Source organism: Macaca mulatta, chromosome 16, assembly GCF_049350105.2.
Source record: "Macaca mulatta isolate MMU2019108-1 chromosome 16, T2T-MMU8v2.0, whole genome shotgun sequence".
Taxonomy (NCBI): Eukaryota; Metazoa; Chordata; class Mammalia; order Primates; family Cercopithecidae; genus Macaca; species Macaca mulatta.
The window spans coordinates 59,139,292-59,209,643 of record NC_133421.1 but is presented as its reverse complement, the minus strand read 5'-3'; the positions used below and the strand labels follow the sequence as shown (position 1 = coordinate 59,209,643).

Genomic DNA, 70,352 nt, shown 5'->3' with positions numbered 1-70,352 from the left:
ATTACAGGCTTGAGCCACCGCGCCCAGCGATGCCGTCTTCTTGAGGAGTCCTCTCTCTTAGGGTGGTGGTAGAACCATGGAGGCAGTGGGGTGCAGGTGCAATGAAATCCTTAGCCCTGGGACCCTAGATGGGCTCTTTGTCTGAGGTCAAGGTCAAGGGTCACGAGTGCTAGATAGGGTCCTCCATGATGGGAGGAGCCTCCAGAATCCTGGAGGGTAATTCACAGTAGACTGTGGTGGTCCTCTGAGGAGTGAAGCTGTGAGTGGTGGCCATCTCTGGAGAGAAAGAGGGTGCAGCTAGTGGTGTTGGTGGTCTAGGACAGCCCAGTGCTCCCTAGCAGTCATCCTCTAAGGCTGCCACAGTGGCTCTGTGATTTGGGAGCATGGACGCTGCACACAGGTGACCTTCACATCTGCAGCAACCACAGCTGGATGGTGTGACAAGTGTTGCTGGGAGCTCTCTTTTCATCTGGGCACACAGCAAGACCATATGCCCAGCTTCCCCTGTGGTTAGATGTGACCGTGAGACTGAGTTCCATCCCAGTGGAGGGAATGGTCTGGGGAAATGTGACTGTTTTTCTAGGCCTGCCTGTAACTATAAAAGCCTTCCCCACTTCACTGGCTCTTCATGCCCTTTCCCCTTTCATTGCTGGATGTCAACATCCTAAGTGACCTTGGGAGCCATGTGTTGAAGGTGACAGATCCCGGGTAATTGAAGAGCTCTGTGGCAGAGAGCTCCTCCCCCAACTCCAGGGGCTGGGCCCACCTGTAACTGTTTATGTGAATGAGAATTCCCCCTCACTATGCTTGTGCCATTATCATTCTCAGGTTGTTTCTTGCAGCATTGACTGATCCTGTCTAATACAGATAGCCACAAAGCCGTTAGGTCCTGTGATCTCTTAGCTTTCATCTCCAGCTATTCTGTATCTGTTCAGTAGTTTTGGCTCTCCCCAGCCTGGAGCAGATGTGGAATTTGAACTCTCACGAGGCACAAGCCATTTTCTTTGGATGATTATGTTATGATGTGCTGATGCACCATCTTGGGGAGCCAGACCCTGTAAAGTGGTTCATCCCCCCTTTACGGTGGCTGTAATTGTGTCTGGGGTGTTGACTTCAGCTAGAACCAACTTTCTCCAAACAGACAGGGGCAGAGGTCACCTGTGCTGGCTTCCTGTTGCAATTTTATGTCCCCACCAGAGCACAAACAGCGCTCCCCTGGGTGAAGTGACTCAGAGAATAAGGAGGGCAGACAGAAACTGGTTTCTCAGCTGCTGGCAGCTCATGCTGCTGCCAGGCCTTTCTCCTTCTCTAGGAGGCTGGCTGTGAGGTAGGAGAGGTGGAAAAAAGATGACAGTGTTTCACTTTTGTTTTGTTTTGTTTGATGAGACAGGGTCTTGCTCTGTGGCCCAGGCTGGAGTGCAGTGGCACAATCATGGCTCACTGCAGCTTCAACCTCCAAGCCTCAAGCAATCCTCCTGCCTCAGCCTCCCAATCCTCCTGTCCCAGCCTCCTGTAGCTGGGACCACAGGCGTGCGCCACAACACTCGGCTAATTTTTTATTTTTAGTAGAGACAAGATCTCACTATGTTGCCCAGGCTGGTCTCCAACTCCAGGGCTCAAGTGATCCGCCGACCTTGGCCTCCCAAATGCTGGGATTAGAGGCGGGAACCACCGCGACTGGCTGTAGGTGTTTCTTTTTTTTTTTTTTGAGACGGAGTCTCGCTCTGTCGCCCAGGCTGGAGTGCAGTGGCCGGATCTCAGCTCACTGCAAGCTCCGCCTCCCGGGTTTACACCATTCTCCTGCCTCAGCCTCCCGAGTAGCTGGGACTACAGGTGCCCGCCACCTCGCCCGGCTAGTTTTTTGTATATTTTAGTAGAGACGGGGTTTCACCGGGTTAGCCAGGATGGTATCGATCTGCTGACCTCGTGATCCGCCCGTCTCGCCCTCCCAAAGTGCTGGGATTACAGGCTTGAGCCACCGCGCCCGGCCAGGTGTTTCTTGTGTCTCTGGTGAACCCTAGGAAGTATACCCAAATGAGTCAAAACCAAACCAAACAACGGGCCCCAATTGGAAGGACACCAAGGAAGCTGAGAATGGCAGCAACTGGGCTGTCTCTGAAGACCTCACAGGCCACCATTAGAGACCCAGCCCTTGTTGGCTTCAGCGGCTCCAGGTGATCTCCTTCCAGTCCTGCCCCGCACCTGTGAGGCAAGCTTGGCAGAAAAGTCCGGAGGAAGAGATCCAAAGGGTCTGGCTTTTAACTTCTGTAGCCAGGAGAAACGAGCTCAGTCTGAATCACAGCCTCACCCTGCAGCGTGGGGCAGAGTCTGGGGGAAAGAAAGAAGCTTTGCTGTCATTAAAACTCAGAAACAGCCAGAAGCACCCTTATCTTTTTCTTTTTTTTTGAGACGGAGTCTCGCTCTGTGCCCAGGCTGGAGTGCAGTGGCGCTATCTGGGCTCACTGCAAGCTCCGCCTCCCGGGTTCACGCCATTCTCCTGCCTCAGCCTCCCGAGTAGCTGGGACTACAGACGCCGCTACCATGCCCAGCTAATTTTTTTTGGTATTTTTAGTAGAGACGGGATTTCACCGTGTTAGCCAGGATGGTCTCGATCCCCTGACCTCGTGATCCGCCCACTTCAGCCTCCCGAAGTGCTGGGATTACAGGCGTGAGCCACCACGCCCGGCCAGACACCTTTATCTTAAAACCAGTATCTGCAGAGCAAAATGGCAGACTGGTCTCGCTTAGTAAGTGAAACAGAGGCACCTAGTTTAGATGGGGAAAAAGAAACACAAAACAAAAGACAAGAATCCAGTGAGTTTGCTGGGCTTATTTGCAGCTGAAGTGATTGACAGTGGGTGCAGGTCCTGAACCATGACTGCGTCCTGTGCTGTGGAAGCTTCATTTCACTCAATTACCTAAAGTGTGTTCTACAACCTCGAGATTTGTAATGATGATAGTGGGGATGACTATGACTCTTTTTTTTATTGTTTCTACTTTTCAGGCACATTTTTTTTTTTGTTTTGTTTTTTTTGAGATGGAGTCTCGCTCTGTCACCCAAGCTAGAGTGCAGTGGCAGATCTCAGCTCATTGCAAACTCTGCCTCCCAGGTTCAAGTGATTTACAGCTAATTTTTTGCATTTTTAGTAGAGACAGGGTTTCAACATGTTGGCCAGGCTGGTCGTGAACTCCTGACCTCAAGTGATTCGCCTGCCCTGGCCTCCTAAAGTGCTAGGATTACAGGCGTGAGCCACCGCGCCCAGCATCAGGCACAGTTTTTAAGTGAGTTATATGTTGTAAATCCTCAAAATATTCCTGTGGAGTAAGTAGTATTATCCCATTTTACAGATGAGGAAACAGAGGCACAAAGTTATTATATTAAGGACTATATTTTATATGAAAAAGGCTCTGTAGAAAAAATTAGAACAACAAAAGTTATCTTTTTCTCTTTGTTATTATTATTATTTTTTTTGTAGACATGGGGGTCCCACTATGTTGCCCAGGCTGGTCTCGAACTCCTAGGCTCAGGCGATCCTCCTGTTTCAGCCTTCCAAAATACTGGGATTACAGGCATGAGCCTCTGCACCTGGCCACTCATCTTTGTGTATGGAGTGGCTGGACAAAACATAAAGTCACTTAAGATAGAAGCTGAAGAGTCTACTTTAATTGCATATAGGGCCTTTGCCTAATGAGTCACATAATCGGGGCTCCACGGAGTCGTTAATATTTCACATATTTTCCCATCAGCACTAAGTAAACACTATTTTAATAACCGCAATACTACTTCTTTTTTTGGGCCCAGGAAATTGCTTGGTTCATTGTTCCCTTTTAGAGAAGATTAAACAAAATAGATTTTCATAATTGTCATTCTGTACCTTTTTTTTTTTTTTTTTGAGACAGAGTTTTGCTCTGGTTGCCCAGGCTGGAGTGCGATGGTGCAATCTCGGCTCACTGCAACCTCTGCCTCCCTGATTCAAGCGATTCTTCTGGCTCAGCCTCCCGAGTAGCTGGGATGACAGGCATGCGCCACCACACCCGGCTAATTTTGTATTTTTAGTAGAGACAGGGTTTCTCCATGTTGGTCAGGCTGGTCTCAAACTCCCAACCTGAGGTGATCCGCCTGCCTCGGCCTTCCAAAGTGTTGGGATTGCAGGTGTGAGCCACCGCGCCGGGCAGTTTTCTTTTCGTGTGTGTGTGTGTGTGTGTGTGTGTGTGTGTGTGTGTTTTTAAGACAGAGTCTCAACAGAGTCTTGCCCTGTCACCCAGGCTGGAGTGCAGTGGCATGATTTGGGCTCACTGCAATCTCTGCCTCCCAGATTCAGGCAATTCTCCTGCCTCGGCCTCCTGAGTAGCTGGGACTACAGGTACGCACCACCATGACTGGCTAATTTTTGTATTTTTAGTAGTAACAGGGTTTTACCATGTTGGTCAGGCTGGTCTCGAACTCCTGACCTCAAGTGATCCCCCGCCTCAGCCTCCCAAAGTGCTGGGATTACAGGTGTAAGCCACCACACTGGACCTCATTCTGTACTACTCATCCCAAAAGGGAAATCTTGTACTTTCTGATCGCACAATATGTTCTGAGGAGGAGGTGAGGAGGGTTGCTGATCAAAGACACTGGGGAAGCTACCTAGGAAGTGTCAATACCCAGTTCAATGCACACGGAAGTCCTGGCTGGACAGAGGAGGGCCCGGTGTTCTGCATGTGGGAACACAGTCCTTAGGATCACCTGGCTTGGAGGTGATGCTGCCTAAGCCAGCAACTTTTTCCAGACCCCACTGGACGGCACCCAAGGATGTTATCCAGGTGAATGGCGACTCCCTGCAGGATCCATTCATTAGCCTCTAAATGACATGGGGTGGGGGAAATCCCACAAGCTAAGGGTCAGTTACCGGGTGCAAACTGTCCAAGGAGCATCTGGAGAACTTTCTTGCACTTTCTGACCTCCAGGGTCTCGACAAGCCTGGGTGTGTCCCCAGAGGTCCAGTTTTATGAATATTGGAGCTCCATGCTGTTCATCCAGGAAGCTCAAAGTTAAATGAAACACCTGGGGACCCCACAGAATTATTATATTGAGTGGGGGGGGGTTGCTAGTCTGGGCCAAGGCAGGATGCCCCATTTTCTCCACTTCAGGGAGCACCTGGGATTCGTGGTGGGAGGCGGGAGCTACCCCCGTGAGGACTCTGGCTTGAAAGTGACAAAAATCCAACATGAGCCAGCTTGAGCAAAAAGGGAGAATTTGCTAGAATCGACCAAAAACTGCCGCTGCACACTTGGCTGCTCCGCATGTGGGAAAGGCCGAGCTGCGGAGACCCTCCATCAGGTAGGGTTCTGGGGGCATGGCAGCCCCCCTAGGGCCACGTGGTTGGAATGGGGGAGAAGCCGCCTCCAGGAGGAAGGGGTGTTCCCTAAAGAGGGCATGTGGCAGACCAAGAGGCAAATGTGCGCCTCACCAAGGAACTTGGCTTAGCATTGTCAAATTTTCTCTGTGTTGGATTAGGGTCAAGCTCTGTTTGACCTGGCACAGAAGCTCGGAGGCCCGCTGGCTGCATGACTGCCCCACTCAGAGATGAGTATGGAGGGTCTAGAGGGGGCGCTGTGGGGTTCCAAGCCAGAACAGCCGAAAGTAGAAAACCACCCAAATATCCATCAACTGATGAATGGATCGACACAATGTAGAACCTACAAACAACAGGCAGGGCGCAGTGGCTCATGCCTGTAATCCCAGCACTTTGGGAAGCTGAGGCAGGCAGATTACTTGAAGTCAGAGGTTCAAGACCAGCCTGGCCAACATGGTGAAACCCCGTCTCTACTAAAAACACAAAAATTAGCCAGGCGTGATGGCAAGCACCATAGTCCCAGCTACTTGGGAGGCTGAGGCAGGAAAATCACCTGAGCCTAGGAGGTGGAGGCTGCGGTGAGCTATGATCACACCACTGCACTCTAGCCTGGGTGACAGAGCAAGACCCGGTCTCAAAAAAAAAAAAAAAAAAAAAAAAAAAAAAAAGAAAAGAAAAAGAAAAATATCAAATGAATGTAATTTTGCTGCAAACCTGACATTTTGCGTCACTCAAAACTATATTATCATACTTTTTTTGGGCAGAGATAATATTTCATTGTTTGTGTATATATGCATCAAAAGCACTAATTTAATAACTAAAACATTTAAAATATGCCATCGTTTTAGAAACTCTGTTTTGAAATGTCTTGACTTTAAAAAATATACTAGGACCCTCAGAAAAGGGGAGTGGGCTGGGCCTTTTTTGGCTTCTGAATGGTCCTGGCTGGTCTACGCCATGCGCCCCAGGAAGATTTCTTCCAAGCTGGCACACTGATGACCATCACTAGGTGTCCTGTGCACCCAGTGAGACAGTCTCACAGGGGCTGGCCGGGCCTCCCCCAGCCACATCTGCACCACCATCCCAGCGACAACCTCAACAAAGATTCCTGGGTTCTTTCTGAGCCGTATAAGTCACCAACTCTGTCTTCTTCCCTTTCCTGCTCCCCTTGTCCAACACACACGCCTGATTCTCAAGCTCCAGAGAGTCTGTTGGTTGCCTGGGCAGGGCCAGGGATCTGGGAAGATACTGAGGGAATCTCTAGCACACTAATGCATGAGAACCTCTGCCTTAGGTACTTGGAGAGAGAGAGAGAGAGAGAGAGAGAGAGAGAGACCTCAACTTTGTGGACTCCAACTCACACCAAGAGAAGCTAATCTGGGTGAACGGTAGCCCTTGTGGAATGGGGCCAGGAGAGATCCTTCCTGCTGCTGTCTTGGAGGTGGGTGAACTTGGCAATGTTCTTTCAGTTCACTGGATCCCCTGTTCCCAGCCAGGCGACATTGATAGGTTCTCTGAGGGAACAAAATCCTGCTTGTAGGGTTGAGGTCAGTACTGTTAGGACTGTGCACTTGTAGACTTGCGCCTCTCCAGGAGATAAAGGCATTTGGAGCCAGAGCTACAGTCTGGATTGTGGGGGAAGAGGAAAGAGTTCTCAGAGAAACAAGGCCAAGTGTCAGGCTACAGTGGGATAAGGCTATTGACAGTAGAATAGGTATTTAGAAACCAGGAAGGGAGGTCAAGGCTAGTGGTTCAGAATGGAGGCTGTGAGAGTGCCATGCCATCTGGAGGCCTGTTTATGTGCAGAGTTTGCTGTGTGGCACAGGAGCAGCTTTGGGGCTCTGAAAGGGAAGTTTTTATATGGCTTGAATGATGGTGTCCCCTCCAAAATTCATGTTGAAACGTAATCCCCAATGCAACAGTATTAAGAGGTGTGGCCTTTGGGAGGTGATTAAGTCTTGAGGGCCTATTATTATTACAGGGCTCAAGGTTGAAGAGAGCTCCCCTTGCCCTTCCACCCCTTTCACCATGTGAGGACACAACGTTCACCTCCTCTGGAGGTTACAGCAACACGCGCCCTCTTGGAAGCAGACAGTAGCCCTCTCCAGACACCAATCTTGCAGGCACCTGAAGTTAGACTTCCCAGCCTCCAGAACTGTGAGAAATACATTCTTTTAAAAAGATTTTTAGGCCGGGCGCGGTGGCTCACGCCTGTAATCCCAGCACTTTGGGAGGCCGAGACGGGCGGATCACAAGGTCAGGAGATCGAGACCATCCTGGCTGACACGGTGAAACCCCGTCTCTACTAAAAGTACAAAAAACCAGCCGGGCGAGGTGGCGGGCGCCTGTAGGCCCAGCTACTCGGGAGGCTGAGGCAGGAGAATGGCGTAAACCCAGGAGGCGGAGCTTGTAGTGAGCCGAGTTGGCGCCACTGCACTCCAGCCTGGGTGACAGAGCAAAGACTCCGTCTCAAAAAAAAAAAAAAAAAAAAAAAGATTTTTAAAAAATTTTTTTATAGAGATGGGATCTTGCTATGTTGTCCAGGTTGGTCTCAAACTCCTGGTTCAAGTCATTCTCCTGCCTCAGCCTCCCAAAGCACTGGGGTTACAGGTGTGAGCCACTGTATTTGGCCGAGAAATACATTTCTGTTGTTCATAAATTGCCCAGTCTATGGTATTTTGGTATAGCAGCAGAAACAGACTAAGATAGATTTCGACTTTCCTCTCAGCTTCCCGATCCTCCAGCCTAGATGGGGTGAGATGAAGGAATCTCCATTTCTAACCAGCACCCCAAGTATGTGCCTAGCGCACGTGTATGTATGTGTGTGCATGCCTACATATTTGTGTTTAAGTGTATGTATATGTGTATGTACCTGTGTACATGTGTGTATTTGCTTTTAATTGTGTATGTGTGTACATGTATTCGCACATTTTGTATGTGTGTATATGTATACATGCATTTGTATGTTTGTATCCATGTGTACATATACGTGTGTGTGGGTGGGTGTGTGCATGCATTTGTGTATATATGTGTGCATTTGTATGTCTGTGTGTGTGTGTGTGTTTTTCTTTTTCCTTTTTTTTTTTGAGATGGACTTTTGCATTGCACTACAGGCTGGAGTGCAATGGTGTGATCTCTGCTCACCGCAACTTCTGTCTCCTGGGTTCAGGTGATTCTCCTGCCTCAGCCTCCCGAGTAGCTGGGATAACTGGCATGCGCCACCATGCCCAGCTAATTTTTTGGTATTTTTTAGTAGAGACGGGGTTTCTTCATGTTGGTCAGGCTGGTCTCGAACTCCCAACCTTTGGTGATCTGCCTGCCTCGGCCTCCCAAAGTGCTGGGATTACAGGCGTGAGCCACTGCGCCCGGCCGTGTGCGTGTTTTCCTAGGTGGACTTGAGAAGACTTGGTGACTGGCTGGAAGGCAAAGAGAGGGAAAGAGGGTGGTCAGAGATAACTGGTGAGTCTGCCTAAGGGACTTGGGGGACTCTACGAGATTCCAGGAGCATGCCTGATCCAATGCACACTATATAGTTGCATGATTTCAAGTAACTGGGAAGGCAGTTTGAGTCTTAACTGCAAACACTTGCCCAGAAATGACCAGCACAGCTGCAGCACAGGAGCCTGAGTAAATTGCCCCCATCCAGGCTGGCCTTTGGGATCCTCTCATCCTTGGTTCTCCTGGCTCTGTGTTGTCCACAGACCCTTCTGTCTGTTCTCAGTGGCCCGCACTGGGCAAGCACAGCACAGACACTTCCTAGCCACCTGGCATTGATCTCCTACAACCCCAACCTCATCACGTGATTAGTCTCACCCACTGTGCTCTGATGTTCTGGGGGCTGTGCTTCCTACCCCATCCACAGGAGGCTGAGCATGGTAAAATATTTTCTCCCCCCTGCTGTGGCTTCCAGCTACTGGACACTTCTCTGGGCTTTGTCTCTGCTCCACTCCCAGCCATAGGAGGGGCTGTGTAGACCACCCTGACTTATGGCAGGAAGAGAACAACTTTCCAGTTGAGTGACAACCAAAAAGGTCTCCTCCTTGTGCAGGGATCTATCAACTCCAAGTGAATCCCCTTCCCCCACACCCACCTAGCACAACCCAAGCTTAACCATTTCATACCCAGTGTATAGACCTGGTGACACTGTTCTGTGGGGCTTCATGGTGACTTCCTTCTTGCTGGAGTGGAACAGGAGAGGGGTAACTGTGATGCTAAAACAAGCGTGGGATGGGGAGAGGCTTGGAACAGTGATGAGGAACCAGAGCTGCTGCAAGGATGCTCAGAGTCAACAGAGGGACCTGAGGGCCACAGACGGGGAGTGACAGAGCAAAGGGCAGCATAAAACACCCGCGGAGAGATGAATTGGTGATGCGCTTGCATATATGAAACCATTGCAAATTTGAAACCCTGCCTGGAGTGAGGGCAGGTCCAAGGTTGGTAAATGTAGCAGCTCTGTGATACCACTGAAACCTCACTTGGTCCCTCGTACCCTTTGCCTCGTGTCTTTCCTCTTGGGTTGCTCCCCTGGACTCAAGGACAGTTTTTTTTTTTTTTGAGACAGGGTCTTGCTCTGTTGCATAGGCTGGAGTGCAGTGGAGCGATCTTTGTTCACTGCTCCTGAATCTCTCAATCTCCTGGGCTCAAGCAATCTTCCTACCTCAGCCTCCCAAGTAGCTAGGACTACAACACGTGTCACCATGCTTAGCTGATGTTTGATGTTTTTTATTTTTTTGTAGAGACAGGGTATTATTATGTCGCTGAGGCTGGTCTCAAACTCCTGAGCTCAAGCGAGCCTTCTGCCTTGGGATCACAGTGCTGGGATTCCAGGCGTGAGCCGCTGCTCCTGGCCTCAGAGAGAGTTCCTGTAGTTCCAGGCATCAGACCCTCAGACTCAGACGCAAAGTGACACAACTGCCTTATTTTTTGTCTCCTTTTAAAAATGAAGAACAAGACGGCCCCAGTGGTTCATGCCAGTAAACCCAGTGCTTTGGGAGGCCAAGGCAGAAGGATCTCTTGAGCCCAGGAGTTTGAGACCAGCCTGGGCAACACAGTCCACAAAACATCGAAATGTTATCTGGGTGTAGTGGTGCATGCCTATAGTCCTAGCTACTCAGGAGCTGAGGTGGGAGGATCACTTGAACCCAGGAGGAGGGAGGAGTGGGGAGTGGCAGCTTAATTGATGCAGGGTTTCCTGGAGGGTGATGGATGTGTTTGGTGCTAGGCAGAGGCGGTGGTTGTACAACACTGTGACTGTACAAAATGCCATTGAATTCTTTATTTATTTATTTAGACAGAGTCTCACCCTGTTGCCCAGGCTTGAGTGCAGTGTCACAATCTCGGCCCACTGCAACCTCTGCCTCCCAAGTTCAAGCAATTGTCCTGCCTCAGCCTCCTGAGTAGCTGGGACTACAGGCGTGCACCACCACACCCGGCTAATTTTTGTATTTTTAGTAGAGACGGGGTTTTGCCGTGTTGGCCAGGCTGGTATCGAGCTCCTGACCTCAGGTGATCTGCCTCCCAAAGTGCCGGGATTACAGGCATGAGCCACTCTGCCCGGCCATGAATTGTTCACTTTAAAATGGCTGATTTTACATTGTGTGAATTTCACCTCAACTAAAACAATTAATTCATTTTTTTCTTCTCCAACAAAAATGTGTGGCACTGTGGCCTGTGCTCTGTGTGCCGTTAGCTGTCACGGGATGTGCTGATGAGGAAGGTGCATGCGATGCTGGCCCCTGCAGGGCATATGTTCCAGCGGGAAACAGACAAGAACAAGCAGTGGGGCAGGAGGTCTTGGCACAGACGAGGTGGCGAATACCTATGTATTAAATAAGATAGAGACAGATATGGGAGCTCATAGGTGGTCAACAGCCCAGTCTGAAGGTCGCAGAAGATTTCCTGGAGAAAGTGGCATTTGAACTAAGACTCAGCAGAGGATAGGAGTCAGTGGCAGGATGGGAAGACGTGCAAACACCCAGGGGTGAATGAGAGTTTGACGAATTCCAGGAACTGAAGGATGATCAGTATGGCGTGGAACTGTGTCCAACAGGGCGAGGGTGTGACATGGGGCTGGAGAAGTAGGCAGAAGCCAGATCAGGAGGACTTTTGAATGATGCTAACTAACATCTGTTAGTGTAGGCATCCCTTCTGCTGATGGTACGCTCGGTCTTATTCCTTTTCTAGTTCCAGGTGGTAGAAGAATTAGGAAGTGATGAGTCTTGAGTGTTTATTACCTTCCTGTGAGTAAAATTCATTATAGATGGATGGATGAGTGGATGGATAGATGATAGATAGATAGGTAGGTAGATGATAGATACATAGATAGATGCATAGATACATAGATTAGATAGATAGATACATAGATCAGATAGATAGATGATAGATTAGATAGATGATAGATAATAGATAGATAGATAATAGATGATAGATAGGTGATTAGATAGATGATGGATAGACAGATAGATGATAGATTAGATAGATAATAGATGATAGATTAGATAGATAATGGATAGATAGATGATAGATTAGATAGATAACAGATGATAGATTAGACAGATAGGTGATGGATAGATAGATCATAGATTAGAGAGACAGATGATAGATTAAGGGATAGATGATAGATATATTAGATAGATAGATGGTGGATAGATAGATGATAGGCCAGATAGATAGATAGACAGATAGATAGATAGATAGAAAGATAGACAGAATAACTGCTGCAGCCATGTTGTGACCATGAGGAGAGAAACAAGGCAACATGGCAAGGAGGAGGTGGCAGTTCCCACAGAGAGGCCTGGTCATATCCATCATCTTGGAGCAGATCCCTGGGAGGAGGAGGAGAAGGAAGATGAAGCTAAGAGGCCCTGGGGTTGGGGTTAGTCCTCAGGGGAAGATGATGACTCCTGGTGGCAGAGATGCAGGAACCAGAGTGGAGAGGGATGAGTAGGAGAGTCAATCCCAGACAGGGCAATGGCATCATAAACTAATTCATAACAAGGAAGACAGAGAGAAGACAGGCAACAGATATTTTAGACGCACAACCAGTAGGATCTGGTGGTCTCTTGGATAGGGAGGAGGAAGAAAGGAGGATTCATAGATTTTCCTGCAATAAAGAATTTGCTGGGCCAGGCGCGGTGGCTCAAGCCTGTAATCCCAGCACTTTGGGAGGCCGAGACGGGCAGATCACGAGGTCAGGAGATCGAGACCATCCTGGCTAATAAGGTGAAACCCCATCTCTACTAAAAAATACAAAAAACAACTAGCCGGGCGAGGTGGCAGGCGCCTGTAGTCCCAGCTACTCGGGAGGCTGAGGCAGGAGAATGGCGTGAACCCGGGAGGCGGAGCTTGCAGTGAGCTGAGATCGCGCCACTGCATTCCGGCCTGGGTGACAGAGCAAGACTCTGTCTCAAAAAAAAACCACCAAACATTATGTTAATTTTCTAGATTTGGTGAGGTTTGTGTTATCAGTTTTTTAAAATGTGTAATTTGTGAATTTTTTTGTATTCTAAAAACTTTAACGCACCCTTTTACTTGTAAGTTTATGTTATTTTTCATAAGGAGAGCCTGCCCATCTCCCCATGCTGTATAAGCTTTTGGCGCTGCACGCGGATCCCCTCTTCCAACCCGGGGTCCACGACTCTGCCCTCCTCTATTCACTTCCTAGCAGCATTAACCGAAGCATGGCCACTTTCTCCTTCTCTAAGTGCTTTGTCTCCTTGCCTTCCATGATTCCACCATCTCCTGGCTTTCCTCCTCTCCTTTGCTTGCTTTTCCTTCTTCTCTAGACCTCTAAATGTAGCAGTGTCTTGGACCGTGGGACAGGCCCTTTTCTTTACCCACCTGGTGACAGTGCCAAGGCCATAGCTGTAAATACCTTTCTTTTGTTTTGAGACAGGGTCTTGCCCTGTCGCCCAGGCTGGAGTGCAGTGTCGTGGTCACAGCTCAACCTCCTGGGTTCAAGTGATTCTCCCACCTCAGCCTTCCAAGTAGCAGGTGCACACTACCATGCCTGGTTAATATTTTAATTTTTTGTAGAGACAGAGTCTCACCTGAGGCTGCAGTGAGCAGCCTGTCTCAAAAATAAATAAAATAAAAAATTAGTATCCTTTTTTTTTTTTTTTTTTTGAGACAGAGTTTCACTCCTGTTGCCCAGGCTGGAGTGCAATGGTGCGATCTCAGCTCACTGCAAACTCTGCCTCCCGGCTTCAAGCGATTCTTCTGCCTCAGTCTCTCAGTAGCTGGGATTACAGGTGCTGATCACCACACCTGGCTAATTTTGTATTTTTAGTAGAGATAGGGTTTCACCATGTCGGCCAGGCTGGTCTCGAACTCCTGACCTCTGGTGATCTGCCCACCTCAGCCTCCCAAACTGCTGGGGTTATAGGCATGAGCCACTGTGCCCAGCCAAAAATTCACATCTTGAATTTAGCTTTGTCCAAATAGAATCTTCACTCCTCTCCTTTCCACACTTGTTCCTCCCTGCTTCTTCCTTGTCTCTGGAGCAGCATAGAATGGGTATTCAACATGGTTTGTTGATGGTGAGTGGCTGGGAGGGACAGTGGTACTTCCTGTTTCCGAGGGCTGTGGCCACTGACCTGGTTTGGGGAACTGACTGCCCCTGGGCTAAACTTCTATACAGTTGCCTTTGGGTGGCCATTGGTGCCCACGCCCTCAGTGTCCTCTTAGAGCCAGGGGACCATCTAAGCCTGAGCAATCATATCTGTTATGTTAATTGCAGTCAAATACACATAATGTAAAATTTACCTGAAGTGGTAACTTTTAAGTTGTACAGTTCAGTGGCATTTCGTCCATTCACAACATTGTGTGGCCATCACCACGATTTAGTTCCAGAACATCTTCACCATCCCAAAAGGAAACTTGTCACCCATCAACAGGCCTCCCTGCCCAATTCCCTCCTTCCCCCAGCTGCTGGCAACCATTAACCTGCTTTCTGTCTCCACCTATTTGCCTGTTTTGGACATTTCACATAAATGGAATCAATATGTGGGCTTCTGTGTCTGGTTTCTTTCACGTGGCATAATGTCTTCAAGGTTCATCACGTTGTGATGTGTATCAGAATTTCCTTCCTTTATAAGGCTGAGTAATATTCCATTGTGTGGATGGACCACATTTCTGTATCTGTTTTTGAAGGAACTGGAAGGGAGTGGAGGCTCCATGGCAGGCAGATGTATGCTGGGGGCTGGAAAAACTCAACCAGGAGCACAACGATGCCAGCTCCTTGGGGTGTGGCTGGGGGTGCTGCAGCCCCTGAGTCACCTGTCAACCCCATCTGTGGTTTCCCACACCATGGTGAGGGCTTGAGGTGAGTGCTGCAGGGCTGACAGCCACGGGGTCATTAGGGGTGAGATTATCCAGTGTCTGAGCTTTCTGCCCCACAGCCCCACATTTTTTATGCCTCAGGCAGCTTCTTCAAACCTCCCCGGGGAGACAGGAGGTCCCCTCCTCCGTCAGGGGAGGCTGAGAGCTCCGTGCCCCGCGGTGCCGCCGTCAGCAACACCGGGTTGAGCCCATGCGGGGCTCCCCCCAGCAGGGGGCGCTGAGACAAGTCGGGTTCCAGGGTCCTTTTTCCTACCCGGGCTGTTGTGAATTTCTCCTACTTGGGCTGCTTGTGAATTTCCACCTTGCTGCAGTGTCTTCTTCCTCAGTTTACTTTGCAGAGGATTACTTGCTCTTGGGGAGTCTGGACGGCTCCCCAGTTTTGGGATGCAGCTAGTGCTGTACTGGCCGCCACATAACCACCCAGGGAGCGTGTGAAAAGGCAAATTCCTGGACACGATCCCAGTGGAACCATGGCAGAGTCCATGAGGCCTCCAGGTGATTCTCATGCCCAGGCTTGGGACTCCACACGGCCCTCCTTCAAGTTCATGCTCGGCAGACACCACACCTCTGCCTTCTGCGCTGCAGCGTCTTGCTTGCGGGCTCATCTCTCTTTTTCAACAATCCATTCAGGTAAACCAACCACAGAGCAATGGCTTATTCTGTGTTTACACCTGAGAAATCTTCATTCATTCATTTGTTCAATAGAACTTTATGGAACGCCCTATGCCAGGCACCAGATATGCCCGGGTGAATAAGACACGGTTCCTGCCTTGAGGTCCGGCTGGGGAGGCGTGTCAATACATTCCAACGTGATGAATGCTAGGAAAAGCAAAACGCTACGCTCAGTTCAGGGTGGGATCGCAGAAGTGGATGCCTGGCTTACCTGGCTGGAATCTGGGGAATCACCAGGAGGAGGTGATTTCTCAGTGGAGACTAGCAGGATGAGCAGGAAAACTCCCCAGGAATAGGAAGTCAGAAAGCAGAGAGCAGTGGCAATTCTGGTGGGGGGTGGAGGGAAGTGGAGAACTGAACCAAAGCATCATAATTTGGGCATAGGCATTTTAGCATTCCAGATTATCTTTAAAATTCATGATTCAAGAGATTAAAATATAAGTTTGTTTGTAGATATATGACTAAGGTCGCAAAGAGAACTATTTCCCTAATTAGTCCACTATGGAAATGTGTATTCAGATTATTTACGGATACGGGAAGGCCCTGCATAACTTCTGTGTCAGGCTCCGGAATGGCTTATATGCAAATGGAGAAGGAATCACTGGATCTGGGTGGATGCCTTTAGGGTAGCAGAGTTGGCTTTCGATGTTCCAGGAGCTGCAGATAAAACTTTGAAGGCGGTGGCTCGAAACCCTGGCTGTAGGTAAGAATCACCCGGGAGTTTTTTTTCTTTTTATTTTTTTTGAGACGGAGTCTTGTTTTGTCGCCCAGGCTGGAGTGCAGTTGCATGATCTCAGCTCACTGTAGCCTCTGCCTCTCGGGTTTAAGCGATTCTCCTGCCTCAGCCTCCCGAGTAGCTGGGATTACAGGCATGCAGCACCACGCCCGGCTAATTTTTGTGTTTTTAGTGGAGATGGCATTTCACCATGTTGGCCAGGCTGGTCTCAAACTCCTGACCTCAAGTGATCCACCCACCTTGGCCTCCTAAAGTGCTGGGATTACAGGCATGAGTCATTACATGCCCGGCCACCTAGGAGCTTCTTAAAGCTACCGCATGTAGCAACCGCTCTGGCAACTGATATATTAATTGTTTGGGGCTGGGGTGCAATGTCTGGGTGGAAGGGGAAGCTTCTGTAAAGGAGATAAAGAAAAAACTACCAGGGAAGTGGGTAGAAAGCCAGGAGAAAAAAGGTCACAACACAGATGCAGGGGGAGAGTGGTCAGGAAGGAGGATGTGGTCAACAGGTCACAAGCTGCAGAGAGGCAAGAAAACGAGGACTGTTTGTGTCATTTAAGACCATGGTAGTCGCTAGCAGCAGGTGACTTTAGCAGCAGGCTTGTCAGCAAAGTGATGTGTGGGAGGCTGGATCACAGAGTTTAGAAGAATGAGTTCAGGGACTTGGGAGGTGAGAAAATGGAGCAGACTGACTTGGAAGGTAGAAAGAGGCAGGGCTGTTCATGGACGGGGAATGAGGGGTGGAGGGAATGATGTAATGATCTGTTGAGGATGAGAGAGATATGAACGTGTCTAAAGGTGGCAGGTATTTGGGAGAGAGAAGTCGTAATTGATGGTATGAAGTTCCTAAGGAGGTGGAAGGAAAGGTAGCATTGACCTTAAATAGGAGGGACCGCTCCTCAGTTGTGACAGGGTGGAAGGTGGAGAGGGTGTGGTGGGGGCAGGGTGGCTCATTTTATTTGGTGGGGGTCAAGAACATTCATCACCCAGAGTTTACTCATGGTTGCGGTGACTGGATCTTCAGAGGCATGTGGCCTTGATAGAGGCCTCCCTCTATGTCCTCTCTTTTTTTCCTGTCTCCCTCATGGCAGCCAGACCTGGAGCCACTGTCCCAGTGATGAGTTAGCTGGGGCAGTATAAGGGCTGGCCACCCTCTCTTTCTGGCCTATCTTCTCCACCTGTGGCTGGACCCTTGGGGAAGGAAGCTGGAAGGTTGAAGCCTGGCCTAAGCCTGCCAGCCTAAGCCCCATGGTTCATCAGGGTCTATTATACTAAGGGTCTGTGCATTGGGGGCAGGGCTCAGGCACGAAGATGACTCCCTCCCTGAGAAACGCCAGAGGGAACGGGATACTTGGGCATTGAGGCCTCACCCCAGCACCCTAACACCCTCTGCCCTCAATGGTGGGGTCTTTGCCTTTCTGATCCTCATGTACCTGAGGCCACAGTGGTCAGGTTGTACCTGCCCTATGCCCTGCAGGCACAGAGGGGCTGGCTGCCTTGCATGGGCCCCCTCTTTATCCTCCAATTCCCTCCTGTTTCCCTTCTGCTGACTCAGAGTTAGGAACAGAGCCTCTCCAAACTTTGGAAAACACCTCTCCTGCCGTCTACCATGGTGTCTGCCTGCTGGACTTAGGGAGAGAAGCACCTTCCCCCGGCTCCTCGTTGGCAGAAAGTCCTCCTGGTGGCTCCTGATGAATGAGCCTGGCCCATTTTCTGCCCATCCTGTGTTCCCAGCAGTGCCGCCAATCATTCCACCATGAAACGTGCAGTAGCTTTCTATCACTCAACTATTTCATGCTCACTTGGCCCAAATGCGGACAGTCATGGGTTCTTCTGCTTTTGATATGGAAGTGCTGGGAAGGGAAGAGCATGGTCCCTTTAAATGATACGGAAGAGGGGAAGGGAAGTGTTGGGGAGAGGAAGGGCATGTCCCTGGCTAGGGCTCCACCCTCATGGACCTAGGTCAGGACAGGTACTCCTGCTTTCGTGCCCAAATGTTGCATTTCCCAGGACCACCCTGTCCCATCACACCCCCATCCTGTGCCTATAAAAACCTGAGACCCTAGCAGTGCAGAGACAGAAGCGGCTGGACATCGAGAGGAGCATATTGGCCGAGGAACACACAGGCGGCTGGATGTCAAGGGGAACGCACTGGCACTGGCATGCTAGCAGGTCACTGACCAGCAGAAGGACGCAGAGTTTGGCTGGGGCAGTTGGAGGAGAGCCTGGGCCACCAAGCAGCCCTACTCCAGCGGAAAACCATCTCCCTTCTGGCTCCCCCATCTGCTGAGAGCTACTTCCACTCAATAAAACCTTGCACTCATTCTCCAAGCCCACATGTGATCTGATGCTTCTGGTATACCAAGGCAAGAAACCCCAGGATACAGAAAATCCTCTGTCCTAGTGACAAAGTAGAAGGTCTAGTTGAGCTAACCCAAGCTGCCTATAGATGGCAAAACTAAAGGAGCATCCTGTAACACACGCCCACTGGAGCTTCGGCTGTAAACATTCACGCCTCGATACTGCCGTGGGGTCAGAGCCCCACAGCCTGCCCATCTGTATGTTCCCCTAGAGGTTTGAGCAGTGGGGCACTGAAGAAGCGAGTCACACCCCCATTGCACACCCTCTGAGGGGGACAAAGGAACCTTTTCCACGATACTTTTTTTTTTTCTTTGAGATGGAGTCTCGCTCTGTCGCCCAGGCTGGAGTGCAGTGGCGCGATCTCGGCTCACTACAACTTCTGCCGCCCAAGTTCAAGCGATTCTCCTGCCTCAGCCTCCCCAGTAGCTGGGACTACAGGTGCCTGCCACCACGCCCAGCTAATTTTTGTATTTTAGTAGAGACGGGATTTCACCATATTGGCCAGGCTGGTCTCAAACTCCTGACCTCGTGATCTGCCCACCTTGGGCTCCCAAAGTGCTGGGATTACAGGCGTGAGTCACCACACCCGGCCTCCTGTGAGACTTTCAATCTGCTTGCTACAAGCTAGAGTGGTGACTAATATATATTTTCTGTGGTCTAGCTCTTCACTTAGCTACATACTGTTCTGTTGTTGTTGTTTCCCTCAAATCTTCACTCCCAAGATCAACCCAAAAGAGTTCAAAGTGCAAAGCAAGCCTTTCTAAAATAGAAGGTAAAATCAAAGCCTCCTTCCTGATGGTGGTGTAGGCATGGGTGAGAGATTCTACCCTCTGAGTCCCGCTTGGACTTGTGTGGACTCCCTCCTCTTCAGTCACCCATGCTGTCTTCCAGTTCCTCCAATGCTCTGTGCCACCTCCCATCTCACAGCCTTTGCATATAATGTCCCTCTTTGTCCAGCTAACTATGATTTATCCTTCAGGTCTCAGTATTGATGTCAATTCCTCTAGAAGCCCTTACCTGACCTCTGCTTTTAATGGGAAATAGGGCTTTTAACCTCCAATGCTGTTCCCTAGAATCTGAGCTGGCCACATATTTCAAGTCTACTCCAGCCAACATTATGGTCTGGATCATAATCATGATCTGTTTGCTTAGAAGCTATTGATGGTGCTTTCCTCTAAGCCCACACTCCAGACCCCTGTCATGAGCATTGCTAGGGGCACAGGCTTTGAGAAGAGCCCCAGATATTCTATCTTATATCTAAAAGAGAATTCTGGCAGGATTCTTGTCTCTGCCTCCTGATTCGTCATGAGCAGTGAAGCTGAGCAGCTGAAACTGGCTTCCACCATAGTTCCCTCATATCTATTCCATTTGTATATTGCTCTACATTTTATTTTTTGTTTTTAAATAAATTTAAAAGAATTTTTGTTGTTGTTGTTGAGACAAGGGTTTCGCTATGTTGCCCAGGCTGGTCTCAAACTCTCGGTTCAAGTGATCCTCCTGCCTTCACCTCCCAAAGTGTTGGGATTATAGGCATGAACCACTACATCCAGTCTGTATATTGCTCTGTAATAAACTATCCCAAAAGTTAGTAGTATAAAACATTTTATTTGCTCATGATCCTATGGATCAGAAGTTTGGGCAGAGTTCAGCTGGGCTGTTCTTCTGCTCTATGTGACGTTAGGTTGGCGCAAAAGTAATTGTGGTTTTTGCCTTTACTTCTAATGGTAAAAATATTAGGGATCATTCATTCAACTACATAATAGTTAAATTCATTTAACTACATAGCTGGTAGCTGGGCTAGGCTGGAAGGTCCAAGAAAATGCATTCACATGTCTGGTATCTTGGTGCCCCTCCACAGATCCACTAAGTATTTCTCTCTAAGTGGCTAGCTGGGACTTCCTCATGACATGGTGGTCTTATGATAGCTGGACTTCTCACACAGTGCTGGCTTCTAAGAGGAAACCTTCAAAGAGGGGCAAATGTGGAAGTCATGATCTTTAAAGCTTGACCTGGAAGTTATACTTCTGTCACATTCTGTTGGCCAAAGTCAGTAGGACCAGCCAGATTGAAGGAAAGCCCATCTCTCTACTGAAGGAGTGGCAAAGAATTTGTGGCCATCTTTAATCCACCACGATGCCTAATTTGGCACTGTTGAACCAGAGACGAGAGCCTCAGGCTGCATTTGGAAGAGCTTCCCATAGGAACACTCCCAGGGCTTATCCATAATTGCTTACTTTAAACCTTGAAATTCTAACTTGAGTGCATGCCTTATGGTCTGACATATTCCTGGGCAAAGCAGTGGCTTTCCCTTATCATCATCTTCATCTCTTCATCTTATAACCCTTAAAACTGGTGTTCATGTGGAAAGTAAATAGTTTGGAGGCATCACCAAATACCAGCATGGGAGCTTGAATCAGGCAATGCATGAAGACCTCAAGCTCCTGCTAACAGCTTCCACCCACCAACATTGCTTCCAGTCACAGTTTATGGGCCAGAACTAGTTACATGGCTTCAACTTAACTGCAAGAAAGGCTGGGAAATGTAGGGAGCACATGGGATGGTTGGCGTGCACAAATGGCCTCTGTCACATCTTGTCTTCCTGCCTTTGAATGTTGTCATGTGAGCACCTCTGGTGATGGCAGCCATCTTGTGACCATGAGGAGAAGATCAAGAGAATTCCAGGAAGGCTGACCTGAAGCCCTAGTGTTATTGAGCTGCTGAACCAGCCCTGATACTGCCCATTCTTGGACCCCTTGACATGTGAGATACTTTGGGTGAGTGTTCCATTACTGCTTTTGCAGCCAAAAGAACCTCACTTGATGCAATGGTGAATGCTTTTAAGAAAATAAAACAGGGTGAAGTGTCACGTGACTTGGGGAAAGGGTGGCAAAAATCTAGGCGTGAGTGTGTGTGTAACAATGGACAAGGAAGTGAGGGAAGTCTTTGAATGAATAGAAAACACCACTATGGGAAAAGCTCTTCGGGCAGAAAGGACACATTACAAAGACCCTGAGGCAACCGGGCATGGTGGCTCACACCTGTAATCCCGGCACTTTGAGAGGCTGAGGTGGGCCGATCACAAGATCAGGAGATCGAGACCATCCTGGCCAACATAGTGAAACCCCATCTCTACTAAAAATACAAAAATTAGTTGGATGTGGTGGTGCATGCCTGTCGTCCCAGCTACTCAGGAGGCTGAGGCAGGAGAATCGCTTGAACCCAGGAAGTGGAGGTTGCAGTGAGCCGAGATCGTGCCACTGCACGCTAGCCTAGTGACAGAGTGAGAGTCCATCTCAAAAAATAAAAAAATATTAATAATAAAGACCCTGAGGTAAGAACACAGCCATCATGTTTGAGAGGGAAGGCCAATGAGGCTGGAGCAGAGTAGTAGCAGAGAGGGACAGAATAAGGACCGAGAGGCTGGACGGGGTCAGAAAAGGCAGACTCATAGATAAGGTCAGAGTTTGACATTTTAAAAGACAGATTTGCCTGGGTGTGACTGCTCATGCCTGTCATCCCAGCACTTTGTGAGACCAAGGTAGGAGGATAGCGTACGCCCAGGAGTTCAAGACCAGCCTGGGTAACATAATGATACCATCTCTGGAAAAAAATTTTAAAAATTAGCCAGGCATGCTGGCATGCACCTGTAGTCTCAGCTACTTGGGAGGCTGAAGTTGGGAGATCTCTTGAGCCTGGGAAGTCAAGGCTGCAGTGAGTCATAATTGTACCACTGCACACCAGCCTGGGTGACAAAGCAAGATCCTGTCTCAAAGAAAAAACAAACAAGCAAACAAGCAAATAAATAAAAACCAGATTTACTTATGTACAACTGACAAACAATATACTGCACATATTTAAAGTATACTCTTTTGGGTCAATTTTCTTTCACTCAGCGTAATTATTTTGAGATTCATCTGTATTATTGCATGTATGAGTAGTTTATTCCTTTTTATTGCTGAGTAGGATTCTATTGTATGGCTACATTGCAATGTGTTTAAACATTCACCTTTGAAGTTGTTTGTAGTTTCTGGCAATTACAAATAAAGCTGCCATGAATATTCATGTTCAAGTCTTCTGTGAACCATCCTTTCATTTCTCTTGTGTAGACACCCAGGAGGGGAATGGTAGAAGTATGTTTAACTTCCCTATTTTTAAGAAGCAAACTGATTTATGAAGTAATTGTACCATTTACAATGGTGCCAAATGCACTCATTTTCCCAGGAACAGTGTATGAGAGTTTCAGTTCTTCCACATCTTTGCCAATACCTAGTATGACCAGGCTTTTACATTTTAACCATTCTAATTAGTGTGTAATGATTTCTTATGTGTATTCAATTTGCATTTCCCTGATGATGAATGATGTTGAGCATCTTTTATTTATTTTTATTTTTTATTTTTTTTGAGACAAAGTCTTGCTCTGTCACCCAGGCTGGAGTGCAGTGGCACAACCTCAGCTCACTGCAGCTCCTGCCTCCCGGGTTCAAGCAATTCTCCTGCCTTAGCCTCCCAAAGTGCTGGGATTACAGGCGTGAGCCACCACACCCAGCTGATTTTTGTGTTTTTAGTAGAGACGGGGTTTCACCATATTGGCTGGTCTCGAACTCCTGACCTCAAGTGATCCACCTGCCTCAGCCTCCCAAAGTGCTGGAATTACAGTCATGAGCCACGGCACCCGGTCAATGTTAAACATCTTTCATTACAATTATTTACCATTTATATACCTGTTTTGGTGAAGTGTCTGTTCAAATATTCTGCCCATTTTTCACTGGTTGCTTATTTTCTTATTATTGAGTTTTGAGAGTTCTTACATATTCTAGAATTCTGGATACAAGTTCTTTATCAGATATATGCTTTCCAAACACTTTCTGCCAATTTTTGGCTCGTGTTTTTCTTCTTTTCTTTTTTGAGACGGGGTCTCACTCCATCATCCAAGCTGGAGTGCAGTGGCATAATAACAGCTCACTGCAGCCTCAACTTCTTGGGCTCAAGCAATCCTCCCACCTCAGCCTCCCAAGTAGCTGGGACTACAGGCATGGTGCCACTATGCCAGGTTAATGTTTGTATTTTTTGTAGAGACAGGGTTTGGCCATGTTGCCTAGGCTTTCATTCTCTTAATGATATATTTTGCAGGGCAAAAGTAACATCAATTTTTTTCTGTCATGGATCATGTTTTGGTTATTGTATCTAAAAAGTCATTGCTCCTGGGTGTGGTGGCTGACACCTGTAATCCCAGCACTTTGAGAGGCTGAGGTGGGTGGATAACTTGAGGCCAGGAGTTTGAGAACAGCCTGGCTAACATGATGAAACCCTGTCTCCGCTAAAAATACAAAAATTAGCTGGATGTGGTGGTGGCCACCTGCAGTCCCAGCTACTCGGGAGGCTGAGGCAGGAAAATCGCTTGAACCTGGGAAATGGAGGCTGCAGTGAGCTGAGACTGCGCCACTGCACTCCAGCCTGGGTGATAGAGCAAGACTCCATCTCTAAATAAATAAATAAATAGTCACTGCCAAAATGAAGGTCACCTAGATTTTCTTTTGTGTTATCTTCCAGAAATGTTATAGTTTTGTGTTTTACAATTAGCCCTTGATTCGTTTTTAGTTAATTTTTGTGAAAGATGTAAGGTCTATTATGTCTAGACTGGTTTTTTTTTGGTTTTTTTTGTTTCTTTGCATATGGATGTCCACTTGGCCCAGCACTGTCTGTTGAAAAGACTGTTCTTTCTCCATGGAATTGCTTTTGCTCCTTTGTCAAAGACCTGTTGACTACATTTGTATGAGTCTATTTCTGGGCTCTGTATTCTGTCTCATTTATCTATATGTCTATTCTTTAACCAATACCATGTTGCCTTGATTTCTGCAGCTTAATATATAGCAAGTCTTGAAGTTGGGTAACGTCAGTCCTTCAACTTTATTTCCCTTCTTCGGGATTGTTAGCTGTTCTGGTTTTTTGCCTTTCCATATAAACTTAGAATCATTTTGTTGATATCACAAAATAGTTTCCTGGGATTTTGATCAGGATTGCAGTGAATCTATAGATCTAGTTGGGAAGAACTGACATCTTGACAATTTTGAATCTAATCTAATCTATAAACATGGAACATGTCTTTCTTCTTCTTTTTTTAAATCTTGGCTCACTGCAACCTCCGCCTTACAAGGTTCAAGCGATTCTCCTGCCTCAGCCTCCCAAGTAGCTGGAATTACAAGTGTGAGCCACCACACCTGGCTAACTTTTGTATTTTTAGCAGAGACAGGGTTTGCCATGTTGGCCAGGTTGGTCTCGAACTCCTAACCTCAGGTGATCCGCCCACCCCATCCTCCCAAAGTGCTGGGATTACAGGCATGAGCCATCGTACCCAGCTGGAATATGACTTTCCATATTTAGATTTTCTTTGGTTTCTTTTATCAGTTGTATAGTTTTTCTTGCATAGCTCTTGTACATATTTTTAAAAGATGTAGACGTTAAGTATTTTTTATGTTAATGTAAGTGGTTTCTGTTTAATTTCAAATTCCAATTGTTCATTGCTGATATAAAGGAAAGCAACTGACATTTGTATATTAACTTTGTATCCTGCCACCTTGGCTTTTTAGATGATGACAATAGAATCCCCCAAACCCTTGGCCTTTGGTTGTTCCTAACTTTCCCAAGTGATCTTCGACTTTTGGAATCTGCATGCAAAGAAGAGAAGGAATTTCCCACACTTCTCCTTGGAATGGCCTGACCCAAGCACAGCCTCCTCGGCCAAGGCCCCCGCCTCCATGGGACCCCGGCCTCTGGAAAGTGGAGATGAGAGAGGAGTCAGCAGGTTTAGGAGACAGGGTGGGGCTGGGAGCTGCAGGTCTTGCCGGCTCTGCACGGGTGGCCCTAGCAAAATCACACCAGTGGATGGAGTGCATCATGTATAGAAAGGGCAACTATGGCTTTGTGAAACTTTTGTTTCAGTTATTCACATGAATATGTGTACCGAATCACAGTGAAAAATGTATTTCTGGCCAGGTGCCTCGGCTCACACCTGTAATCTCGGCACTTTGGGAGGCTGAGGCAGGCGATCTCTTGAGCCCAGGAATTCGAGACCAGCCTGGGCAACGTGGCAAAACCGCATCTCTATCAAAAATACAAAAGATTAGCTGCGCATGGTGGTGTGCACCTGTGGTCCCAGCTACTCAGGAGGCAGAGGTGGGAGGATCGCTTGAGTCCAGGAGGTGGAGGTTGCAGTGAGCAGAGATTGCGCCAGCCTGGGTGACAGAGGGAGACCCCATCTCAAATTAAAAAAAAAAAAAAAAGTATTTCTCACTATGTGTTGCACTCAAAATATTTGAAAGCCCCTGCCACAGCGGGGCTTTCTTCCCTAAGGATTACAGATGAGAGGTGGGCTCCGTTCAGCTCAGCCCCTCGCTCAGTACCTGCCTCCCAAAAGTTCGTCCCATGCCACCAGCACCTCCGGCCCTGTGGGGTGAATCAAAGCTCTCAGCAGCTGAGCTCCGTTCTCAACTGTTCTGGCCACCCACATTCTACCGAGTGTCTTTACATTGAGATCATCTTGACTCTCGGTTTCTGTTAAAGAGTAAAACAACAACAACCACAGCTTTTTTTTTTTAAGATTTTTAAAACACTGAGTCTATCAACTCAGTGCTTAAAAAAGCACAGTTCTCAGAAAACAACACACTTCTGGAGAGGCAGTTCATTGAGTATTTTTAGGATGAACCTAAAAGGGGCAACTCAGGGTCGTTGTGGCATTTAATTCTGACCAGGAGAGGCCATTGAAGAGTTTTAGGCAGGTGTGTTCATTTCCTGGGGTTGCTTGACAAATGACCAGGAACTTGGTGGCTTAAAACAGCACACATGTATTATCTAACAGTTCTGGAGGCTGGAGGTCTGAAACCACCATGTTGGCAGGGCCACGCTCCCTCCAGAGGCTTTAGGGGAGACTCCTTTTCCTCTTCCAGTTTCTGGGGGCTCAGGTGTTCCTGGGGTTGTGGGTGCATCGCTCTAATCTTTGCTTCCATCTGCACATGACTTTCCCGTCTTCTGTGTCTCCATTCTCTCGCTGCCTTTGTAAGGATACCCGTCACTGGATTTAGGGCCCTCCTCGGTAATCCAGCATGATCTCATCTCAAGATCCTTAATTTCATCTGCAAAGACCCTTTTCCCAAATGAGGTCACGGTCACCGTCTCTGGGGGTTAGAACATAGATCTATTTGGCAGGGGTGGGGGGCGGGGGGGAGCACCACTCAGCCCGCTACATTGAACATTTAAACTTTACCTGTATTTTACAACCCAGTTGTGGCTTTTGTTTTGTTTTGCTTTGTCATTTAAAGTCAGGAAGGCCCCCTGAAAGATGTTGTTTCTGAAGTGGGTCAGGAAGCAGTGGGCTGGGAGAAGACAGAGCGGGCCAGGGGTGAGATTGTTTAGCACAGAGGACAATGTCGTGTGAGGCGGAAGGGGGAGTACTGTGGAGAGCTTTTAAAGGTCAGGAAGCACGATGTTGCAGCCTCCAGAGTTTGAGAGTAAGAGGGACAAATGATAAGACCGGAGAAGTAAACTGAGGCAGAAGGTCACGGCAGTCCAGAAAAATGCTTTGGCCTCCTCTCGAAGGCATGGGGAAGCTATCTTTAAGCCACAAGTCTTGGAATCACGATCAGTCAGAAAGAAACCTGTTTCTCATCCCTACTCCAGCTCACCCCCACACAGCCATTGGACATTCTGTTTTTATTTTTTATTTTTATTTTTGAGACAGGGTCTCGCTCTGTCACCTAGGCTGGAGTGTGGTGGCGCGATCTTGGCTCACCATGACCTTCTCCTCCCAGGTTCAAGTGATTCTCATGCCTCAGCCTCCCAAGTAGCTGGGATTACAGGCGTTCGACACCATGCCCGGCTAATTTTTGTAATTTTAGTAGAGACGGGGTTTCACCATGTTGGTCAGGCTGGTCCCAAACTCCTGACCTCTGGTGACCTGCCCACCTTGGCCTCCCAAAGTGCTGAGATTATAGGTGTGAGCCACCGCACCCAGGCTTCATTGGACGTTTTGTATTGTAGGAATGAGTGTGAGAGGTGCATTTGACTTTAGAGAGCTTGTCCTCGTTTGCCCAGCAGCAGGCAGGGAAGCAGACAGGCCCAAGAGTCTCAGACCTTCTCATTTCCCTGTCATTCAAAGGGAGAATGGAGGAAGGCAGGAGCTCCAGAGTGTGGCGAGTAGAGTAGCTGGGGAAGCTTTTAGGGTGGGGGAGACCCGAGCGGGAGAGAGGCCGTGCCTCTGTTTGTGGCATTCCTGCAGGCCTGGGAAGAGTGGAAACCCGCCCTCGCTGTGTCCCAGCAGAACAGGGTGTGGAGCCGGCCCCAGCCCCGCAGCCTCATGGCCTTCTGCCTTCTGCACTCCGGTGTTTGTCTTGGCTAAGAGCTGCACAGGGCTTTTTGAAGCTGATTCCATCAAGGCAAAGCTGGAGGAGTCAGGACACGGGATCACAGAAGAGGCAGCTGGAAGGGGCCTCAGATGGGGAAATAGAGGTGGTCCCCACAGTGAAATGATGGCAAACCAGCAGGAGAGCCCAGGGCCCCGACTCCTTGCACAGTGCTCAACCCAAGCACCATGGAGCTTCCCGAGTGGGCGAGGAGCCCGACACAGGCTCCAAATCCTCTAGGAAGACATTCGAATGCCCAAAGGAGCCCAGAATTGTGCTGTCCCAGAATTGCCTCCTCTTCTGGGTTCCTGACACACAGACTGCAGGACTCCAGCTTCCAGAGGCTCACTGTACCTGTAGACCTCCCTGGCCCAGACAACGGTCTCCAAGGAGGCCCAGCTGGCCCGGGACACTGGGCCATGCCCCACCCCTGACAACCCCATCATTCTCAGATCTGGATTCAGGACGGGCCCTGCTTTACCTCTCTGCTCAGCGAGGACCCTCCCATGTCCTGTTCCACACAGATGCAGATGGGTCACGTGTCTCACAGCTGAAGGCCTCCCCCATCCATCTCCACCATCTGCTGAGGCCCCATAATTATTCCAAGGCCCGGTGCAGCCTCACTCAGAGGGGAGAGTTCACGCAGTCCTGTAATGTAACCCAGGCCCGAGGCCGCGCAGGCAGGGGGTCCCCAGCTGGGTAATGAGCCGCTGGCTTTATTGAATTCTCTGGCTTGGGTCTGACTAATCACTGCCTTTAGCTGAGGCAACCTGGGCTGCCGTCTCAGCACCCTGACTAGGACTTCCTTCTTTCTCAGCACCCCAATTCCTGCCCCTCCTCCCCAAACATGTTTAAATGACCAAGATCAGGGCGGGAGGGACTCCTGGGGGGCTGGCTTCCCCCATCCATTTGGGAGAAAATGTGGCTGGCTCAGGTCTGGGGCCCAAGCAGGGCAGACCAGAATGGGCCGCTGGGGTGTACTTTGCTGGGGCCACCCCGTGCAGCGCCTGCAAGACCTGCAGCTCCCACCCCCACCTCATCTCCTAAACCTGCTGACGTCCCTGTCACTTCCCCTTTCCGGAGGCCTGGGCGCTGTGGAGGAAGGGCCTTGGCGGAGGAGACTGTGGTGTGGGCCAGGCCTTTCCAAGGAGAGGTGTAGGAAACGCCCTCTCTCCTTTGAGATTCTGCTCAGGCTTGGGCCCCACCCAATGTCATGGATGTGCAAAAGCAGACCCCAGGCCTCTCCCTCCTCTCTGTTCCCCAGCGCTGAGAGGGCTCCCCACCAGCATTCCCCGTTCTTATTTCTGCATGCTGGCTTTCTAGACTAGACGGTACCTGCCCTGTGGACAAAGATGGTTGTTCTTTTCTTTTTTTCTTTCTTTTTTATTTTTGAGATGGAGTCTCGCTCTGCTGCTCAGGCTGGAGTACAATGGTGTGATCTTGGCTCAATGCAACCTCCACTTCCTGGGTTGAAGCAATTCTTCTGCCTCAGTCTCCCAAGTAGCTGGGACTACAGGCTCATACCACCACGTCCAGCTATTTTTTTATTTTATTTTTTTATTTTTATTTTTATTTATTTATTTTTTTTTGGCGGGGGGGAGGGAGTCTCACTCTGTCGCCCAGGCTGGAGTGCAGTGGCGTGATCTCGGCTCACTGCAAGCTCCGCCTCCTGGGTTCACGCCATTCTCCTGCCTCAGCCTCCAGAGTAGCTGGGATTACAGGCGCCCACCACTACGCCCAGCTAATTTTTTGTATTTTTAGTAGAGACGGGGTTTCACCGTGTTAGCCAGGGTGGTCTCGATCTCCTGACCTCGTGATCCGCCCGCCTCGGCCTCCTAAAGTGCTGGGATTACAGGCGTGAGCCACTGCGCCCGGCCTATTTTTTTTATTTTTATTTTTAGTAGAGATGGGATTTCACCATGTTGGCCAAGCTGCTCTCAAACTCCTGACCTCGAGTGATCCATCCACCTCAGCCTCCCAAAGTGTTAGGATTACAGGTGTGAGCCACCATGCCCGGCCTGTTACTGGTTTCGATGTGCCCAGAACTTAGCACACAGTAGGTGCTCTAAAAAACCTTTCTGGAAAGAAAGAGAGGGAGCACGTGCAGTGTGAGGTAGGAGTGTGGGTGTGGGGTGTGCATAAGCCACGTGGCACCCAAGATACTCTTGTGGCACCTCTGTGCCTCCCCCTCGTGGCTGCTGGGGGTTGGCTGACTTGGGAAATGGTGTCAGCTGTGCTGTCCTGTCAAGACCCTAGCAGCTCAGGAGTTGTTAATGTCAAGGTGAACCTGAGGTCAAGGGTCACCCAGAGTGACCTGGTGACCTCCTCCCACGGCTTCTAGAGCAGGTTTGAACCCACCCTGGGAGGCGTGAAGAGTCCGTGGTTTTCCACCCTGTGACAGTGGTGGGGGTGGAGGGGCCCTTCCAAGATGGGGCTGAGCCCAGCACTCTCTGACCTCTCATCCTGAATGGTAGGAGAGCTGTGCCTGGTGTTCTTGGGAAAAGGGGAAAAGGCAGATCATGCCCGAGGCCAGGCCTCTGCTCAGTAGACCCAGCCCAGCCTCTGCTCCCAGTGGCCCGAGTGGAGGAGACCCGGTGGACAGTGGGCATGTGCCGCTGAGCCACTCCCGCTGGGCCCACCTTTGGTACCGTGGGTTTGGTGAGAGTGGGGCCCACACTACCCACAGGGAAGAGTGTGAGGGACACAGAATCAGACAGACAGACAGACACACCGAGGGGAGAGAGAGAAGGAGGCAGATCCGGAGCCAGTTCCAAGGGCCTCTGGGAGGGAGGAGGAAACTTCAAAGCACTTCCAAACAGCTTATAAACAAGCCAGTGGGTGGGGCGGCCAGCGTGGGCTGGGGGTCGCTTTCTGGAGGGGCTGGAAGCTTGCACGGCCTGTGTGGAGGCCATAGGCCTGGAGTGGGCGGGAGGAGGGCCCAGCCTAACCTCTCTGTGACTTGGTTTCCTCTCCCGCACCAGAGAGCACCCTCCTGGGGCTGCGGTGGGGTCAGCAGCAATGTGCAGGTGAAAACGCTGTGTGGGCTCCAGGCCGATCAGATGTTATTTATTATTCTGAGCTGTGTTTTGGTGGGAGACTTGGAAGGGCTGGAGGGAGAGTCAGGGTGTTCTGGGCCCCTCTCTTCCCCAATGCTGCTTTGAGAGTTCTCTGGGCAGAATGTCCAGGAACCGGGCCCGGAAAGGAGAGGCCCATGGCTTGAGACAGGACCCGGCTGGGTGCAGGGGCGTTCTCCATCAGCACCAGCAGTGGGCGTGGGAAGGCCAAGCTTCCCCTGCCCTGCCCTGTGCCCCTCTCCCACTCTCCTCAGCACCCCCACACCTCTGCTGGGCACCTCCCCTCCTCCCACCCTCTCTCATCTCTCCCACGCCCTCTAATGGTGTCTTGGGACTGCCCAAAAATCAGCCTCCTCTCCTTGGATACTTGTCCTGGCCTAATGGGGCTGTGACAGTTTTTCTAAGTCCTGCTTAGAAATGTGTCACTGTCCATTTCCCTTTGTGCTATCAAAGGAGGCTGCGCAAACCACGTTTGTCCAAGGGCTGTGTGAAGGCCCCCGCGCAGAGCAGCTGGAACGCGGGCTGATGAAATTACAGGGAATTCAAAGCAGCCGGCGTCGCCCGCTGTCTGGCTTCATTACGGGGACTGGCCTCGAAGGGAAGTTTATTCCAATAATTTAGAGGATTAGGATCTGACACCCTTCATTAGCGATTTGACATAAGCAGAAAAGACAGATCCTGCAGAATGGCCGCACAACGGGAAGGAACCAGCTCAGGCGAGGAGAAGGCAGCGCCCGCCCGGCTGGGAAGAGGAAGGGTCTGGGCGTGGAAGCAAGGGTCCCATGGCCGTTTTACAGTCTTGTGAGACGGGGAGCTGTGTTCCTGAAGGGGAAAGTGGACGTGGGGGAAGGAGTGGCCTGGGTTCAGGCCTCAGTTTCCTTAGCTGTAAAGCGAGATTACCTTCAGGATCCCTTCTGTCTCTGATGCATGTGGGGGTCACCCCACCTACTGTCCCCAAGGTCCTTGTGGTTTGGCCTTGGAAAGGTACCTGTCTTTCGGGGTTCTATGCGCCTCCACCCCCCACCCCCAGGATCGAGTGACCAACGCGAAAACACTCAGACTGCAGGCTGCTCTGTGGCATTTTAGATACAAGCCATTTGCTGCCAAATGGGGGAGAAATCGCCCCCAGCCCCTGGCAGCTTCTGGCTCTCTTCCCGGCCCCTCCACAAATATAGCCCCTGATGTTTCAAAAATTTCTTGTCCAGTCTGTGAAAACCAGAGTTTGGGCTGTGCCTTGACAGCAGTTCTGACAGATGGATGGGGGAGGGGTGGTTTTAAAAGGCCCCTGCCCACACCCAGCAAGCTGGTGTCCCTGTTTCCTGTACCGTGGTGGGGTAGCTGTGCGACATGGGCAGGTTGCTTAGCCTCTCTGTGAGTCCTTTCCTCAGATCTGAAATGGAGGTGCAGTTTGTTGTGAGGATTAAATGAGATGTTGCATTCAGAGAACCCGCACGTGTGAAGAGCCCAGTGCATCTGGCAGCTGGTGCCACCAGGACTGCTCAGTGTATGTGACCTTGGGCAAGTCGCTTTCCTTCTTCGACCACAGACCTCCTTTGGGAAGTAGGGGAGGCCAGACACGGCTGGCAGCTCAGAAGGAGCTCACCGAAGAGTGGCCACTGTGGTCATCAGCGAGGGCAGCTGGACTCCGGCACAGTCCTGAGACACTGTGACCGCGGAGGTTTTCTTGGTGTGTCGATGGAAGAGGGAGGAATGTGATCCGTCCCAGCCGCCGGGGGAACCAGAGCATATCTGGTATGTGTCTCTGGAATGATTTGGGGGAAATTAACTGAAGTTGGAACTTAAGACGCAAACTGCCCTGGACACAGAGATACGGAACTGTCCGTGTGCACACCCCCTACAAAGGGCCGGGGCCGGGGTGGGAGTCGGCTTACAGGGCACAGCGCGGCGCAGGCCCGCCCTGGAATGGCCGTGAACTTGTTGTTTTTCCACGTCATTTGCTCTCAAATGTACTATCAAGCCGGGCGATGCTAACCCGGCGGCTGCGGGTCCCTCCTCGTAACAAGCGATTGTGTGTTCTTTAGAGGTGGCCAAAGGGGAGGAGGGGGCCCAGCCCCAAGGAGGTGGGGGAAAGGGAAACAAGCCCTCCTTCAGAGTGAGCTTGCGTGTCCTGGAGCCAGCTCCCCGCAAAGCACATGCCATTTCTGGCCCTTGAAGGGGTTAAAGGCCTCCTGGAGTCAAAAACAAGCAGGTGTCCCACCGTGCCAGATACGCTGCCTAAACTGCTTCCAGCTTCTTTTTTTTTTTTTCCCCCCCTTCTGCAATAAGTCTGTGATCAGCCACGGGACAGAGGCGCCAGCAGCCTGCCTGTGACAGGCATCAGGTTAGCTGGCTCCCACTCGGGTGGCGCGCCCAGGATATAAATCCGGGCGCGGGCCCCTGCTGCGGCTCCTCTCCCTGCACACTCAGGAGAGGGAGCTTCCTTCCAAAGACCTTTCTTTTATCTGAAGCCGCACAGCCCTGCAGGCTGTGCTGACTTGGTGGAGGCAGCAGCGGCAGCAGCCTGAGCAGGAAACCTGCTGGGGTGGGGAGGGCAGGTGTCTGCAGCCTCTGAGAGGAAGGTCCTGGTGGGCCCCAGATCCTGGCATCGTTTCAGGGGAGGTCTCTAGCCGCCCCAGCCTGCACCATGTGGGCCCTAAGGTGTCGCCCGTTCTGGTCTCGCTGGGAGCAGGTGGCAGCGCTGCTGCTGCTACTGCTGCTGCTCGGGGTGCCCCCGCGAAGCCTGGCGCTGCCACCCATCCGCTATTCCCACGCCGGTATCTGCCCCAACGACATGAATCCCAACCTCTGGGTGGACGCACAGAGCACCTGCAGGCGGGAGTGTCAGACGGACCAGGTGAGTGGGGTTCAGAGACCAGAGATGGGCCACGTGAGCCTGTGAGTCATGGGGGTGGGAGCCGTGGGGTGGGGACTGTGCGGGAGTGTGAGGAGGGCCAGGTGAGTAGGGTCCAGAAGCCGCAGTATGAGATGGGCCAGGTGAATGGGATCCAGAAGTGAAAGTGTGGGACGGACCAGGTGAGTGGGATCCAGAAGCGGGAGTGTGAGGCGGACCAGGTGAGTGGGGTCCAGAAGCCACAATGTGAGGTGGACCAGCTGAGTGGGGTCCAGAAGCCACAATGTGAGGTGGACCAGGTGAGTGGGGTCCAGAAGCGAGAGTGTGAGGCGGACCAGGTGAGTGGGATCCAGAAGCGAGAGTGTGAGGTGGACCAGGTGAGTGGGATCCAGAAGCCGCAGCGTGAGGCGGACCAGGTGAGTGGGATCCAGAAGCTGGAGTGTGAGATGGACCAGGTGAGTGGGGTCCAGAAGCCGCAGCGTGAGGTGGACCAGGTGAGTGGGATCCAGAAGCCGCAGCATGAGGCGGACCAGGTGAGTGGGATCCAGAAGCGAGAGTGTGAGATGGACCAGGTGAGTGGGATCCAGAAGCGAGAGTGTGAGATGGACCAGGTGAGTGGGGTCTAGAAGCCGCAGCGTGAGGCGGACCAGGTGAGTGGGATCCAGAAGCTGGAGTGTGAGGCGGACCAGGTGAGTGAGGTCCAGAAGCCAGAGATAGACCATGTGAGCCTGTGAGCGATGGGGGTGGGAGCCACAGGGTGGGGACCATGCAGTAGTGCCCTGCAGGGCCCAGGAAGGTGAAGGAACACAGGCCCCATCCACCTGGAGAGAAACAGGGCACCATCCTGTCTATTAACACTGAAGCCTGGAAGGAGAGGTGGGAGCGATGTCCCACTTCATCAGGGACTGAAGCCTGAGGATTCCTCCTTCATGCATGCTGAGGGCTGCTGTGGGCCAGCACCGTGCCAGGCATGTCATGTGTGTTGACACGACAGGTCAGCATGGTGGGCATCAGAAGCCCACTCACAGGTGAGAGAGTGGACACAGAGTCAGGCAGGGAGGGCACAGGTGCCATGGCCAGTGAGGGAACGGTGGGCTTGGAACCCATGTTTAACAACAAAGCTTTGGTTGCATTGGACTCCAGGCCACCTCCCCAGGAGTTTGGACCCTGAGCCTGAGAGCAGACCAGGCTGATGGCAGGCCAAGCAGGAGCAGCTCTGAATGGATGCTCTGGTGTCCCGGGAGGAAGGAAACCACGTTTCAGCCTGTCAGCTTCCTTGGTCCTGCCTTCTGCTCTGCATCAGAGGGCAATGCCACAGGGCAGGGCCGGTTCTCTTCTAGTTCCCGAGTCATTCCCTAGGGCCATTCCTGCCCGCCCCCTCTGGGGCAACAGGCTGTGGGACCTGTACCTGCTCCAGGCAGAGCTATTTCCTGCCCAGCCTGGCCGGCTCTGAGGGCAGCACCGAGTCTCCCCGGGCTCCAGGTCCAGGCTGGGGCATCTCCAGGGAACACGAGAAACAATGGTGCCCCCGTAGATGCCTGGTTTACTCACAGGAGAGCAGAGGGCTGACCTGCAGAGAGTGGCCTCAACCTCACAGTGCCCAAGGACAATTCTTAGGCCTCCCAGGACAGATGCCCCCAGTGGGCAATGGTGGTGCCAAGTGAAAGGAAGATGAGAAGTCAGGAGGAGTGGTGGCTGCTCCCATCTGGCCAAGGTCACGCGATTAGTTGGCTACATTTGCAGGCACAGGCAGGTCTGATAAACCAGGTAGGGCTTGGGGATGGTGAGACTCTGGTGGATTTTGTGTGTCTTGGGGAGAAGGCACCTGTGGAGGGCTGCGGATCCAGACAGCCCTTGGGGAGATTCTGACCTCCTTACACGGAAGTGTTCTAAGGACCCCCTCTAGGTTCCCTGTGGCCAGAAGTACCTTTCCTCTGGTGCCCAAGGACCCAGGCTTTCATGGACCTCCGGGTCCTGAACGTCTTAGGGAATGGGATAAGGCTCAGGCCAAGGAGAAGGTTCTCCTGCTCCCACTCCCTTTCCTGCCCTCCATTCCCTGTGGGGTCCCTCTCCTGAGAGCTGCCCATCCCTGTCCCAAAGCCTCCCCTGGTGTGGCCTAGAAGACTATGCCAAATAAGGGCTGCAAAACAAAGTCCCCATTCTGAGCCGAAAGGGGTAGAACAGTAAACAAGTCAAGCAGGCAGGCTCCGTGCAGCCAGGGTGGGGGGACACTTCCCCCCTCTTAGCTGATGTGGAATGTCAAAGAGGCTGAAATAAAAGTTGGAATGACAAGAGGCCAGCCCTGGTGGGGAGTAATTCACAGAGTTACTACCTGGTGGAGGATTAGGAGCGTTGCCTGCCTGCCCAGTGGGTACGATGTGTTATTGTCGAAAACACCACGTGAAATCCTTGTTTGTGTCGGCTCCAGGAGCATGTTGCTAATTTCGAGGAATTAAACTAATGCTTTACGTGGCTCCACAGAAAATCAGAGGGGATTACGGCCTGGCAAGTCCTCGCTGACGGCCTTGCTGACCTTTGCCACACAAGGGGACATTTTTTCTTGTTGTTTTGCCCGTGAAAGGTCCTACATGGAGCCGACACCTGGGCCTGGCAGATCCTGTGACTGTGAGACCCAGCGTGCGGGACCTGTCATGCCTGCCCTGACTGTTGGCTGTGGATCAGTCTGGGCCCTCTCACAGCCTCTGTTCCCCGTGTGTGTCGGTCTCCTTGAGGGGAGGAGAGGTGTGGATCACCTCGGATAAAGTCCCGGGGCATTCCCCTCTCAGCCTCTAACGTGACCTCTTCTAGTCGGCAAGGCATCCTCGCTCCCATGGGAAAGAGATGAAAGGCAGGCCTACTTGTTCAAGCTAGACCTCATTTGTGCTATATGATGCAGGAGAAAAAAAAAAAACGCCATTTATCGATCCCTTCCACTGGGAGCTTGGAGCCTTGTTCTGCCACTTCCCATCTCTGTGAACTTGGGCATCGCCTCTCTGAGTCTGCAGTCTCATCTGTCAAATGGTTGTAGGAAAACTTCTCTTAGAGTCTTTGGCCCACCCCTTCCGACCCTGCCAGCTGTGTGACCTTGGGAAAGCTACTTAGCCTCTCTGTGCCTCAGTCATCGTCTGTAGAGTGGAGATAATGGCTGTAACCTCCTCTGGCTTGTGATGAGCACAGCAAGCTCACGGATGTCAACGTTCTTACACGAGGGCCTAGCACGTAGGAGATGCTATGTATGCATTCGTCATTATTTTCAAATGTTTTGCTCCCACTAGATAGGGAGTACATGTTAGTTCACCTCCCCATAAACCATGGGGTAGGATAGGGAGCCCCTCCTTTCCTCCTCCTCCCTGTTCAGGCCACTGTCTCTGGCTCTTTCAGGAGTGTGAGGCCTATGAGAAGTGCTGCCCCAATGTGTGTGGGACCAAGAGCTGTGTGGCGGCCCGCTACATGGACGTGAAAGGGAAGAAGGGCCCAGTGGGCATGCCCAAGGAGGCCACGTGTGACCACTTCATGTGTCTGCAGCAGGGCTCTGAGTGTGACATCTGGGATGGCCAGCCCGTGTGTAAATGCAAAGACCGCTGTGAGAAGGAGCCCAGCTTTACCTGTGCCTCGGATGGTCTCACCTACTATAACCGCTGCTACATGGATGCCGAGGCCTGCTCCAAAGGCATCACGCTGGCCGTTGTAACCTGCCGCTATCACTTCACCTGGCCCAACACCAGCCCCCCACCACCTGAGACCACCATGCACCCCACCACAGCCTCCCCAGAGACCCCTGAACTGGACATGGCGGCCCCAGCCCTGCTCAACCACCCTGTGCACCAGTCGGTCACCATGGGTGAGACGGTGAGCTTCCTCTGTGATGTGGTGGGCCGGCCCCGGCCTGAGATCACCTGGGAGAAGCAGTTGGAGGATCGGGAGAACGTGGTCATGCGGCCCAACCATGTGCGTGGCAACGTGGTGGTCACCAACATTGCCCAGCTGGTCATCTATAACGCCCAGCTGCAGGATGCTGGGATCTACACCTGCACGGCCAGGAACGCGGCCGGGGTCCTGAGGGCCGACTTCCCGCTGTCGGTGGTCAGGGGACATCAGGCTGTGGCCACCTCAGAGAGCAGCCCTAATGGCACGGCTTTCCCGGCAGCCGAGTGCCTGAAGCCCCCCGACAGCGAGGACTGTGGTGAAGAGCAGACCCGCTGGCACTTCGACGCCCAGGCCAACAACTGCCTGACCTTCACCTTTGGCCACTGCCACCGCAACCTCAACCACTTTGAGACCTATGAGGCCTGCATGCTGGCCTGCATGAGTGGGCCGCTGGCCGCGTGCAGCCTGCCCGCCCTGCAGGGGCCCTGCAAAGCCTACGCGCCTCGCTGGGCTTACAACAGCCAGACGGGCCAGTGCCAGTCCTTTGTCTATGGTGGCTGCGAGGGCAATGGCAACAACTTTGAGAGCCGTGAGGCCTGTGAGGAGTCGTGCCCCTTCCCTAGAGGGAACCAGCGCTGTCGGGCCTGCAAGCCTAGGCAGAAGCTCGTTACCAGCTTCTGTCGCAGCGACTTTGTCATCCTGGGCCGAGTCTCTGAGCTGACCGAGGAGCCTGACTCGGGCCGCGCCCTGGTGACTGTGGACGAAGTCTTAAAGGATGAGAAAATGGGCCTCAAGTTCCTGGGCCGGGAGCCGTTGGAGGTCACTCTGCTCCACGTGGACTGGGCATGCCCCTGCCCTAACGTGACCGTGAGCGAGACACCACTCATCATCATGGGGGAGGTGGACGGCGGCATGGCCATGCTGCGCCCCGATAGCTTTGTGGGTGCGTCGAGTGCCCGCCGGGTCAGGAAGCTCCGCGAGGTCATGCACAAGAAGACCTGTGACGTCCTCAAGGAGTTTCTTGGCTTGCACTGAAGCCCCCCCACCTCCTTGGCCCCCTCCCTGGCCTTCCTCCACCTATCCACCCCAATGCCTCTCAGCAGACTGGGCGAGGTCAGATTAGACAGGCTTGGGCCAGCCGGGAAACGTCAACCGATGTGTCAGAGAAAAAGCCACAGAGGGTCTCAGATCAGCGTCTATTCTTTGGGTTCAATAAGGGGTTCATATCTTTTTTAGCTCAGGCGGACAAAAGGAGAAGTCAGTGGACACACGGAAGTTATTCCTGACCACCAACTTGCTCAGACATTCTCCTCCTCCCCTCACTGGCCCCACACCCCTAGCTCTCCCAGCCACCCTCCCCCAGCCAGTCTCCCAGAAAGGGTTTAAGCGATGGTCGCTGTGTGCTGGTCACAGGAACAGTTGAATGGATTGGCTTGCAAAGGGGGTAGGTGGGGAGAGATAGGAGGGCCCAGGGACTAATGGGACACCTTTCCCACAGCGTCCTCGATTGCTGTGAGCAGAGCCCACTTGGGGTTAGGGGCATGGGCAGTGGCAAGCTGGAGGCAGAGTCCAGCCCAGCACATGACTTGCCCTGAGTGGAAGCTGCTGGAACGGGTGCCTTTGGGTGGTGGTCAACTTGCCGCTGAGGCCACCACGGCACCAGCAGAATACATATTTCTTCTCCTTGGCTGCATTGGTTTGTCGATCTAGTTCAGTTGAACTCAGTGGACGTTCTCTGAATGCTTACTGGGTGCCAGGACCACAGAGAGATGTTAGCCACTGCCCAGCTCTTAGTGCCCCAACACAGATGCCCTCGTCCCGGGGCCCGCAGACGCACCCCTCTGCTGGACTCACAGCTGTCTGGAGTTTCTATCTGATGGATGGTGTGCTTTCGTATCCACTGGCTTCCTTGAACATAGAGCAGACAAAAGCCCCGGGATCTGTTTGGTAGCAGGAGAAATGAAGGGAGAGGAAAAAGCAGGCAGGGAAGGGGGTAGTAAAGGACTGAGAGAGGAGGGAGGTGGCTGGAAAAGGAAAAGGAACATTGCTCAATGCTCCCATCTGGTGGCGGCCTCGGGAGCCCATGGAAACCTGGAGGGAGGCTCTCTGTGAGACCTGGGCAAAGGATGTGGCAGCTCGTTGGTGATTTTTTTGTGTGTTTCCAGACTTCCTGTGTAGGCCTGGCCATCCCGCCACTAGAGAGAGGATTGGGAAGCCGCACTGTCAGCTCTGCATCTGCCCCCACTACCCTCCTCTGCCCTATTCTGTCCCTGCCCCTCCAAGCTGAAGAAGGTCCTTGTGGGGCGTCCTCCTTTCTTCCTCAAATATAAGGAGGAAGATACTAATTAAAAGCTCATAGTATCAATGGCCCTGCTTGTGTGTTTCATTTGGGTTATGATGGGGAAGGGAGGGAGATGGGTAGTGTCATTTGCTTTGGTGACCTTACAAGAGGGAAGTCTGGCCAGTGGGAGCATCTTTGGGGGTTGGAGAGACGCTGGTAATATTTGGGCCCCCTTTGTAGCTCCAAGGCCCCTTAACTGCTGCTCAGCTCAGCTCTGTAAGTTAAGCTGAGGTCAGAGAGGTGAGGTGGCTTGTCAAGAACACAAAGGCAGGAAGGGGTGGGGCCCAGTCCAGGTGTTCTGATCTGTAACCTGCTGTCACCCCAGCGTGACAGCACAGTTGGTCAGGTCCAGACCCTGCCACCAATGGTGTCAAGTTCAGAGGCGAGAAGGTGGAGGAGATGGGAACGGAGCAGGCAAGGACAGCTGCCAGCTGTGACTCACTAGGGGGCCTCTAGGTGAGGCCTGGTCCCAGGAAGACTCTGCGTCAAAGCCCTAGGTATGCTCAGGTCATGGGGCTCGGTTCCCAAAATGGGGACAGCAGTGCCTTTGGCCCCAGGGAGGCCCACAGCGGCTCCCCAGCCCTGGAGACGTGTTCAGGAGCCCCGAAGCCGTGGCACACCCCACAGCCTGTTTGTCCCCAAGAGACACCACTCCCCTGCACACTTGCCTATGTTTTCCTGGGCCCCAACCCAAAAGAAGAATCCAGGCCCAGCCTAGCCTGGCCCACCCCATCTCATCTGCAATAAGGGTGCGAGGAGGAGGTCGGGAGCAGGAAGAACAGAGGCAGAGGATCCAAGGTTTCTCAAGTTGACATCGAGAGAACACTGAGCACAAAACTGAGCCACCAAAGTGGTGTGGGCAGCAGCCACGGGCCCCCACCCTGCTCAGGTCAGGTAACCAAGGAAGGTGAGGATGGTCTCACCCTGTCCTCAGAGACCCAGGGACATTCTGTGCACCTGCTTCCAGCTCCAGCTCCAGCACATTGCCATGCAAGCTGTGGGGGCAAGTGTCCACATGCCAGCGCCTGTCACCTCCTTTTCACCCCCATTTGCACAGATGTGGGACCTGAGCACTGCAGCTGGGCCGGGACAGCAGGGTCCCCAGTCGCACGTCTGCTTCCCTGATGAAGGTGTGAGGTTCAGGAAAATCCCATCTCGGGGCCTCTAACCAGACCACTGCCCACTCACAGCCCCAGACCTGGGGTGCCTGTCACACTCCAGCCCCACCTAGCAGAGTGAGAAAACTCAGCCCGTGAAGTCAGACTTGCCTAGGTCTGAATCTAGGCTCTGCTGCTTACCTGTGATCTTTCTGAGTCTCTGTTTCCTCATCTGTAGAACAGAGGGTAGTAAGATCACTGTATACAAGAGGCTCAGGAGCTGGGCCCTGTTAACTGGGTATAACTGGAAAGCCCAGGAAGGAGGGCCTGGTGCCGAGTGGCTGCCCCCTCCCACCCTCAGCAGCTCTCCACTCAGAACAGACCCTAGAACTGAAAGCCCTCCCCTCGTGTTTCTGGGTCTTGGGCTTTGCAGCTTCAAATGTTTTATTCTGTTGCTCACAGAGTATATCCAAACTGAGCACCACTATAAGCTGAGGTGGGGTTCAGAAAATATGGGCACTTAGAGAATGGGTGGTTTCGAACCTATTATAACTTCTGACCTACTATCTGGCATTCTATCTTTGAAACCAAGCCAGAGTCCTTTCTTTCTGTTACCCTAGGCCTTATACAAAGGCTGGCATCTAGCAGGAGCTCAGCAAAGGGTGGATGGAGCTCCCGGGGCCTGGTTGCCAGCCAGTCTCGGGAGGTTGCTTTGCTCAGTCAAATCGAGGAGATTTGGCCCCAGCCTAGGTCCCGGGACATAACGAAAATGAGGCCCCTTTATCTAGGCTAAACTCACCTGTCTCCTGTCTGCCCGGGATACTCACTCCTCACCTTCCTGCGAGCACTTGGCTCTCTCCTTCCTGCTCTGACCCTCAGTTTGCCGCTTCAGAGGCCTATTCCTGAGCGGCCTGTCTCCAGATCAGTCCCCAGGGCCTCTGGGGCAGGGCAGCTTGGCTTTTTCCACCCTCCGCCTCCCCCAGCACCTCCAGCCTGCTAGGACACTCTGCTCCATTGTCTAGCCAGCTGCTCTATAGTCTGATGTCATCCCCCGGACAGTGGGGCTGGAGACCAGGGATGGAGTGGACCCCGACTAGGGAAGGGGGAGAATAAGTCCACAGCCTCGGTGATTGCCTTAAGCCGTGGGGAACTCCCTCCGTCCCCTTGTCCTGTTGTAAAACAGCAGCATGCGTGAGCACGTCCTATGTGCCAAGTACCAGCTCTTGTAAGGCCCACTGCAACTGGAGGAGACAGAAGGCTATTTTGTAGGTAGGAAAACTAAGGCTAGAGGGGATAAGAAACCTGCCCCAAATCGGGTGAGTGGCAGAGCCAAGACTTGAATCCTGCCAGTCTGACTTCAGAGTTTTTAATTTGTTTTGTTTTGTTTTTAAGATGGAGTCTCACTCTGTCACCCAGGCTGGAGTGCAGTGACGTGAGGTTGGCTCACTGCGAACTTCGCCTCCCGGGTTCAAGAGATTCTTGTGCCTCAGCCTCCCTGAGTAGCTGGGATTACAGGCATGTGCCACCATGCTTGGCTAATTTTTGTATTTTTAGTAGAGACAGAGTTTTGCCATGTTGGCCAGGCTGGTTTCGAACTCCTAACCTCAGGTGATCCATCTGCCTCGGCCTCCCAAAGTGCTGGGATTACAGGCGTGAGCCACCGCGCCCAGCCCAGAGCTCATAATGCTCATGTTATGTTGTTTCTCCTAGCACGCAACACACACACACACACACACACACACACACACACACACACCCTGCTCTGGGCTGGGCAGTTGGAGTCCCATTAGGACCCCGAATGTCTCTAAAGAGGCTGCCTCCCGTCAGCACACACAAGCCACCCAGGGCTGTTTACAACCTCCCCGTGTGACAAGTATTTCTATCACACACACAAGCAGTCCTGGCCTACATTCATCAGCCTTCTGCCTACTCATCCTTCAAGACTCGGCTCCTTGGGGAAGCCTCTGCTGTCCCCCCGCTGTGTGAGCACTCCTCTCTGAGTCCCTCTCCCTCTGTGTTTGTGCTGATCCAGATCAGAATCATTGCCTAGGGCCTCCAGGAAGCTGTGGGCCCAGCTCTGAGAGCTCATGGAGGGGCCTGCTGGGTGAAACAGAGGGTCCTGGGAGCAGGGGCCATGCAGTGCTGCTGCGCTGAACAACCACAAGCCTAGAAGGGGCCTCTCTGGGGTCCTCCCTCTTTTCTCCAGCTCCACCTCCTGTTACCTCCTCCTCCCCCTCTTCCTCCGACCTCTCTGAGGAGTCTGAAGCTTCCCTCCTACTCTGGATAATTTGTGATTAATGCAGGCAGGAAGGGTGGCAGGGTTCCTGGGCCCTATTCTTGGCTGTGGCCTCATTCTGGAATGTGCCCTGAGGTCAGGTGACACTTCTCACTCAGGCTGTGTCAGGAGGAAGAGTAAACCTCCAGCCGGCATCTCCTGAGGGAGAGGGCAGGGTGGGCAGGTGGGCAAACCCCTCACCCCTCTCCTGCCTGCCTCCCAGGATCCCGAGGCCCTTGACCCATTTCAGGGTCACGTTGGAGTCCCTGTGGTTCCGTCCCAAATTACCCCGGGACACGGAACTCCACTAGGTCTCCAGCAATACTCTGGCCACCCTCAACCCCACTTGGATGAGGGAAAGCAGAACCCAGCCCAATACAGACTAGCCTCTCCCGGAGGTGGGGCCTCTTCCCAGGTGTCTGTCAGGGGCAAAGCGGGCACTTGTGTGCTTTTGGCCCTTTTCAAGTCTTGAGGACACTGCCAGAGACCCGACGGGAGGAGGTGGACCCACCCCGATAACTTGTTTTCTGTTTTGGTGTGAGGGATGCATCCAATTCTGTCCATAGTCTAAGCGAGAGCAGAGGGTGGTGACTTTATCTCCTTTCTGTGTGGGTAGCCTGGAAGCGAGGAGGGGCCTGGGGTTTTCTCAAGGACCCTGGGCAGGGGAGAAGCACAGTGCCAGCAGTGGGGTGGACGTGAGGATGCTAACCCCTGCGCCAGGCACTTTACGTGGACTGTCCAGTTGAATCCTCCCAACCCTCTGAAGGCACCAGATTATTTTACTATTTCACCACTTGGCAGATCACACTCTAAGCTGCAACCTTCAGGAGGGCAAAGACCATGCTTTGTTCACCTGTACGCCAAACACAAACCTGACCATGTTCATTAGGTGTTTGTTGAATGAATGAATGAATGAATGAATGAGGCAAGCCCTATAGGCTTTATGGAGGAAAAGAGGCCCTCTTAGGTGCTATTTTACAGGTGCTGAACCAGAGACTCTAAATGTTTAAAGAACCCAAGGCCATAGGGTCATTCAATGAAAGAGCCAAGATTCAAAGCCAAGTCTGTCTGAGTTCGGTGCCTATACTCTTATCATGATGTCACATATGTATTTTAACCATCGCAGTTAAAGGTTGAGGACCCCAAATGGCAGTTCCCCCTTCTAAACACCCATAACCACCACTTCCAACTGGTCCTTGACCTCTGGGAGTACCAAGGGTTTATAGAAGTTTTATAAAGCCATACTCTCAATATTGTTAGTACTGAATTCATGTAAATGAATTTAAATTAAATAAAAATATAAAATTCAGTTCCTCAGTTACGCTAGTTATGTCTCAAGGGCCACGTTTCATGTGGCTAGTAGCTGCCATATTGGACAACAGGCAGAATATTTCCAACATTACAGGAAATTCTATTGCACACCCTGTTATAAAAGATTGACACGAAATTCTCTTTACTCCCATTGTCTCATGACCCTGGTCTCAGCCTCAGTATCCCCTCATCTTTTCTCCTGAAAGGCTTATACATCTTTTTTTTTTTTTTTTTTTTTTTGAGATGGAGTTTCACTCTCTTACCCAGGCTGGAGTGCAATGGTGCAATCTCAGCTCATTGCAACCTCTACCTCCTGTGTTCAAGTGATTCTCTTGTCTCAGCCTCCCAAGTAGCTGGGATTACAGGCGCCCACCACCACGCCCGGCTAATTTTCATATTTTTTAGTAGAGACGGGGTTACGCCATGTTGGTCAGGCTGGTTTCAAACTCCTGACCTCAGGTGATCCGCCTGCCTCAGCCCCCCAAAGTGCTGGGGTTACAGGCGTGAGCCACTGCGCTCGGCCAGGCTTACACATCTTCATGCAAATAAAGTTCTTGATGGCCTCCCTCAATACCCCAGAGTTCCCAAAGAGGGACACAAATAAGCACACACACACACACACACACAGTACCAACAGTCACGACATGCAGGTGAAGATGAGTTCTCCAAACTTTTAGCTGAATATGGTAGGGGAGCTGCTGATAGGAAGGAGACAGTGGGAATGAGAGGCTAAGTCCTCCCATGGCACAGCACAGTGCCCATGACGGCTGCTGCCTCCCAGGAATCTGTCTGCCACCAGGCCAGTTATTCAGCAGCTCTTCAGAGACACCTATGCTGCAGCTGTCATCTCGTTTCTTGCATGGAAGTGCTGACTAAAAGTCTAATAATTATTTTGTTAGTGGTCATTGCCGCTATAAGTGAGCTACATAAGCATTTAAAAAGAGGGCTGGGGGCTCTGTTCCACAGGATGGGGGTGGTTAAAGATTTCAAGAACAAGGCCTACTTTAAGAGATGCACGGGAAATTTAGAAGATGACAAGAGGGTAAAACTGATTGCTATCCTTGGAAACATTTGGTGATATAGGATAAAAACAAGTACAACATGCCCAAATACAGGAAAAGTCATGTAACTAGTAGAGATATTATTTGTCAGATTACTTATGCTCATATAGAAGGGGATATGATAGTCTATACAGCTTACACACATGAACTGCCAAAATGCAGTGTGAAGGTTGGCCTGACAGATGACGCTGCAGCCTGTTGTACCAGCCAGTGTTGGCCCGCAGGCTTCTCAATAGGTTCGGCATGGACAAGATCTATGATGGCCAAGTGAAGGTGACCAGAGATGAATTATAATGTGGAAAGCATTGATAGTCAGCCCAGTGCCTTCACCTGCTATTTGGATGCAGGCTTTGCCAGAACTACCATTGGCAATAAAGTTTTTGGGGCCCTGAAGGGACCTGTGGATGGATGCTTGTCTATCCCTCACAGTACCAAATGATTCCCTGTTTATGATTCTGAATGCAAGGAATTGAATGCAGAAGTGCATCAGAAGTACATCATGGGTCAGAATGTTGCAGATTGGATTCATTACCTAATGGAAGAAGACAAAGATGCTTACAAGAAACAGTTCTCTCAACACATAAATAACAGCATAACTCCAGACATGGTGGAGGACATGTGTAAGGAAGCTCATGCTGCTATACAAGAGAATCTAGCTGTGTTAGTCTGTTCTTGTGCTGCTATAAAGAAAAGCCTGAGACTGGATAATTTAAGAAGAAAAGAGGTTTAATTGGCAGGCTATGCAGGAAGCGTAGCGGCTTCTGCTTCTGGGGAGGCCTCAGGAAACGTACAATCACGGCAGAAGGCAAAGGGGAAGCAGGCACGTCTTACATGGCCGGAGCAAGAGGAAGAGAAAGAGAGGGGGGAAGTGCTACATACTTTTGAACAACCAGAGCTCCTAATAACTTACTCACTATCACAAGAACAGCACCGAGGGATGGTGCTAAACCATTCATGAGAAACCACCCCCATGACCCAATCATCTCCCACCAGGTCTCGCCTCCAACACCAGGGATTAAAATTTCACATGCGATTTGGTGGGGACACAGATGCAAACCATATCACCAGTCCATGAGAAGAAGCCCGAGAAAGAAGCTAAAAAGAAGAGAGAGAACCATCCCCAAATGTCCCCTGCCCAGAAGAAAGATTGGGTAGCTCAAAAGAAGGCAAGCTTGTTTTCTCTGAGTCCGCTCTCACAAGAGTAAAGGAGCAGGCTGCTGGGGACTAAACCAAACAACAATTTTCTTTCTGTTTTTTTTTTTTTTTTTTTTTTTTTTGAGATAGGGTCTTGCTGTGTCACTCAGGCTGGAGCTCAGTGGTGCGATCTTGGCTCAGGGCAACCTCCACCTCCCGGGTTCAAGCAATTCTCCTGCCTCAGCCTCCCCAGTAGCTGGGATTAAAGGCACACCCCACCACACCAGGCTAATTTTTGTATTTTTGGTAGAGACGGGGTTTCGACATGTTGGCCAGGCTAGTCTCGAACGCCTGGCCTCAGTTGATCCGCCTGCCTTAGCCTCCCAAAGTACTGAAATTACAGGCGTGAGCCACCACTCCCGACCCGAGACAACAATTTTCTATGAGGATTTTTCAGATAAAGACAATCAACATATTAAGCAGTAAATAAGTAAATAAATTAATTAATAAATTAATAAGGGACCAGATGTTTTAGGCCTCAAGGTCCCCAAATCTCCTTGCTATCCAGGGTGGGTGGCAGTGAGAAAAGATCACAGTCATGGCAGAGCATGGGCTCAAATACTGGCTTTGTGACTTTGAGTAGTTAACTTCTCTGTGCCTTAGTATTATCATCTGTATCACAGAATAATAATGGTAGCCATAGTGCCTCTCCAGGGTAGCTGGTCCTGGGCCTCATTGCTTCAGCTTGTTGGTGATAATTGCTGTTGCATGTCCCTGCCCATGATTGGAGCAAGAACCAGGAGGGGAGAACAGACCCCTCTCTCAGAGCAAAGCCAGAACAGATGCAGTTTCCTTTGCTGACAAGGAAAGAGTCCAGGAGGAGGGTAGCTGGAGAAGAGAGGGGGAGAGGAGGAGGGAGGGAACAAGAAGAAAAAAGAGAAGAGGGACAGGGAGATGCATACACACATACGCACACACTTGGGGTTGTGCAGTTGGAGGCCCAGGAAGCAGAGATAAAGTGTAGTAATTTGGTTAGAGATGGGGAACCTCTGAGACCTCCATGGAGGCCCTAAGAACATTCTGAACTCTTCATTCTCGGCTCCAGTACCTTGGGGCACAGAACGAAGCTCTCATTGACCCTTTATTTCAAGTGCCACTCTCTATCTCAATGTACCACAAGGGGCAACAGAATAAAAGGGGAAACAGCCTTAGAACCCTGGTATGATCAATAACAGACTCAAAGCAATCTTCACAATCATTACAACCAACAATTTTACCCTGTGACCCTAATAAGCGCTGAAGCTGGTGTTTATGGATGACTAGAACACAGCTTTAGTGAGACTCACACAGATGGCAACCCATCCCTGTCCCGGGCCTCATAGAAGGTGGGCACCCTTTACCAATTAGATGCCCTTTTGGCAGGGTTAATAATTTCTGTTACTAAGAGCTTACAGCACTTAATATGTGTTCAACATGCATTGTCTCATTAAATATTTACAACCCTGTCATGTGTATATATTTTCACCTCCATTTAATAGTCTGTCCATTTCAGAGATAATGAAACCGAGGCTCAGGGAGATTGAAAAATTTTCCCAAACCTAGGTGTGTCTACAGGACTCCAAAGGCCACATACTCAACCCCATTTGTGATATTTTCCACCACAGATTCAAAAGCGGTCAAGTCTGGTTTCGTCTCATTTTTGTGTCCTTCCTTCTCCCTGCTAATATACCAGGAAGTTTTACTTCCTAGGATTCTCATGAAAAGGCACGTTTATGGCCAGTTGACCTCCCCTAAATAGGCTGAGCACATGTCCTTGAGGCTAAGCCATGGCGGGAGAAGGGGAGGATTTGAGCCCTCTCTCACCAGAGTAAAGAGAGTTCAGTTTATTCAATGTAGGGAAGAGGATGATGCTGAATGCTTTATTTATCTTACATACTCATCACACCAACCCTAACAAGTAGAATTTGGAACTCTTTTACAGATAGGAAATCTGAGGTGGAATCGTTTTAACAGTGCACTGCTACTTAAGGTTGAGTTTGGGATTTGATTCAAAGTCTGACCCCAGGCCAGGCATGGTGGCTCACGCCTATAATCCCAGCACTTTGGGAGGCCGAGGCAGCGGATCACCTGAGGCCTGGAGTTCGAGACCAGCCTGGCTAACATGGTGAAACCCCGTCTTTACTAAAAATACAAAAATATCAGCCAAGTGTGGTGGTGGGCGCCTGTAATCCCAGCTACTCAGGAGGCTGAGGTAGGAGAATCCCTTGAACCTGGGAAGTGGAGGTTGCAGTGAGCTGATATTGCACCACTGCACTCCAGCCCGGGTGACAGAGCAAGACTCTGTCTCAAAGAAAAAAAAAAAAAAACAACTCTGACCCCAAAGCCCATGTTCTTTCTCATAGAGGATCACTAGGAGTAATGTTACTTGGAGGCTGAATGAAGCCCCCTACACCACTCTAGAGCATTCTTACATCTGCAGGGAAAATAGTGGAAACATGTGTCCCTGCTGGTCAAGTGGGTGCGAGACAAGGGTCAGACGCTGGTGTCTTCTGTGCCAAAGCAGGATCCACGCTCTGTACAGAGTAGTGATGCTCCCTGAACAGTCCCAGGTCACATGAAGGAGCTTGGCCAGCTTGTGGTGGTATTTTCAGTGGATGACAGAGTGTTCAGCCACAGAGAACTTAGGGAAGCCTGGGGAAGGACATTGCCCGGGGAAGCGACCCAGGCGAAAAGTTATTTGGGAATGTTAATTTCTGGCTGAAATTTGTACAAAGCTTTCCCTTCAAAGCCTCATTCTTTGATTTATGTTCAAACCGGAAGATATTACAGGCGCCCAAAAAGCCAAACTGGAAAAGGAAACTACTGAGCTCCACAGACTTGTTACCTCGGCCAGGGGTAGGGTGTGGCGATGGGAGTGGCAACTGGGAGTGAGCTGGGGGTGTCTGAGTTTCTGCAATGAACACACACTTTCCACCACCACCAACTTCTGGAAGGGTGGTACCTGCTGTGAGCCCTGACATCACAAAACCAAAAGAGGCTTTGTCACTAAAGGTAGGAAAACAAATGAGATGACCCCTAGAGGGAGCTTCTAGCCTGAGGAGGTTTCTAGATTAAGCATGAAACTGAAACTGTCTTGAAAGCAAGGAATTTGACATCCCTCTGACACAGCCTGACGCCCCTCTCACTCCCACCTCTTCCTTCCTTGGACTTCTTACCGGTCCTCCCCATCTCACTCCTGGGTTTGATGAATAAAGAAGTTTTAAACTATTTCTCTTTCATAATGTTTCTGTACAAAGCTTGAAACAGTGAAAAAATAAGTTAAAATGTTCAAATTCAAAGCAGCTTCTCCCAGGAGAGATGGGACTGGCAGCAGAGCTTCTATTTCTGATTTCCTCTGCCTTTTTCCCCAAGGGTTAGCAGCCCACATTCTTCCTACTGTGGATACATCTGATGAAGAACACACACACACACACACACACACACACACCCCAGGACCAAGGTTTTCCTCTCAACTCCCTGTTCTTTTACTGGAGCTGGGAATTTGAGGGAGCCCAGCCTTCTCCAGGTGCTTCCAGTGGACACTGTACCCATTCTTCATAGCTTGATATCTCCTCCCAGACCTAGAATCTCTTAGATAGGCACAGTCTCTCCCTTTTTTTGGTTCATATCCCTACATATTTCTGTGTATTATGATTATCTGGGCGTGTGTGTTGTTCTTTGCTAGAGCATAAGCTCCTTTAGCGGTTCTGAAGGATTATATGTATCACTACCAGTTCCTAACGCAGGAGATGCTTAATAAATGTGTTGAGTGGATGAATACAGGAGCTGTTTCTAATCATATCTCACCTTGTTTGAGAAAGAATTTAGGGACAAGAATGGAATCTGACCCCAGGGCAGCCACTTGAGTCAATAGCACCCTTTTGCTATCACAAGTACTAGTAAAGCTCAGGACCCAAGACTTCAGTATGTGAAGTGCGTATAGCTGCTTCTCAACAAATCTAATCATCCAGAGAGCAGTAGTGATGTAAGTAAGTAAAGCTAGCGCGTAGCTCTCAAACTCATATCTTATTCCATTGTGTTTTTGTAGCCGATTTCCCTTTCCTAATTGTGCCTGGCAAAGGCTGATAGTAAAATAAGTTTGGGATTGCTGAGCGAACAATCACAAGTGAGATTTGCAGGAGAGGGGGACCAGGCACAAAGTGCAGCTTAGATGACTTCTGAACAACCAAGTGTGGCTCGTTTTAGAAAATCGACCTGTTGAGGTCAACCAAAGGAGCAGGATAGTGTAATGGTTAAGGACCATGGACTTTGAAAACAGAATCCCACAGTTCAAATCCTAGCTCCACTGGCTGTGACTGTTGCAATCTCTCTGTCTCCACTTACGTATCTGTAAATGGGAGAAACAGTACAACCTTCAGAGGGTTGTTATGAAGCTGAACTAAATTTAAATGGGGCAGTATCTAGCACATAGTAGATGCATATAAGGGTTGCCATTATTATTACTGAGCTTTTGGGGTTCGTCATTCCCTCTGGATTCTGTCAGACTTTGTGATAGTATAAAAAGCATCCTTCAAATGGCCAGTGCTTTACATAGGAGCAGCTCCCCATCCTCCTTGAAAATCTGGAAAAAAGCACACATATAATCTTCAGGAAACTGTGGTGTCAGAACTTCTGCAAAGCCTCCTTCCGGGGAAACTGATCTCCAGGGCAAGTTGTCAGGCAGTGTATGCGGAAGCTCTCTCCTTTACTATCCTTTCCACCTTTCCCAGGCCCTGGAAGCAAAAGCAGATAGAGGACATACACCCTGGTCCCTTGCCCACTGCCAGACCCTTCTCCTTTGGCAGATGCTCCTGAGGGGAAAAGCTCTCACTTTCAGCTATTTCTTTTACACGGAACACAAAAAGTTCTTTGAACTTTAGTGGTTCAGAAAATGAACAAGAATCTTCTTTCTAAGTCACCAAAAAAAGTTTCCTTCCTTTCTTCCAGACTTTTTCAAGATTCACAAAGCAGAATTTCCCCAGGTAAAATCCTTTATAGCTGTGTGAAAACTGGTTGTTCTCAAAATCTTTAAAGAGCCTCTGGTGACACCTTAGTTTCTAGAAAGGTTGACTGCAAAGATTGCAACTATCTTAAGCCTTGTGTTAAAATGGTTTAAGAGATTCCCATCATGTTTTCTGGAAATAAAAAGAAATTAGAATAAAGTAAGTCACCGGGGCTCCACAAAACTTTAGAATGGCAGGTAGTTTGCAAAACTAGGAGAGTTTTTTTTGGAAAAAGAGCTTTGAGGGCAGTAGGCAAATCTGGATAATCAGAGTGAAGAAAGAACAGGTATTCTCATTACAAAACAAAACAAAATTCAATCTTCATCTTTACTAAAAATGCATTGATGGGGCCAGGCGCAGTGGTTCACACCTGTAATCCCAGCACTTTGGGAGGCCAAGGTGGGTGGATCACAAGGTCAGGAGTTCGAGACCAGCCTGACCAATACGGTGAAACCCCATCTCTACTAAAAATACAAAAATTGGCAGGGCATGGCGACACGTGCCTGTAGTCTCAGCTACTCAGGAGGATGAGGCAGGAGAATCGCTGGAACCCAGGAGGCGGAGGCTGCAGTGAACTAAGATTGTGCCACTCCAGCCTGGGTGACAGAGCGAGACTCCATCTCCCCACCAAAAAAAAAAAAAGAAAGAAAGAAAGAAAGAAAAAGAAAAATAAAAAAGAAATGCATTGATGGCTAGTGGAGGGGTGGCAAGGGAAAGCCATCTGAAAGGAATACCTACATTTAGTGCAAAACAGAAAAAGATGTTCCTATGCCTAGGAACTACTGAACCTGTGTCACAAGGTATCTGGACCCTGTACTAAAATGTACAATATTTGCAGGGCGTGATGATTCCATTTCTTTTTTCTTTTCTTTTCTTTCTTTTTTTTTTTTGAGATGGAGTCTTGCTATGTCGCCCAGGCTGGCATGCCGTGGTGCGATCTCAGCTCACTGCAACCTCCGCCTCCTGGGTTCAAGCAATTCTCCTGCCTCAGCCTCCCCAGTAGCTGGGATTACAGGCACATGCCACCATGCCTGGCTAATCTTTGTATTTTTAGTAGAGATGGGGTTTCACCATGTTGACCAGGCTGGTCTTAAACTCCTGACCTCATGATCCGCCTGCCTCAGCCTCCCGAAGTGCTGGGATTACAGGCATGAGCCACCACACCCTGCCAATAATTCCATTTCTTAAACCATACTGACATGATACTGATAGTATTCCTTTCTATCAGTATCCAGAAGTCATCCACTTATACCCACCATTTGCTAGAAAACAAGCTAGACTGACGCCATGTCCATTCTTGACACTCTTTCTTTCTGGCCTAGAGGAAGCACGAAATTGTTTTAAGTCAGCCTTCCCACTCCAAAAGGGTGAGCACCATAATTTTCCAGCTTTCTCACTAGCACTAAGAAAGAGGAAAAAAGACCTCAAGAGCTGTAGAAGGGCATGTGGAGAATCAGCGTTTAAAAATAGCTGCAACCTGATGGCTGGGAAGGAAGTTTATGTTTAACATTCAGTGCAAAAAAATAAAATAAAATAAAATCAATGTCTAGCTCATTTTGTCAATGTGGTTTTTCCACAATTATTTTTTGAAACACTTGAAGAGTGTATAGGCAGAAGGGATGCGACCTACGGTATATGCCAAGGTTTGTCTAAAAATATTTTACACCTGTTCTCTGTACTGCACACTGGTCATATTTTATCAGTGAAGTAAGTACTCATCATGCCAGACGGAATGTGTTTTTCCTTCCAAGTCCTCTATGTTTTTCCCTTTGGTAAAGCAAACCTCCTCTTCTTTTCTACCTGCACTAAAATAAAGCTAGCACCATTATCCATATGACGTATCCACCACCAAGTTACATTTTAACTACTATTCCTCAGGCAATATTGTTTAAATAAGAACAACTATGTCAATATTTTTCACAACAGCATGGACATTTTAACTTAGCAAACTCTTATGGCTGCTCCCAAAAGGAAATGTCAACTAGTATACTGGGTTGCCAATTGTATAAAATAATCAACTTGCCAATTGTGTGAAAAAGAATGCACTGGTTTCCTTCAGTGCCTCAAAACTAGAAATGCGCCGGGCGCGGTGGCTCACGCCTGTAATCCCAGCACTTTGGGAGGCCGAGGCGGGCGGATCACAAGGTCAGGAGATCGAGACCACGGTGAAACCCCGTCTCTACTAAAAATACAAAAAATTAGCCGGGCGCGGTTGTGGGCGCCTGTAGTCCCAGCTACTCGGGAGGCTGAGGCAGGAGAATGGCGTGAACCCGGGAGGCGGAGCTTGCAGTGAGCCGAGATCGCACCACTGCACTCCAGCCTGGGCGATAGAGCGAGACTCCGTCTCAAAAAAAAAAAAAAAAAAAACTAGAAATGCAAACTCCATGATATTTATGTTTATGAAAATAATTATATGTATTTTATGAAACATGAGCTTTTAGAATATTACTGTAGAATTTCAATTTTCTGTTGACTCAAATAACTGACAGCAAAATGTGCATATAAGAAGGCAGTTATGATCTTCACTTACTTTCCTGATTTCAAAGGGCAGCAAACATGGCTAGAATTCTGGACTTGATGGCCTCTAAATACTGTGAGCCCCTATGGACACATGTTCTATTAGTTCACTGACAACTCTCAATAGCAAATGATTAGTTCTCATAGCTCCTCAAGGAAGCATATTGGTATCACTGTACTCATTTTGCAGATGAATAAACTGAGCCATCTGAATCAAATGACTTAATACAATTAAGCAAGGAATTTAGACCCATAGTTTCAGTTAGCCATTAGACAGGGACAGCCTCTTGATTAAATGGTTTCATCTGAGGCTTGCCTAGTTGTGAGATAATCTCAAAGTTCTCACTAACATACTATATATACAAACCAAGTCCTCTAAGATATAAAATCTTAAAACTCAAATACGGAGAAATGGTTAATATAGGTTTTACTATTAATACTTACAAGTCAAATTCCATTAATAAGACTTTCAGCCCAATCTAAACCACCTAAAGCTCACTTAAGGGGTCAGCCATATTTGCTCCAGTCAAACGCCAACTAACCCAACAATGTAAATAGTATTTAGTATAACAGGATTTAATCCACATAAAAACTACAGAAGTTCTCCTGAGCCATTTTTAAAATGGGCTTTTCTCTTTACTGTGCAAACATGTTCAAAACTAATAGCAACAATCAAAGGTATGTAAGTTTGTCCACAACAGCTCATGCTTCTAAAATGTGACTTTTTATTTTAAACCAAATTGGTTTTTTTTTTTTTCAAGAAAGGCTTTCAGAATGAGTTTGAAATGAGAAGTCAATTTGTTTCTTTAATGTTTTAAAACTGGCTGGTCATGATGGCTCACGCCTGTAATTCCAGCACTTTGGGAGGCCACGGTGGGTGGATCACTTGAGCCTGGGAGAGTTCAAAATCAGCCTGGGCAACATGGTGAGACCCCAAATCTACTTTAAAAACTATAATTAAAAAAAAAAGTTTTTAATGTTTTGAAATAAAAGTAAAAAGACCATGAATCACAATATTTATATGTACAGAAATCCTAAAGGTAGCTTTTCAAAGTAATTTAAAAACAAATCATAGGTACTAGAAACACATTGTTTGAAGGTAGGTCACTTGGCCTTGCTTTAGAGTGTTTATCAATAAGCACAGACAAGGAATGGTTGTGAAAATAGCCACAGGAGGTTAACGGTTACAACTTTGCTTGTAACCGGCCACTAAATCTACAGTCAGGGAATCATCCAGTGGTTCTGAAAAGAGATGTAATTTATATGACTGAATTATGAAAACCAACAAAACTAGAGCATTGCTGGGTGCAGTGACTCACGCCTGTAATCCCAGCACTTTGGGAGGCCGAGGAGGGCAGATCACCTGAGGTCAGGAGTTTGAGACCAGCCTGGCCAACATAGTGAAACCCTGTCTCTATTAAAAATACAAAAATTAGCCGGGTACTCAGGAGGCTGAGACAGGAGAATCACTTGAACCTGGAAGGTGGAGGTTGCAGTGAGCCAAGATCACGCCACTGCACTCCAGCCTGGGCAACACAGCTAGACTCCATCTCAAAAAAAAAAAAAAAAAAAGAAAAGAAAAAAAAAAACTAGAGCATTGATATAACAATGATTTCTAAAAACATTTCCCTATTGCTTATGAGTTCAGTTTATAACCAATGGAAATACAAAGTCTCACTCAAAACATCATCATGGCATATTCTGAGCATGGTGAACAGCCTTCCACTAGACCCTTCTCATTAACACTTTTGTAAAGATTCTGCAAATTACATAGCTAATACATCAAAAATGGTGCTATTACCCTGACTTCAAATCAGAATAACAACTAATCTGAGGGAACAAAGCATAGTGCTTAGGAGCATGAACTCTGGAACTCACTACCTGAGTTTGAATCGCCAAGTCCGCCATGTACTGGCCATGCAATCTTGGGTCAGTGAAGCTTTCTGTGCCTCAGTCCCACCCCTCTGCCCCCAACCCAGTCTGTCAACTGGGTTAGAACTACACTTGACACATAGTAAGTGCTATATGTTTATTTCCTGATTTAAAAGATTAAAAAAAAAAAAAGGCTCCAACTACATGTTTACATAAGCCACTCAAAAATGGCTTCAAACTGGGCATGCAATTGGAAAATGTGCTAATTTTCCAATTGTATGCCCACAGATAATTGATCCTAAATCCTTTAAACAACAAGATGTAATCTTCCTAATATACCATAAAAACTAAAGCACTCTGATCTCAAATGACCTCCTGGGCCAAACTGATTAAGCATCAACTGATTGATACACTTAACAACGCAATGGGTTTTATTCAGCAGTGACCATTTTACATACTTGTCTTCTGTTTTCCTTGTATCTGTTCTTGCACTAGAGTTGTTACCCAGCATCTGACAAAAACATGCATTTCCAGTCAAGCAAGGATACATATCTGATGTTCCATGCCTATGCTATTTTCTGTTTGTGTAGGGAAAGGATATAAAGGAAGGTTACCAACTGGCATTTTACTTCATTAGCTTAAGTATGTCCAATGAGACATACTTTGTTTCTTTCTGTGTTACAGTGACTTATTTTAAAATAATCAAAGTCCTGAAGATTTGTTAAGTCTCTCAATTAAAATGCCAGTACCTAAGACATGTATATGGGAATGGGATTTACACCCAATTGGAAAAACATTATTTTATTTTTTTGAGACTGAGTTTGGCTGTTGTCACCCAGGTTGGAAGGTAATGGCACACTCTTGGCTCACTGCAACCTCCGCCTCTGGGTTCACGCGATTCTCCTGCCTCACTCTCCCAGCCTGTAGCTGGGACTATAGGCGCACGCCACCACACTGGCTAATTTTGTGTTTTTAGTAGAGATGGGTTTCATCATGTTGGCCAGGCTGGTCTCAAACTCCTGACCTCAAGTGATCCACCTGCCTCAGCCTCCCAAAGTGCTGGGATTACAGGTATGAGCCACAGCACCTGCCCTGGAAAAACATTCTAAACTTAGAGTACCTTTAGTTTCACCTTTAAAACCTAAGTTAATCACAGTATATATTGTTATATTTATGGAGGCATTTTGAAGAAGGCCTATATTTACATTTGCCATCTATTATAGGCAAAAAGGAGATTTCACAATGTACCTGATTTCAGAAAAGACAAGGCAGGGCAGAGAAGGAATACACTAAACTTAGAAAGCCATTTTTTTGGTATAATATTCCTTACTCATCCATGAGCTATGAAATCTGTAAGGCAACATTTTGGACACTGAGAGTACTCAGAGGCTGCTACAGTATCTGTAGTTATAGGAGTCAAAAAAAATGGGAAAGGCCTATGAAAATAATGAATTCATCAAATTGTCAACCGAAACAGTCTCCACACAGACAGTCAAAAGCATGATAGCACCATGGGGAGAAAATGACTTGGAACTAAGATGTAAGCTTTTCTCAGATGTGCTAGACAAAAGCACCTTTTAAAAAATTCCCATTCCTAATGAACAAAAAGGGCATGAAAACAGGGCCCTTGTTCATTTTTTAAAAAATTATGAAGTCCTTGCCAGATGCACTGGCTCACGCCTGTAATTCCAGCACTTTGGGAGGCTGAGGCAGGGGATCACTTGAGGTCAGGAGTTCGAGACCAGCCTGGTCAACATGGTGAAACCCTGTCTCTACTAAAAATACAAAAATTAGCCGGCGTGGTGGCAGGCACCTGTAGTCTCAGCTACTCGGGAGGCTGAAGCAGGAGAATCACTTGAACCCGGGAGGCGGAGGTTGCAGTGAGCCGAGATGGTGCCACTGCACTCCAGCCTGGGTGACAGAGCAAGACTCCATCTCAAAAAAAAAAAAAAAAATTCTATTGTTTATGTACTGTCCAGCTGCCTTATGATTTTCAGAAAAAGCACATTATACTTGAGCCTTTCTTCATTTATAAGCAGAGTTTTCTCCCAAGTCTGTAACTTTATCAAAGTCTGTAGCAGAAACTAGTGCTTAAAGCCATTACCCTGATTGTTCTTACAGCTATTCAAACTTCGTGATCACAAAAGCATGTAAGTGGTGTTGGCAGGCCAGATCTCTGCTGCTTGCACCCAGTATTCCAATACTTCTTCATAGCCTCATTCTGTCCACTAAAGAACAAAAGCCTCACCATGGTGCTGACAAACAGCTTAGCTCTGTTATTTCCAGTGCTTGTTTCCTTAAAACCTTTTATTGCTCTACACTGCATGGGTAAATGACAAAAGGCTTTTGTAGACTGGTGTCCAAAAAGCTCATGAGACCAAATTTATTTCACTGGTAACCCAGGCAGTGCTGGTTTCTTACTATAAAAGTACATATAAAGTTTTTTAAGACAGCTTTCTCACCAATACTGTGTCAACACTGTATCAATGGACATTTTTAACTTTTCTCACCAATACTATATCAATACTGTATTGATTGACATTTAGTGAAATGACTCATTTAACTTTAGTGGTCTTCCAACTCTTCAGTTTTAAAAAATTCCATCCTTACCAAGTCTCTCCAATTTGATACAATGTCAATCTCTCTAAATCCTTCAAACCAGCAGGCTGGATACCCACTCACAAAAAATTAAATACATAAGCGTTTTTGCTGGGAAAATGAAAATCCTAACATCTAACAATCTGTCCAACTGTGAATAGATTTTGACCTTAAGTTCTCTAGCTACATGCAATGGCTAAACTTTAAAGATTAGTAAACTGATGTAAATTTTTTTTTTAAAATTCAGTCAGCCACTTTGTCCGAGCAAAAACAGAAAACTGATCCAATGCTCTCTCCATATAAATTTCAAATAAATCATCTCAGATTACACGAAGAAATTTCATCTTATCACCTGACTCCCCCATGTCAGCATGACATTTTGAAACTTGCTGTATAGCTAACCTTACCATACCATCTCTATCATGGGGTAGACAAATGTGGACTGAAGAGGGCTGTTAAAAAAAAATAAAGTTGTCCCAAGCACTGGTCAGGCTATAGTTTTGATAGCATTTTTTATGTGGCAAACCACGATCTGGTGCATTAGTAGAGCAACTGCTTTCCATTATTCCTTCCTGACTCCATGAGTCAGGCCTTTTTCCATCATTAGCATTTACAACGGAATAACTCCAGAGGTCGATCTTTAGAAAACACTTAAAAACAAAGACCACAATAGGCGTTTTTAATTTTAAAGAATTTTAATACAAACTTAATATAAACTATTTCAGTCCCTCTTAACATGTAAGACACTGACTCAAAATACTTTTTTATACCTTTTTTTCAAGTATTGCACAATATAGGTACAAAATTAATATTTACGATTACATTTTTCTTCCATAATATATAGCAAAAATCTTTAAACTTTTAACAGAAAATACATTTTTTTGAAAAAAGCAAATATTCGTACATTTTAATTCCACCACTAAAGGAATATCCTGTACACAATTTTTAGAATAGTTGATGTCTTTAAGATGGATATTGTACAATTTCAGTAAAAAAAATACAACATGAAGCTGCTGCTGTCACAGATCACTGTAGTAAAAAGATATAAATGCAATACCATGTCGTAGAAACAATATATATATATCCTCTGATATTTTACAAACTTTGTACTAAATTAAATTATACAATTAGAAAAGACCAATAAACCCACTTATTAGTGCCAATTTTTATAAAAAAAAAATCAGCCATGTCCTTGCTATATCTTAAATACTGTAAGAGGCCATATCTGAGAGTATACTTTAAAATATACAGTCAGTATAAAATAACTTTGTGCTTGGTTGGCAAATGAAAAATGATGCATGTTTTATTATTATTATTTTTTAACCAAGCTTGAATGTATCCTTACTATAAGCTTAAAAAAAAAAATTCTCAAGGAGGTAAAAAAAAAAAACCAAAATCCCCCTTGGGCCCGTGCATTTTAACTTGTACGATACATTTTCTTTTTTTCAGTTAGCCATAACAGGCTGGAATTGCTGGTTAGAATACTGCATGTTATTTAAGCTAAAATTCAAGCCATCTACAAAAGACTTCTCATTGAGGCCTCCATAGGCCGCAAACACATCAAAGGCATTACTGTACTGGAGAGGACTGAGGTTAAGGGGGCTGTCACCTGGGAACATTCCATTGGTACTACTACCTTGACCCTGCATATTAGGAAAAATAAATTCCTTGGCATTAGGAGAAAGAGCAGAGGTTTTCTGCTGTTGTTGCTGCTGTGGTGGTGGCGGTGGCGGTGGCGGCTGGGCTGGCTGCTGCTGTTGCTGTGGCTGCTGCTGGCTGCCCAAGCCAAGCCCATACAGAGAGTGCATTGAGGAAGAGATGGCTTTCTGCTTCAAGAGGTCATTCACATTCAAGCCGAGGTTGATAGGAGAAGTACGTGCAACCTTGTTGCTACGGCCGCTATTCTTCATTTTGGTAGAGCCGAACTTGGTGGCAGCAAAAGTGGCAGTGGTAAAGGTTAAAGGCTGAGTGGACCGGGGCATGAAGGTAGGGCTTACAGCAGCAGAGTGACCAAAAGGAGGCGATGGAGAGCTGGACACTGATGAGGCTGGGTCACTTATGGGCATGAAAACCTGGGCCTCTGGGTTAAAGCTGTTTTTGATCTCCTTATCCAACTCACATCCATTTTCATTATTATCATCCACGTAAAGCACCTTCACTGGTCCCTTTTCACCAATTTGGTAAGAAACCTCAAATGGGTCGATCCAAACACTAAGATCCTGTGGCAGATTGCCACGAACATCATCAATGTCCAAACCACTCTCTTTGGATGCTTGTTCAATCACTGGGTCCACTTTCTCCCCTATGTGTATACATCTAAACCCCGATCCTTTGTATGGCTTTTCAGGATACCAGTGCCCTTCATATTTCTTCTTAAGAAGTCTTTCAAGTTCTTCACCAAAAATGTTGACACGTCTCCTGGGAAGCTTATTGTACAAATATGAAATAATAAAATTTAGTGCTACTTGGATTTCAAGCTGCATAGCTGCTACGCCACAAAATTAGGTTTCAACTCCCCCACCAAAAAAAAAAAAAAAATGTTCAGTTTGTGGCAGAGAAACAAATTTTCATTCAAAGTGCTGGTATTAGTAGATTATCCTTCACCTTGAGTGATCTTGTTCCTTAAAACAAAACAAAAGCAAACATATCCAAATAAGATAAAGGTAATATAAGTCCCACGACCTTTCCCCCCACAAAGTAATTTCACCTTAAAAAATGTCTAATATCCAGTGTTAGTTTGCTAAGGATAAAGAGAAGAAGAAAATGTCTACTAGGACAGAAAGCCTGAAAACTGTAAATAGTACAAAATATAAAATAGAAAATTGTTGATTAAAGTTTAAAATCACACAGGAAAATGTAGATTTACAGATGAAATAATGTTTTTAAAAGCCTGTTTCTGAATAGAGTTCTAAGAAGAAATATCACTAGAACATGTATTCTTCTCCCCTCAATTCTCACAAGAATATTTATTGTACTCAGCATCCTCCCCCCATCCCCATATATATAGATGCCACTTTTAGGTAGTAATTTTTATTGTTATTCACCAACTTAGAAGTGAATCCACGTTTTAGTTTACTTTGGACATATACTATTTAAATCTGCTCTGTCATTGACATTTAAAAATCTGGTAAGTTAGGAAAATCATTTTAATTTCCATAGTACATGATGCTAAAATTAAAGACACTGAGTACTAAATGAATTTCATCCTAGTGAATAATTATGAACCAAATTATTCTATATAGTTTCGGCCTTAAGTATATAAAGAGCACAATATAACAAAATCCAGCTTCTCTGGGTCTTTTGTTTTCAATGTGTATTTTTCTAAATCTGAAAATTCCTATTAGGTAGCAAGTATAACAAAAGCAACGACACAAATTAAAACTATTGATTATTCTGTTTAAAGGCCAGGGTTTCTGAGTTTTAGTCTGATTTTTAAAAACCTCCGTCCGTCCTCCCTCCCTCCCTCCCTCCCACGGTAACAGCCGGAGAAGCAAGTATGGTAAGGTCGACCTTTAAACGTTTGCTGGATCAGCACTGGGTGGGGATAAGAAAAGATCAAGGGCAAACAGAAGATATTTGCGAAAGGGATCTATTTGCACACTGAAGTTGATTTAAAAGGACGTTTAAAAATCAAGTTGGTTTTAATTCGTCTGTTCTATTTTCCATATTCGTGGTAACAAAGGGAAAAAGAATCCCTGGCTGCCCCCAAACTAAAAACACTTTCCAAGTCAAAAGCCTGAGTGCCGGCAGAGGCAGCTGATTAAGCCCAATTGCTTGAAGGTGCAGCCAAGCAAAATTCAGGCTCGGTGGAAGGTAGTTACAAAGCAACGCCTTAAGACAGGCAGGAGTGTGAAGAATTACATAAACAGCCAGTTAGATCTCATTAGATTTCTGCTCACAGCCCTCGGAGCCCAAGCGCTACAGCAGCAGCAACAGCAAGAGGAGGTGGAGGTGGAGGAGGAAGAGAGTACGAGCCTCCTAGGAGGAGGAGGAGGAGGAGGAGGAAGGCCCGGGAAATGGAAGAGCAACCTCTCCCGGCTGGGCACCCAGCACCGAGCAGGTCGGGGCGCCGGGTCAGCCGCTCCCCTCCCCCGCCGTAACCCGACCCGCCGCTCCCCGCCCCCCGGCACCCGCCCCGGGCTCCTGGGACCCGGTCAGAGCCTGGGGGAGCACCGGTTCCCCGGCACCATTTTCAGCCTCGCGGCCACCGGCCCCTCGAACCCCAGCGTTCCACCGCGAGCTCGTCGCTCCCCTGGGCGCCCCAACCCCCCGATTCCCGTCAGCACGCCCCGGGCCGCCCGTCCCCGGTCAACTGCCCGAGCCGAGTCCGACGCGTCGGTGGCCCCTCGGAGCCGCTCCCCTCGGGTCCCGGCGCTGCCCCCTCGGCGCCCAGGGCCGCGACCCCGCCGTCCCCGAGCTCCCGAGGGCCCGGAGCTCGACGCCGCTGCAGCCCCTCCTCCGCCGCCTGGGCCCGGGGCTCCTGTCTCCTTGCCAACCCCGCCCGGCGCCCCGAGATACTTACGGGCTGCTTCGGGGCGGCTTGGACCACAGACCCGCGGCTGGGCGGGGAGCAGCGCGACAGGGCGGGGGCGCGGGAGGGTCGGGAGCGGCGAGCTCGCCGAGTGCAAGACGTCGCCGCTGCGGGGCTGAGGGCAGAGGACGGAGGCCTCGGGCGGGCCTTGGGAACTCGCCGATGGTGGCTCGGGGTGGCGGGCACGGGGGTCAGACGAGCGCGCTCACTTCTCCACACAGCCCGGTGCCCGGCCCAGCGTCCCCGTAGTGCGCCCGCTCCACGCCGGGCCAGAGCTTCGCTCCTTCTGCCGCGGCGCGCGCCCCGCCTCTCGTTTTATGGCCTCCTCCCCGCCCCCATCCCCCTCCGTCGAGGTGCGCGCGCCCGCCAAGCGTCACACAGCTCCCGCGGCGCAGCCATTCCCCGCGCTCCCCGCCCCGCACCCCGGTCCCCCGCCGGCCGGCTCCGCCCCTGCCCTGCCCCCCGACGCCATTGGCCAAGTCCCGCCTGCCCCTGTCCGGACGCGCGGTGGACGCAGGGGTGGGGAAGCCGCACCCTCCGGGCTCCAGGAGGGCCAATGAACCGACAATCGGAGCACTGGGGACGGAATGAAGAGAACGTTTGGAAAGGGACTGTGGGGGGAGACGTGCCAAAGAGAGAAAGGGGTGGGGTAGGGCGGCTGACGCCCGGTTTAGGCGGAGAGCGCCGGGCAGAGGGGGAGGAGGGCGAAGCCGGTGGCGAAGCGGCCAAGGAGAACCGGGGCTGGAGGAGCCCAGGACTCCGGGAGGGCGGCAAGGGTACCCAGAAAATGCCCTTTCCGCGTGGGGCTGCAGCCAAGGAGGATCCCGCTCGTGGAATAGCTACTAAATCAGCCTCCAGCCCACCCCAGGGCGGGGTAGAGAAAGGGCAAACTGTGACCGGGATTCGTGCACCCGATTAATTGAATATTAATCACCCTAAGGCCTAGGCCAACCGCCACCCAGACAGTGGCAGCTGCAGAACCCAAAGCCGTGGAGCCGGGCTGGGGGTGGGGAAGGGAGGCCGCCACAGCTCCCGCCCCGCCGGCAGTTTAACTGCTTCCGCAGCCTCAGGCCTCCCGGTGAGACCCTGGCTGCGACTCGGATCCGTTTATTCCAAATGTCCCAGCCCACGCCGTGCCCAGGGTGTGGCGACACGAGGCCAAATTGCGTATGTATCTGTGTCCATGTCTACACACACACGCATGTGTGCATTTCTAGGGCTTGCTGGAACGCAGGTGCACAGAATAAACGCGGTGCCTGCCTGTAGAGTGCGTTTAAAATCATTCTCTGCTGAAATATGTGCGGGTACCTAGGGAGTGGGGTAAGAGAGGGACTCGTGGCGGGGGGCGGGTAAGTGCCTTTTTCACAACCTGCCCCAGAGAAATACACGAAATTACATCGAGAGTGGAATCGAGCGTCCCTCTCAGCTAAAAATACTACTCACAGGTAGCAACGACGCCTGATTGGCCGCGCTGGTCCCTTCGCAACCAAGCGATTGGCTGCCTGGTATCCAGGAGACCGACGTCAAACTCCGACTGGGAAAAGGGGAAAGTTGGCGGGGAACGAAGGAGGGGATGGGGAGAAAGAAGCAATGAATGAAACGCCCATCGCCTGGCCTTCCCCTTTCCCCTTTCCCCTTTCCTCTCCATTCTTGGAGCACTTCCTGGGAAAACACCCGTTGGGGCGCCGCCTTCCCCTCCAAACGGGGCCTGCACTCTCAACCTGCTATAAGGAAGTTAAACCGCAGCTCACCGAGGAGTAGAGTGTCTACGGTGCGGGCCCGTGTAGACCAGCTGTGCTCCTCGGGCACAAACCCGCTGTACATGTCAGGCCTAGAAGCTTTCGGCTTTATGGACGCAAAATCTGGTTGGAGCCGCCTTCTCCACCCTGACTCTCGCGCCTCTCCCTTTTAGAAGGAACCGCATTGAGAAAGGGTATTTCTGAAGGCTCAATGCGTAGGAGAAGGGGAGGGAAGATGGGTTTGTGGAATGGGCTGAGGGTGGGGAGTGATCAGGTGACTTATTTCATGTTTATTGTACAAATTCCTAAAACATAGTTTTACTAAGTCCTTAAATTATGATTAATGTGATTTTTTTTTTTTTTTTTTTTTTTTAGTGTTTGGGTTTTTTAGTTGCAAACAAGAGTGGAATTGAACTGTGAAAGTATGGCAAAACTGTGAAAGCATTTAAATGAAAATGTCCCTTCCTCTGCATTGAAATGTCATCAAAACGTCAAATATAAATGATTTGTTCAGTTTTATTATTTGTTTGTTTTTGGTTTTCTGTAATGACAATTCCATCTGTAATAAAAGTGAGTTAAATTTTCTAATTAAGCACAGAAATTTCAAGAAACTAGATAGGATATTCTTGGAATGCCTTATCAAAAGAAACACGTAATTTTTCACGTGTTCTAGAAGCACAACTTCTCTTACTGTTAGGCAAATAATGGTACTATACTAAACATCTAGAATTGCGGGACCATGTGTGTTGATTAGTAATTTTATATTTGGGGGCTGCAATATTAGGCGTGGCTGAGATTAAAATGTCTAAAGATACATGAATTGTAATTTTGTCAAACTTATCTGTACTTTTCAAGAATTCTCTCAAGAGAAGGTACAAGTTCTCTTTTCTGAATGTCTTCAATCTGTAATTCCAGGTTTAAAATATGAGAGCAGTCATCTGATAGGTACTGATTAAATATCAGTAGCATTAAAAGCATTTTTAAGTCAGAAATGTAGATGTCAAAAATTTATGAGTTATTGCTGCTTAGCCCAGGAGTGTAAGAAGATGTCTGACCAAATATAAACACACACACAAACACACACACACACACGAAGGCCCCATGGCATACTGGAAAAAGCAATGAAGGGTGGGTACTGGGAGATCTGAGTTTCACACCAGTTTCTATCAACTTTTAGTTTTCTCACCTATAAAAAGGGTTGAATTAGATCATGTCTAATGTCTCCTTCAATTAAAAAAAATTCCACACTCGGCTGGGCGCAGTGGCTCATGCCTGTAATCCCAGCACTTTGGGAGGCTGAAGCGGGAGGATTACCTGAGCTCAGGAATTTGAGACCAGCCCGGCCAACATGGTGAAACCCCATCTCTATTAAAAACACAAAAATTAGCCGGGTGTGGTGGCACACGCCTGTAATCCCAGCTACTTGGGAGGCTGAGGCAGGAGAATTGCTTGAGCCCCGGAGACCGAGGTTGCAGTGAGCTGAGATCGTGCCACTGCACTCCAGTTGGCCGACAGAGTGAGACTCTCTCTCTCAAAAAAAAAAAATCTGCCCTTAAAACTCAATGTTCCTAACATATATAATGCAGCTCTTTTTTCAAATACAGATTGCAAGGCCAAGCGTGGTGGCTTATGCCTGTAATCCCAGTACTTTGGGAGGCCAAGGTGGGTGGATCACCTGAGGTCAGGAACTCGAGACCAGCCTGACCAACATGGAGAAACCCTGTCTCTACTAAAAATACAAAATTAGTCAGGCATGGTGGCGCATGCCTGTAATCCCAGCTACTTGGGAGGCTGACACAGGAGAATCGCTTGAACCTGGGAGGCAGAGATTGCAGTGAGCCGAGATCACGCCTTTGCACTCCAGCCTAGGCAACAAGAGCAAAACTTTGTTTCAAAAAAATAAAAATAAATAAAAATAAATATATATATATGGACTGCAAATACAAGGGAAAACCGATTCACATCTCTGAACAATGCCAGCCAGTCACGAGGTATAAAATGTTCTTTATCCAAGTTTGCATATGGCTTATTACTATCTAACATTTACTTTGGAATTGTGCAGGGGAGTGGAGGGCTAACTGCTAGTTGTGCAGGGAATTAGACTTATGGAGGAAGAAAGAATTTGATATTAGGCTCCAAGTGTATCACAGTCAAGAGGTATTCCTCTCTCTCAGCAAATGATAGTCACTAGAAACTACAGCCTTTGCCTTTCACATCCCTACATTCTACACAATTCCCAGTGGGCCCTTACAACAAAGGTAATCGTTTGATAAAAAATAACTTCCAATATCTTTGTAAAATACAGTTCTTGAAAATGCCTTGAATTATTACCTAATCCACGCAAGGACACACACACACACACCTTGACTTCTGAGATAGAGACATCCTAAGCTTTCTAATTCTTATGTTTCCCTGTAAATTGAGACAGGGTTACAGGAGAATAGCTATCACATGGTGTGTAATTATTAAGACTCATTTTTTGTTTGTTTGTTTTTTGTTTTTTGTGATGGAGTCTCGCTCTGTCACCAGGCTGGAGTGCAGTGGCACAATCTCGGCTCACTGCAACCTCCGCCTCCTGGGTTCAAGTGATTCTCCTGCCTCAGCCTCCCAAGTAGCTGGGATTACAGGCGTGTGCCATCACTCCCAGCTAATTTTTATACTTTTAGAAGAGATGGGATTTCACCATGTTGGCCAGGATAGTCTCAATCTCTTGACCTCGTGATCTGCCCACCTCGGCCTCCCAAAATGTTGGGATTACAGGCGTGAGCCACCGCGCCCAGCCGACTCATTTCACTTCTAAGGAATCAACCTTTTACCTTTATTTGAAAATTAGACAGGCAGGGTGAGGTGGCTCACATGCTCATAATGCCAGCATTTTAGAAGGCTGAGGTGGGAGGATCTCTTGAGACCAGGAAGTCGAGACCAGCCTATGCAGCATAGTGAGACCCTGTCTCTATTTTATTTTATTTTTATTTTTTAAATTAGCTGGGCGTGGTGGTGCACACCTGTAGTCCCAGCTACTTGGAAGGCTGAGGCGGGAGGATCTCTTGAGACCAGGAGGTCGAGGCTGCAGTGAGCAGCACCACTGCACTCCAGCCTGAGCAACAGAAGGAGACCTTGTCTCAAACAAACAACAAACAAAAACCCATAATGTTCTTATCGTGATTTTTATTTCTTTCTTTTTAGACGGTCATGCAACATAAATCATAGCACACACATTTTAAAATTATTTTTTTTTTTTTGAGATGGAGTCTCACTCTGCGCCCCGACTGGAGTGCAGCTCACTGCAGCCTCCCGGGTTCAAGCGATTCTCCTGCCTCAGCCTCCTGAGTAGCTGGAATTACAGGCATCTGCCATCGTGCCTGGCTAATTTTTGTATTTTTGTAGAGACGGGGTTTCACCATGTTGGCCAGGCTGGTCTTGAACTGCTGGGATGACAGATGTGAGCCACCGTGTCTGGCCTAACATTAACTTTTTAAATCATGCGCTAATCATTGAGTTATTGAAAACCAAGTAAACCAGTTCTTTTCTAAACATTTCTCAAAAAAAGGCAATCCAGTTACGTCTGAGGAAACCTCAGTGTGGTTTCCTGTGGCTTTTCACATGGGTTTGTAGTGGAGGGCTATGTAGTCTCCAGAAGACACTGGCACACAGACATTTGTAATTAAAAGATAACTAGATAACATTGAACAAGCCTACTAAAGCAACGTGGTCTGATAGGAGAATGTCTCCTTATAATTTGCTCACTTTCTACTATCTTGATGAACAAAATCCAAACCAAATATTGCAATTTCTTTCCATTAGCCAAGGAGGAAGATTTTGATTTCAGTAAAGAGATTATAGTGCAGATTCTAGGAGTGATACAGTGTTCATGACATTCTAAGTACAAAGAACATTTATATAAAGTAATCTGAGAGCAAATGTTATTAGAGTACTTTAAATACATTTAAAGCATGGGTTGCATATGTTATTATGCAGCTCTGCTAACTAAAATAGAATGTAATTTTATATATATAACCAATTGTGGCAGACACTGTTGCCAGCTCACCCGTTTCCCATGTCCCATCCTCATTCCCCTGTCTTCCTAAGAGGCTAGAAGAGCTAAATGCATGTTTTCCCAGGCTTCATTGCAGGAGAGGTGGCATTGTGACACTGTTCTGCAGATAAGACGTAAACAGAAGTCAGCTGGGATGGTTTCTGAGAGTGCTAATGCTTTTCTTATCAGAGGGGTTTGTTCTAGTTACTGCTGCTGCATGAAAAACTATCCAAAATACCCATTTATTGTGGCACAAAAGGTCCATTTTATTAAACCCTTGGATCCTGTAGGTAAGAAATTCAGGCTTGGTCTGGCGGCTCATGCCTGTAATCCCAGCACTTTGGGAGGCCAAGGAGGGCAGATCACTTGAGGTTAGGAGTTCAAGACCAGCCTGGCCAACACAGCAAAACCCCATCTCTACTAAAAATACAACAAAATTAGCCAGGCATGGTGGTTTGTGCCTGTAGTCCTAGCTACTCAGGAAGCTGAGGCAGGAGAATCACTTGAATCCAGGAGGCAAAGGTTGCAGTGAGCCAAGATAGTATCACAGCACTCCAGCCTGGGTGACAGAGAGAGACTCCGTCTAGAAAAAATAAATTCAGACAGGGCACAAGGGGATGGATGGCTTATCTCTGCTCCACAATGTCTGGAACCTCAGCTGGAAAGACTCAAATGCTCAAGTATCATCTGAAGCAGGTCTAACAGAACTTCCTCCAGTGATGGGAATATGCTGTATCCATGCTGTCGAATATAATAGCCACATGTGGCTCTTGAGCACTTGAAATGTGGCCAGTGTGACTGAGGAACTGAATTTTTACTTTAATTTAGTTTTAATGAAATTTAGATTTAAATAACCACATGTGGACAGCAGCTTCTGAATTGGACAGCACGGATCTGGAGGCTTTTTCAAAGCACATGTCTAGCACCTGGGTTGCAGTGACTCAAGGGCTGGGCTTAGTTGGCACTGTTGTTTGGAGCATTTCCACATGGCCTCTGAATTTCCCCTGTGGTTTGGGCTTCTTACAGCGTGGCAGCTGAGAGGAAGCAGAGGAGTTTCTGGAGAGTGAACTTTTTACAAATTAGAACAATTTTTTTTTTAAGTTTTTTGTAGAGATATGGTCTTCCTGTGTTGCCCAGGCTGGTCTCAAACTCCTGGCCTCAAAC

General features: G+C 48.8%; 2 protein-coding genes and 1 long non-coding RNA gene across 6 annotated transcripts; 2 read left to right on the top strand and 1 right to left on the bottom strand.

The window, feature by feature from the left end:
* The first annotated feature begins 31,449 nt into the window (after positions 1-31,449).
* Positions 31,450-40,003, top strand: WFIKKN2 (WAP, follistatin/kazal, immunoglobulin, kunitz and netrin domain containing 2). Of its 2 annotated transcripts, none has more exons than XM_001100200.4 (2): positions 31,450-33,770; positions 37,149-40,003. In XM_001100200.4, the coding sequence occupies exons 1-2, from the start codon at positions 33,561-33,563 to the stop codon at positions 38,667-38,669; spliced, it is 1,731 nt and encodes a 576-aa protein (XP_001100200.3). In that variant the 5' UTR covers positions 31,450-33,560; the 3' UTR covers positions 38,670-40,003. The 2 variants fall into 2 exon arrangements, with proteins under 2 accessions (XP_001100200.3, XP_014974752.3); XM_015119266.3 differs by having other exon boundaries at positions 32,215-32,668.
* Positions 40,004-59,558: 19,555 nt separating this feature from the next.
* On the bottom strand, positions 59,559-63,701 carry TOB1 (transducer of ERBB2, 1). Of its 2 annotated transcripts, none has more exons than XM_015119265.3 (2): positions 63,405-63,701; positions 59,559-61,503 (listed from the first exon to the last, which is right to left on the bottom strand). In XM_015119265.3, exon 2 carries the CDS (start codon positions 61,363-61,365, stop codon positions 60,328-60,330), a length of 1,038 nt encoding a protein of 345 aa, XP_014974751.1. In that variant the 5' UTR covers positions 61,366-61,503; positions 63,405-63,701; the 3' UTR covers positions 59,559-60,327. The 2 variants fall into 2 exon arrangements, with proteins under 2 accessions (XP_014974751.1, XP_077827264.1); XM_077971138.1 differs by having other exon boundaries at positions 59,559-61,308.
* A 1,347-nt stretch (positions 63,702-65,048) lies between these two features.
* On the top strand, positions 65,049-65,669 carry LOC106993998 (uncharacterized). 2 transcript variants are annotated; one of them, XR_013406503.1, is made up of 2 exons: positions 65,049-65,184; positions 65,528-65,669. It is a non-coding gene; the product is annotated as an uncharacterized LOC106993998 (long non-coding RNA). The 2 variants fall into 2 exon arrangements; XR_001440383.3 differs by lacking the exon at positions 65,049-65,184 and adding an exon at positions 65,208-65,346.
* Positions 65,670-70,352: the final 4,683 nt, after the last annotated feature.

Bases quoted from the DNA above. Each gene is read 5' to 3' on its own strand.
- WFIKKN2 (XM_001100200.4), top strand. From the start codon at position 33,561: ATGTGGGCCCTAAGGTGTCGCCCGTTCTGGTCTCGCTGGGAGCAGGTG. The intron at 33,771-37,148 runs GTGAGTGGGGTT...TGGCTCTTTCAG, and splicing joins GGGAGTGTCAGACGGACCAG to GAGTGTGAGGCCTATGAGAA.
- TOB1 (XM_015119265.3), bottom strand. From the start codon at position 61,365: ATGCAGCTTGAAATCCAAGTAGCACTAAATTTTATTATTTCATATTTG.